The sequence below is a fragment of the Lagopus leucura genome, unplaced genomic scaffold (assembly GCF_019238085.1).
Source record: "Lagopus leucura isolate 7727_CA_CO unplaced genomic scaffold, USGS_WTPT01 Super-Scaffold_760, whole genome shotgun sequence".
In the NCBI taxonomy this organism is placed as follows: domain Eukaryota; kingdom Metazoa; phylum Chordata; class Aves; order Galliformes; family Phasianidae; genus Lagopus; species Lagopus leucura.
The window spans coordinates 11508128-11580216 of NW_024962257.1; the positions used below are offsets into that span (position 1 = coordinate 11508128).

The following is a 72089-nucleotide window of genomic DNA, read 5'->3' on the forward strand; positions in this document are numbered from 1 at the left end:
AGTCATTCTCACTCACAAGTGACAGCACTCTGAACCTTTAGCTTATTAGCCTACAAGTATGGCAATTTCTACATACTGCTTTAACAAGTGATGATGTAAAGCAGGCAGAAGCAGATTAATTAGAAAGTTAGGGCAGAATTAAGCATCACTTTTCAAGAAGTGAATACTCCCTGTCCTGTTTTTGCAGGAATATCAACAGGCTTCTGTTGCTTTGCCTACTATTCTGCAGTGCAATGTTCACTTGTTACAATTGCAGACTTTCCAGACAGTTCACCTGGACCAATACACGAAGTTTTGTTCCATGAAGTACCCATTTCCACCAGAGAAGCCAGTATAGTTTTTCATTGATTCCATGGATACTGAATACAAATACAGCGACTACCTCAGTATTCTCGGGTGATCTTCTTTCAAATTCTTTTCTTTTTGCGGATACAAATTGTACCCACAACCTCAGAAAATTTTCTAAACGTTTTCTGACTCAAAAAACAAAATTCCCATCAAAAAGGAAAAGTCTCAGCCAGTTCTACTAGAAGTAACAAATGCACAGTCACGTTGACTGATTTCATCAAGGAGAGACAATAGTAACCTTCAGACACTTAATATTAACTGTGAGATAGATTCCCAGGAGTATATTCTCTTAATGACATCAAATGTAATGGAACTCAAGGACATAAGACAAGATTTCCACCCACCACTGAGGAATGCGATGGAAATTTTTCATGGGATAAAGAACAACAGCATAATTTAGGAATAAAATTGGGTGCATTCTTATACAGAGACATGGTGGCAGCAGGAGAAGAATAAGCACCATTCTGGAAATCTTCCCTGGTAACCAAGTATAGGCTCTTCTACAGGAAGAAATACTCTGCTATGGGAGGTCCTCAGGCACTCCTAGGGGATTGAGAAGGGCACTGAGGATGTATGAGCTGCTTGATAGCTTTGATCAGAGCTGAACAAAATACCTCAGAGAAAATAAAACAGTAGGACGACACGAGATGTGTACATGTTTCTGCACACCTACACATTTTAGACCTACCAGATACCCAATATAAAAATCACAGCTGAATGGTACAAATTAAGATACCAGAATCTATCTTACTGTGAAACTTTTTTAATCTTTCAGAAATACAACAATAAATTTGTGCTACGAAGTTTGTTATTAATCCTTTTATCATACAGATCCCACTGCCAGAATTTAGGCCCCTATAATTTCAGTAAGATTTGTACACATGCTTGACATTAACCACATTCTCAAGTGCAAAGGAAAAGTCACTCTCAATGGCTTATTGGGTCTCGTGTACTCTGTAGTATTACGTGTGATTCAGAAGGCACCTCTTCCCTTACAAAACGCTAACACTACAACACTTACACGTGCCTTCGAGATACCAGCATGCCGAGCTGCCTACTGGTAGCTGCATAAAAAGTGAGTTGGGATAAAGTGCTGCAACAAAAAGTTAAGCAGGGATGTAAAGTTTTCAGCAGCAAAGTGCTGGTGTTGTGTTTGAGAAGACCCTTATTTTACTAGATATGTTCTGTCCGTAGCTGGAAGCCTTCCACTAATCCCGAGCCTTAGAAAATAGTTGCTAAATACAGGCACCCCAGTAAATGGGTAAACATTTTAGTATTTCATATTCCCACTTTTTTTTTTTTTTCCAAATGTGAAGGAAGAAGTACTGAGACAAAACGCTCATGAAAACGACCTTTAAACTCACACGGAAAAAATAGAATTTGGCAACCAAATGACCTTTGTCACAACATCTGCTTTGAAAGTTAAGGTGTAAATCAATTTTATGCCATTGAGTTTTTCAACAAATCCCAGAAAATAGGAAATAATTAATTCTACCGAGATTACTTTCATATGTGCATTGTCCTTGTCATTGCCTCATTAGCATACATCAGTGAAAAACTTTTTCAAACTGAAGTTTTGCTCAGGAAACTGGAAATGTCTGCTGTCATTCTTGACAAACTCCAACGAGGATTCCCGATAAAGATGACTTCTTTAAAAAATATATTTTTCAGTGGATTTTCTACACTTTTGGAACAAAGCGCTTGTTCCATAACTTGTTCTATTTCAGCATTCAAAGTCTACAGCGTGATTTTGAAGATTGGGTCCAATCCCTTTTTAATTAATTACTTTTAAAGTTCAGCGAGACCGAACAGCAAGATCAAAAGGCTGAAAGTCTTAAAATGAACTGACAATTATTCCTGGGTCATCCCTTCTCAGATTTCATTTATTCAAAGACCCAGCAAAGCCCCACATTGTAAGGTGCTTCATTTCTTAAATTATTTCTTTAACTTTTTAATCTCATTTTTTAAATTATAAGAGTCATTAAGAGACTAATCTTGAGATTCCCTCCAGAGTTTTCTTAATAAGGCACATTTCATTCTGGCTGCGGAAGCCGTGCACTAAGACTCGTTTAGCAAAGTAGTTAAATACCTGTTAAGTACATCAGGGCTGCTGTATAGCTTCACAAATAAACGTGTGCAGAACCAGAGTGCACTGGTAAGTTGGGTCTACACCATTATGACGTTTAGAATGTATCAATACTATCATTAAATTAATAATAAAATTCCAGGTGAATACATTATAAAATTATACTCCAATTTGATATCAATTTGTTTTTATGTAATAATCATACATGCTTTCTACAGTAGTGGAACAAATAAGACAAATTTTTAATTATTTACTGATCAAATATAGTTTTCATTTGTTTTAAAACATAAGGACAAAGCATAACTTGCCATTCTCTTCACAAAAATGCACTGTATTCTGTCTCCTTCCTTAACAGAGGAGGATAAATCAGGAAACACTGCCTACCTGAATAAGGCAGAATTCACAAGTTTATGTTTTTAAGTCCTCTGAAAAACTGTGGTTTCCAGCACAACTTTGATTTTCACTGATTTTCAATGAGGGAGAAATTGGAGTTAGGAATTTTGACCAAGCTATAAATGACTGAGCCTGCAATTCAGAAAGTCTCTGACAAAATTTCTAACCTCAAATAAGGAACAAGCAGGAACCATCGTAACCTTCCTCACTGTTTCATGAAAACTAGTTTGGTAGCTTTCTTTTACTGTTTAAGTTTCATACCAAACCTGTCCATTATAGTTCTTTAAAATGCTAAATCCCAGTTTACAAATTTACAAAGAATTATTGAACAGTATGCAAAACCTCTTCCTTTAAGTAATAGAAATATTTATTCTCCAACACTTCTGTCCTCCGTATCAGGTAGGATTCTACTACATCAGTAACACTAAATGCACCAAGATGTAGAGCAGTCTCTCAAACAGAACAGAGCTCACAGCAGAGAAATACCCAATGCAGAAAGATGAGAAGGAGGCCCTGGCCACACACAGACTGAAGTGTCATGGTCAGAGCTGAAGCATAAAGCCATACCTGCAAATGTGATTAAACTGCACTACTGCCTGCAAATGTGATTAAACTGCACTACTGCTAACGTGGCTCAAAAGCACACTCGAAAATTCAGCATGGATACAACATGATATACAAAATAGGCTCACTGATATAACTTCTGCTGAGATATAAGTAATAATCATGACTATTAAGCATTAAGACTCCAAAAGTACTATACGTTAAACTGAAATAGAAGCACACGCAGTTGTTACAGCTGGGATAAGTAAAACAACGCAACAAATGCCACCACTTTGGAGCTTGAACATTTATGAAAAATTTCCACTAAAAAAAGATTACAGTCCTTATAACCACAGCTTCAAAGCAATTCTGAACTGTGAGTCGTCCAAGACTCACGTTATACACACGGACAAGACACTACCTCATTTGTCTGTCTGCAGTCTACCTTACTGGGATGTAAGAAGCAAGGTAAATGAGTCCACCTTTTTAGGTAGGAAGCATTTCATACTGCTCAGCTCTCTGCTTTTTTCTCTGAGACTAATGCAATCCTGGCCACTTTCTTTTGAAGCTTTTCCATTTTGGGGTCGGTTGGTTCATTTGGTTTGTTTTCCATTTTAACCTGCTTAGCAGTCTCTAGAATAGAAGACACATTACACTAAAAGATTTTTGTTCTTTAGACACTCGCCACTGCCTTAATATCTTATGCTTAACCAATTTTAAGGGTGTAACAGGCACATTTGGAGGTACAAGGTGAGTGTGCATGAGGGGCTCCATTCAGAGGTGACAAGGTGCCCCTCCCCCACCTCCCACTGGTATCTGTGAATGCTTTGCATTAACAGGCACAGCTACGTCTTGCCATTGTGTTTCCCCACAGATGTGAGAACACCGAATTTTCTGCATCGGCAGCATGGGATCGTAATAGGCTGCAAGGTAAATTGAAAGCTGTTCCCTTTAAACTGCTGTGCTGGGTCCTGATGTGCTTCGCAAACAATTAAATTTAAAACATCTCTGGGAGATTTTGCTCTCTTCCAGAAATGAGTTAATAAGAATTTTCAATTACTCGTTATAAGTCCTCAGCAGAGCTGGAAGCTGGCAGAGCACAATCACTCTCTGCTGTGCTTAACTCAATGCAGCGTGTCCTTCCAGCCCACTGCAATCTCTGGAACTGTATCCCCAGGTCCACTGCCCACTCTTTTGGTGGGCCTTCAATTCAGGTACATTTGAGGGTCAATATGAGATCATTAGCATGACTTTAATTCCTATTTTAGCAACAGAAAGCAGAGTTGGTGACCATTAATACACTTAATGCCTGCACCTTCTGTGTCCTTTTGTTAACACCCATCCAGTACAGCCGTGCAAAAAAAACAATTCATGTCACAGTACACAGATACATGGATGTTTCACACACCATCCCTCAACCACGTGGATATCAGATGTAGTGAAGGAGGGGCAATTACAACTCAGAAGAGAAGGAGTGGAGAAATGTTTCCCTGCTGCCTACTACAACTTCAACACTAGTAAGCAATGATCCGTATCACGCGAGTACAGCAGTGTTAATTATGGAGGAAAAAATATTTTAAGAACCATTTGAACTTCCAAGTGAATTATTTTCAGTCATTTTACACAATCCTAGATGAGCAATTTTGTAACAAACATTGAAGCTGTTATGAATTACTTTGAAAAAGTTTGTGCAGAGGAATTTTCTAAGTTTCATGCATGATGAAGATTCTCTTGGAAACAAGTTTTAAACCTACGCCAAACATATTTGTGCAGGTGCTTATGTGCCAGCCAGCTGTGGACTGGTAAGTCCACAAAACATGACACATAAATCAATCATGGCAACAACTAAGCTCAAATTCCCTTCATATACAATAAAGTTTAAGAACAACATTTTAAAAAAGCATTTGAATGATTAATACATAGTTAAGAGAATCTCAAGCTTTTCTGCAAGCTGGAAAAAATACATGCTTATAGCAAATGATTCTTTTCCCTAACCAAAGAGGATTTACCCTTACCAGGTAATCATCCTCTATGGTGGTTCTGTTACAATGCAGCTGAAGTCATACTGCATTTAGAGTTCCAGACTGGTTTCCACCAGTAGTACCACAGCATTAAAAGAGAGAGAAAGAAATGGGGCAGAAGTTCAGACCATGCTGTTCCTCTACATCTGAGCTGACTGCCATCAGCTGAGCTCAGAAGACAAATTGCATCCTTCATTCTCTTACTGAAAAGGTGTTTGAGTGAGGCACTGGCTGCAAAGCATTCAAGGTATAGCACGGTTTCGCTTTGCAGGTATAGAAAAAAACTTATTTTTTGCTTTAGAGCACTTTCATATATGAATTAAATACACTCTTGTGGACCTCATATTCCTTATTCTGCTTTTTTTTTTTTTTTTTTTAATATTTACTTATAATCTGCTGGGCAGTGGAGAAATCTTACACTACAATAACAGTCGCTCCCTACTGACACAGATTATAGTTCCCTGTTTTTAAGGCAAGTCAGACAAGATTATAACATTTGTTTACTGATGCTGCAGCAGTCAGCTACTGCATAGAAACATATGGACTAAAAAGAAAAATAACCTGTTTGTACTGTTAAGGGAAATAGAACAAACTGAATGCACTGACGCTCTTCAGTTGTGCCCCTCTTTCCCACAGCATATCCCTGCCCCCCGTCCCTCTCCTTTAAATGAACTGCTTCTTTATCACTGGATGGACATGCAACTCTTCTCTAGAAATCTAGGGAACAAAGAAATACTTAAATTTCTACTGAATGCAGAAAAATAACCAAACAATGATATAAAAGCAGCCATAAAATTCATACATCAAAGTCAAGGGAAATCTCTGTATTCTGCGGGTAATGCTTACAAGGTAAAGTGGCATGCAGATTTCTTATTTAATAAATTCCCACAGAAAATTAGTTTTTCACAGTGGGAAGAAATTCAAGGCTCGCCGCAATGAACAGGCAGGATCTAATCACTGTTCTGGCTTTGTAGATACACCAGGGCTTGCAGATATTTGAATGATCCAATTATTCTGTTGAGGCACAATCACCTTACCTGCATACTAATCAAGCAATATGCAACAAGAAACAAGGCTGGCTTTTCTGGAAGCTCTAGACTTATAAGGCTCCCTGGTTGACCTTCTGTCAATTGCATTAACTTCAATTCTATTAGCTCATCTTTTGCCCAAAGGTGACATATGCACAAATCTATAGGGAAAATTGCCTAAGTCAACTTTCCACTGCACATGATGCAGAATAGTTGCTCAGCGATGCAAACAGAAGGCATTAGTTCTCAAGCTGGATACAGTTACACATTAAATAGCTACAAATTTTTCAGACAAGAAATCTCTTCAGAAACTAGAAGCCTACTTCCCATAAAAAGGACAAGATTCCATTTGCTAAAAGGAACACCATTAATTACTCACTTTTCTACTTTGTGAATGGCAAAAGGGGAAAAGAAAAAAAAAAAGAACGGACATGGGCAAGATCATTTGTGGTATATCAGCATTTAGCATAATGGCTGTGGGGTTTCCTATTTCGTGAGGACTCTTTTAGGAAATATAGCTTTATTACAGTTCTTTTTTCTTTTTTTTTTTTTTTTCTTTTTTTTAAACCTGACTCCAGACTCAGATTTTGTTGTATAGAACACTTTACTGATAGAATCTTGGATCACAGCCACCTGGAAAACATAATGTTAAAAGTTTTCTTCTGTTTCATTACAAAAAGCTTACTGCCTAAGTTTATAACAGCTTTCTTGTAAAAATAACAACCTATGGAAGACTTTTAAATATCTGACAGGATTTCATATAGCCACCTGGTCATGATTCAGCTGAGATAGAGTTAATTTTCTTCATAGAGTCTCATATGGTGCTGTGTTTCGGATTTAGGAGGGAAATAGTGTTGATAACACTGACATTTGGCTGCTGCTGAACAGTGCTTGCACAGAATCAAGGACTTCTCTGTTGCACTGCCCACAAGGAGCTGGGATCACACAGTCTGGACAGCTGACCACAACTACCAAAGTACATCCCATACCACATGGTGCTGTGCTCAGCAATTTGCAGGCAAAGAAGGAGAAGTGGAGATATTTGTAGTGGTGATTACTGTCTTCCTAGGAAACCAATATGTATGATGACCGCAGCTTTCCTGGAACACCTGCCTGTTGATGGGAAACAGGGAAGGAATTCCTGGTTTCACTTTGCTTACATGGGAAACTTTTGCCTTGCTTAGTAAGCCCTTTGTATCAACTCATGAGTTCTCACACTTTCTCTAACCCAGTTCTCTTCCCCATCCCACCCAGGGGCTGAGCAGGGGTTAAACCACAATATCACCTCAACTCATAAAAGCCACCAATTTCTCTGCTTATTTCTGATCCTCAAATACATAGCAACTCTAGCAAAACCTACAGTACATAGTTCTAGGCCTAACTGGCAGTCACTTTTTTTAATTTTCAGCCTAGAAAAATGGTGATAAATCACACTTTTTTTTTTATTCCAACCATAAAGGCATTTACATAAAGTGCCTGCTCTTCTAAAAAACGCACGACCTTAAGCAATGCTGCACATAGGCAAGGAGAGGAGAATAACAAAGGACTTTGAAAGTATCAAAAGGCATCGCTATGTCAAGCCATTAATCTTGGAGCTCATCATTAACCAAAGTGACAGCATTACTGGCTCGAGATGATGTGGTACACACGTAACCAAGTAACAGCTATGAGTATGAAATATTACTCATGATTAATAGGACTTATTACAGAGCGCTTCTGGCTTCACAGAAAACCCTCTAGTTTCTCTTCAATATCTCTCTTAAATTGTCATCACTGTTGTAACCTCTCCTACAAGTCAAGGGCAGCCAGGCAGGCCAACAGCACTGCTTAGCACTACATCTGTGTGCCATGTCACCAGGGACTCTCATACACTCCTTCATCAGAAACTGCTCTCATGCCTCTAGAATCCCTAACTTCCACCAATAGGACATTGGCAAAACTCATCTTCATTACTCCTGCAAAGGTTCATCCAGAGTGCCACACAAAGCAGTGACATTTTCTTGAGACTGTAATTACTGTATCACTAATGCTTTTAAATACTCCAAGGCACTCTTAGGGAGAATTTTGCTTCATTAAATGAGAGATAAAAGGCAGATGTTATTATGTTTTCCAAATCTTTCATTTTTAATACAAGCAGTTTGTTCAAGGTAGTAAGAAAATAACTCTTCAAGAACAATATTCAGGTGAATTTCTATTGCTTTGTGTCCTGTAAGCTTCTTATAAGGGGGAAAAAGCATCAAATAGATTCTCTGGAAGAATAGTTTGTAGAATAATAATACAGAAGGAGGACAGAAGCATAAGCTGCATGCACTCTCTTAGCAACAAAGGAATGCTTTATTTATTTTTCAAGGCCGTTAATAATATGCAATTGTCCTCATGACGAGTTTCTCCAAAGAGAATGGAAAATATTTACAACTGGGAGAAAAGTGCTGAAGTACTGAAGATTCCATGAACATAAGTTTCTTCTCTTAAGGAGCCCAGTAATAGCCGTACAGTTTTTTCTGCAGCTGCAAACTACCACTGCAATTCCAACTGTGACGGCCACTGCGCCAAGCACCAGCTGATCAAGCCCTTTAAGTATCATCTGTCCTTAGGAATGATCTCTATAAATCCAGAAGTCCATGCCTTAAAAAAGAGTCAGTCCTATGTATTTTGTCTGTTTGTCTGGAAAAAAAAGTATAAATAAAAAATCTGCACAGTATCTACTTAATATTATATCCTACTGAGAAGTAGATCACACTGAAATGTTAAACATGAGGCCTGGAAGAACAGAAAATAGATTTTGTGGGGAACACCCACTCATCTGCTGTACTGTCACCTTACAAAGGAAACATCCTTTCAGAGATGAAACACGTTACAAAGCCTGGCCCACTAAACACTTAAAAATGAAGAATTTTCCTCTCACATGAACTAAGCAAAAGTTTGGACAAATACCATTAACAGAAACACGGTCAGACTGCAATGATCCGTGCAGTAGTTTTCCTTAGCCCTGCGACTTCACAGTGACCTACAGAAAGAGCAATGCAAATGAGTAAATATGGAAAACAAAACTTGACACCACCCAACCAAACCCAACACATTGCACCTGAAATGGGTGCAGCTGCTTTTGTTCGGGAAGATGGAATAGTTAGTTATTTTATAAAGCAAATTTGATTTTTATTGTGGAAGCAAAAGTAATCATTTGCTATACATATATTTTTCTAACTTTCCATTTAAGAATTGTGAAAACTAATTCTTTTGTCTATGCAAGTTTGGTGTTCTACAAGCAATTAAAGATGGCTTGGGTTTCCTGCAGATGTTTTCCTATATCTATTAGATTATTGCTGGAAAAGGGTGCTTCACCTATTTCCAGAGTGGGCTTGGCAATAGCTGTGTAAAATAATTGCTAACAGAGTACACTTCTGCACACTTTGATGACTGAACTGAGAAATTAAGATTGAGGCACAGAGGGCTGACCTGAGCGTATGACAAACACCACACATCAAAGACAGATCTGAAATTAGGTCTGATGAGAAGGCATTCCATCTTTCTTCTAAAAAACAATCTTTTAAAATAATTCAGCCATTAGAAGCTACAAAGGGAGGTGTCTATAACTCACAGTGCTTCTAAGTCAGATCTGAAAGATGTGACAGTCCTGTGATAGAACTGAGTGCAGTATGCCCCACGGATCTGGGCTGATGTACCTATGTACTCATAGCCCAAAGCAAATGCTGCACGATGCCATGAATTCAGAAGTTAATAATTTCATGAAGGAGAGCAATCCTGGCTTTATTTTAATCACAAGATGTTTCACTGAGTACGTCATAATTAGATAATATTGAAGCAAATGATCTACTGTGAATTTTAGATTGAATTTAGAGCAGCTATAGGTAGTTGGAGTATTTCCTACATAAAAAACAACATGATTTATTTTGCTGTTCACTCACCTTTCTCTACAGTAGTAGACAATATCATTAAAAATAGAAAGGAAATACAAATCCTTTGGTTGCACACATATTAGCCTCTTCCTTCCATGCTTGCCTTGCTTGGCTCTGGACAATTTTTTGCCACATAGTTTTTAGAATTTTCATTATGTAGTACAAAACATACCAGACACAAATGAGTAAACATTGTCTGCTACCCGACTGAACTCAGTGACACGGGGAAAAGAGACCAGTTCATTCACCATATAGAAATTACAAAGCAGAATAAAGCTGATCGTTGATTTTCAACCAGATTATACAACAGATGTACTTGCTAATAGTCAGATTCTCTTATTTGTGGAGTTCTATCAAAGAATTTACAAGAAAAAAAGGACAACCCCCTCTCCCCCAACCTCCTAAAGTTTGTTGTTTGTTTGCTTGCTTTTAAAAAGAAAGTCTGCATTTGCTTTCTAATCTGAGTGTAGTAAATAGATACTGTTTATAATGTTCATTATAAACAGAGATTGCTCTGTTGCTCTATTTTTAAGTCCCTGATGGGTAATTTAGGTCCAGTGTACGACCCACTGTGACTCTGCCATCACACAGCACAGGTCTTTAGGAGGGGTAACCACACAGCCTGCCTAGGGCAGAATGTTCTGGGAAATGCAGACAGCTGAATACGTGCTGTAATCCTATCTCCTCTGGTCCCAAATTGTTTCCACTGGGAAAGGAATTGCATTAACTGGTAACATGCTCCATCTCTAGAGTCTTTTCAGTTTCTATAAGCAATTTATAGGGACAATCACTGCACAATAACAGGAATACCCATAATGAAAATATTGCTCCTTTCCAGACTTAGTGGCTCAAGTATCAACGTCTGATGTATCTACACTGTGCAGTCTAAACCTCAGCAGGGAGAATTTAACTTTTAAGAGCCTCTCCTATAAAATACTCTACAATTTCCTTCTCAAACACCACAGGTGTATATACATATTTTAATTAGCTTGCTGGAAGAAACATTTGGGACCATATTTTCTTCATTTCTTCCCTCGTTTATCATAATTCCACTCCCTCATTCAGCCAAAAACTTTATCACCTTCAGTTTTAACTATTGAGAATGCTATTGCTATTTCTCCCAGCTGCCTGGTCAGGGCTATATTCATGACATACAGTTTGTCACCTGCACCCACTGATACAGTCACTGGATCAGCATTCTGACATGGTGACTGGAACATTTATCTAAGGAGAAGAACAGGTGAGCAGTGAACAACACAGTTCTAAGAAGGATTCTGAAGTGAATGTTTCTTGATGAAAAGATGCCATTTTACAAATACCTTCCCAACAATAATCCAAAACTTACTAAACCACCACAGGGAAAATATGTCACATGTCTATGAAATATCCACAAAGCACCAGTTTTCAACCACATAAATGCAGCTGTGCTCTGACTGATCGGCTCACCAACTCTTACCCCAGAAGTTTTAAGGGTGGATGAAAAGCTAGCAGCGGTTTGGCCAGCTGAAGTTTCCTAAGCAGTAGGCCAACCCCCTCTAATACTACTCAAGCAGCATTTCCACCAAGGGATTAGATGATTTTTGGTCTATTTTCTCATCTTTTATGAAATAATTCCTCAGTCTAATTAATGTGGAGAGCCCAGCTGTCTTGCACTCCTCTTCACAGAGCTATGAGAAGAGGACTCCAGGAAAGTCACTCTTCAGGGACTCTGCAGGGATGACCAGGATTTAAGATCTGGAAATTGAATTCCCAGATCTCTAGATTTCTTCGAGCTAAAAAAGCAGCTATTTTTGCACATTATGTTAAGACCTGGTTCAAGTCCAGCATTGCGGCCTGATGAGACTAATAGCACAGTAATATATTCACAGACAGACAAGCATGTCATTTAGAGGAAAGCAATTAACAATCCCATTCCCTAAGATTGGAGCCTGACTGCACTTCACCTTCATTCCTGTAAGGCTCACTCACAAATCAGCTAAGGAAACTCAGTCTCATAAACCTGTAGGTGCCTGCGTGTTGAGAATGATGTGCTGCCCATGCCAAATGTGCACAACAAAGGCTGCAGAATTCACACAACCAAGGATGCATGGATGTTTACCAGTATCAGCCATCAAGCCCTACATCACATCACACCTTACCTGTGCTCTCAGAAGGAAAAGGATTAAGGACAGGAAGCAAAACAAGGGCTGGGTGTGCCATGCCCCATCTCAGCACCCCCAAATAGCTCATGGTTATCAACTGAGTTGCTTTGCCATCACCACAGGGTGAGCGAAACCAAGGCAGGGAGCCACAGCTGCTGCTGAGAGATGCAGTGAAGTTCTGTATAGCCTAAAACCGGGATTTTGCTGCTTTTGGTGGTTTGCAGTCCTTGGAAACTAATTGTTTCACTTGCACATAAATCTGGTCCTCATTTTAAAGTCTCCCTAAAGGTGTTGTAGCTCATTAAATAAATTAAATAAGCAGCTGGCTTTAGGTCTAGGAGAAGTAGCACTACTGCATGAGTAAAAAAAAAAAAAAAAAAGTAAAATAAAATAATGGAAACTGTATATTCCAAGTTTCCTTCTAATAGGCAGGGGTTAAACACAAATGTCAATAACAGGATCCCAAGCTGTCCTCAGTTTCATCAACGAAAAAGTGCAAGATACTAACTTGAAAGACAAATGTTTAAAAGAAAAACAGGAACATCAGTCCAAAGAAATGTGTACTTTGCAAATCCAATTAAATAACATGTCTTGGACAGACTCTATGGTAATGATATCCCACAAGTGTTTCTGTGTACTTCTGTACTAAATCAGATCGATATAGGAATTTACTTATAACTGATTTTTAAGAGATCTGGGCAGTACATATTAGGTTAAGTACAAATAAAATTATGTCCTTCCCTATGAACAAAGAGAAAAAGCCATGCCTTCAGCATGCTACACTGATTCCTGCACTGTTACATCTATGCAGGTTCCATTAGGGATAATCAGACCCTTCTTCACTGGCAGCATAAAAACAACCTACCAAACCTAGTAGCATCCTGAAAGGCTTCACTGGGTTTTATTTATATTTGTGTGTGCATATATATATTATTTTTTTTTAAACCAGCCCTCCATGCAGAGACACATCTTGACTTTCCTGACAGCTGTTGGGAGCCTTTCAGAAACACACTTGTTTTCTTCTCCTATCCCACTGTTCCCACCAGGTGCCTGAGAGGTTGTAAACTAGGTTAATAACAAGAGCAGAAAGAAATGAAAAGCGATATTCAATAGTAAAAGAATTTCTGGATTTCTTATTTTTTTCCCCCCTTCTTTTCTCTTTTTTTGAGGGCTGGCTGGGGGGCATGCTCTTTAGGGAAAGCAAAACCAATAGTTGCAACAAGGACTGTTCAACAGGAATAAGTCATTTAATCATCTCCCCCCTCAATCTGTTTCTATTCTCAAATGAAGTATAAAGTGTTGAAGAAAAACCACAAATGAGAATAAGCAGGCTAATTTTTAACACAATTATTACCACATCATTCATCTGAAGTGCCATTATTAATCTGAGCATGTTGACATTTGCTCTTGTGAAATGCACAACTTCTAATCTGACAGTGTCTGTCCAGATGCTGCTAAAACCCTTCGCCTTCAGAAACAACCACCAAAGTGCTGCTTCACCCCAAGCACTCTCTGACCATATATTTAACTGTTCTACTGTTTGCTAGCTGACAACCTTACAAGCATAAGAATATTTACCCGTGAAGGAGAACAGCATCAAATTGAATTACTGTGCTAACAAGAGCAGATAAAAATTTATTTAGAAAAAGAAAACCTAGTGGGCTTATCTAATTAAAATTACTCAGACTTGCTTTGTAATGTAAACAATTTTAAAGGATGCCAAGGTAGTACAGTACCCAGTCTACGTGAATTCATTAGCTCTGAGCTTTAACCCTAGAACTGTCAGCTGTGATTGGAAAAATTATGTTCAAGGTTTTGCAGCAAGAAGTGATTAAATGCATTTACAAAGTGAGGACATCAGTTCCCAAGCTACCTAACATCAATTAAAAAAGGCCAAATTAAATCGATGTTCTAATTCCACAAAATTAATGGTAACTTTTTTTTAATAGATGTAACAACATTTCCCTGAGGTCCTGTAATAAATTCTTATCACAGCAACTCATGTTGAAAGTAAATGGTTACCTACCCATGAAAATCCAATGTTTAAAATCAGTTATGGGAATGATTACAAAAAGGTTGCTGGTGACTTTATGTCTATATTCCTGTTCTGAGTGTTTTACATTCGATTTGTTGATTCACAGTTCTTCACTATTAAACACCAGGAAAACACATGGGGGAAAAAAAAAGGTCTTTTTCACTACAGTGATATTCATTTTTCATCTTAGTTCATTTTAAATAGAGCATTCCTCTAGACTCATGGGATCAGGAGCTAATTAAGGTCACTTGTAATTACATTTAATCAGAATGCAATCATGTCTTCACTTTAAAACATTTCACAAAGAGGGAATCTTTTTTTATTATTATTATTTTTATTTTTTAGAGAGCTCGGTGGCATAAATTTAAACATTTCAGACCTCCACATCAGCAGTCCCTGCTTGGGAGGATGCAGCTCTGGTGTACACCTGTCAGTCACAGGGCAGAACCAGCACATGGGAAAGGGACAGGTGAATATCTGCCAAGCACTTCACATTTTGCCATTAAGCAGACATGGGCATTCTTACACAGCTGAATTTGGGGTGCTTAAAAAAACAAACCCAAAGCAAAATAAAAACAGGTCGTGCTTTGCAAGAAGAGAAATGAATTTTAAGGGTGTTACTCATCAGAGTAAAGCTCAATAAAACTAAACAACACTCAGCTACAGCTGACCATTAGAAGCTGTGTCTCCATGGTAAAGGCCACAGTTCATCCAACGTAACGCCTTCCATTCTTACAGCTCCCAGACAAAACTAACTGAAAATGGAAGCTATCCCGCATTAAAGAGAATTCTGGACTGGTTCCTTTTCTAGATAATTCCACAATTTCTGTTTTTTTAAATCTCAAGTTTGCTATAAAAAAAAAAAAAAAAGGTTTTATTTTGAAATTCTAGTGAAGGATTCCATGGTTTATAAAAAAGCAACCAATCACTTCATGACAAAAGCAGCTGTACTGTGTGGAGTTATTTGTATTATGCCCCTGGAAATTACTACAAGATTTATTAAAAATGTATTTAAAAATAATTTGCAAGGCAGCAAGCCATATCCCATGAATGTGAATAATCAATACTTTGTAGAAATGTGTGTAATTGTCTTTCCTAAAGGCCCAGTTGCCATTTAGCTAAAATTATGAATATAAAGACAGTGCTAAATCACATTAAAAAATCTGCATCCGCAACACTGAGAATTCTGAGACTTTACCTGGCTTTCATCATGTCACACAGCACTCTCTGAAAACTCCTGCAACCAAGTCCTTGTCCTGCTAACTAAGGATTGCTGAGGTCATTTTATCTCTGGTAACTCAGTGTGCAAACAAATAAGGTTTAAAAAAAAAAAAAAGCACATTTCAAAATGTTTGAACTCTGGGCTGAAATAGGAACACAATCACAGAACTTCTTGTCCTGGAAGGGACCATTAAAGATCATTCAGTCCAACTCCCTGCAATGCACAGGGACACCCACAGATCCATCAGTACTCAGAGCCCACCCAGCCTGACCCCAAGGGTCTGCAGGGATGAGGCACCACCAGCTCTGGGCAGCCTCTGCCACTGCCTCACTGCCCTTCCAGGAAAAAAAAAAACCAAAACTTCTTTATTATCCAGTCTAAAACTCCACTCTTCAATTTTGAAACCATTTCCCCTTGTTCTTTAACCACAGACTCTGGAAAAGAGTCAGTCCCCTTCTTTCTTACAACAGCCCCTTTTGATATTAAGCATCAGTGGATCCACCTCTATAATCCATTTGCCTTCCCAACTGTACTAGAATGACACAGAAGCAAGCAAAAGAGGATCGCAACAGCAGAAACAAGCACAGACTTGATGGTTAAGTATTGATTTCCTACAGCATGTTATGGATACTCCTCCATTCTACAACAATAAACTTCATTAGGTGCTAAACTTTGAGTCTCCAAACCAGCTAGCTGTTTACTTCAAAGGCCACGGTTGGAACCTCTACAGCAGCAAGTCAGAGTTACTCAGTGCCAGTTTGACATAACATCATGGAGACACAGCAGCCTTAGTGCAGCTACAGGAAAGAGATGCAATGACTCAACAGTGAGAGCTGGAGAAGGAATACGATTACAATACAGCAAATCAACAGGGAGAATGTGTTAGGTGTTTACTCTGACACTAATTAACAGACTTGCAAACTAATTGCAAGTCTATTTTACTGCAAACAGTGAAATGACAGTGCTGGAACATTTAAATATTGCAATAGTTTCTGCTCATCATTATCTCTACAGTTGTATATATTATCATGACTTCTCTATTGTTATTCATATTTTAAAAAAAAACAGCGTAATAGAAATTCTTAAGGGGGAAAAAAAACAAAACAGCCTTTAGAGGGAGAGAAGCCTGACTAGCAATGATCATTTCTGATTGTTATTTAAGGTCACCAGCCAAATATGACCTTTAAGACTTGTCATTCCAAGCTGATGACTCCACGGCTTTATACATTCTTCTTATTGCTTTATATCATTTGTTTGTAAAATGACTTCTCTCTGTATTTCCCTGTTTCATTTTAGCCAATGAAAATGAATTCTGCAGAAGTCACGGACCACAAATAAACATTAATAAAATAATTACTTCAGTATTTCCTGTATCTTGACTCTGCCACTATAGCTACAAATAATAGTTCTTAGTCAGTACATATGGGCTAATGGAACACTTCAGAGACAAAGAAAAACAGGAGAGTTGAGACAAAGCAGAGATTAGAGAGAAAGGAGGAGGAAGCAGCAGTATAGAGACCAAGAGATCAAAGAATTTTCACAAGAAATTTTGCCAATCTAGAACTGATGTGAAGCCACATATTTACAGCAGAGCAGCCAAGCGAGACGAGCACTGGTGATAAAGAATTAAATGCCAAATCACCTGTGGGAAAAGCAGCTCAATTAGAGTCTCATATGGTTCTTAATCTTTCGCATTCTCTCTACCATAAAGTACTTCTAATAATTAGAAGTGACACATTTGACTATGCTGTATCTCTAATTTAGTATTTACATTATTCACCAAAGAGCTGCAAACCTAACTTTCTGCCAGATACAGCCACAATCAGAAGTGCTCGTTACTTCCATTCTTCTCACTCTCCTTGGGCTTTTGTAACTTCTCTCCTAAAACACTGTTGAGCAGCAGGGAATCACAACTAAATACAGCTTCCATATAACAAATGAAGTAAATACATATTGAAGAGTCTAACAGAGGAATAAATCAATTTGTCTGGTTGGTTTGGCTTTCAGTTAATATTAGGATACGCATTTGTCTGCTATTGTGATTCTCCTTCTGAAAAGTAGACTTCAAAACTAATTTGCCAGCAATCTCATTCAGATTGACCTTTTGAGTTAAGTCAATGCAAGATGGTAAACCAAACCGCAAAGGGAAAGTGAACTATTTTAATATATCAGTCAAAAAAGGAGGGGGGGGTGGAAACAACCCCAAAACATCTCACAACTCCGTCTATTCACTTTCACAGTGAGCACTGCTAACAAGAAAAGCCTTTTTTTTTTTTTTAACATGCAACATAATGATCAGCAGCACCTTTCTAGAGCCTCCTAGTGAGGGAGATACATCCCAAAACAAGACGCTGTGTGGCTCAATCTCTTCCTCTGTGAAATAACTAATGCACAAGACACAAATTCATTGTTTCTCCCAAATATAAAACCCTAATTCTCTATCACTTCTGCAACCAACGTTTTGATCAAGGTACTGATGGAAAACTACATTCCTATTGCACTTCAGTGATTGTTTTCTCCAAACCATTGACATTTTGCTCACAAACCTTAGTGAATGAATACTTGTTTTGCCCATTTCATGCACGATAAGTAACAGTAATGTGGCTTCATTAAAAATAAACATGCTTCTTTCTAAAATTTTAAGTTCTCACATCACACAGGTTCTAATAGCATGTGATATAGTCACTTCAGTACAGTACTCATCTTTGATAGACATGGCTCGTCCTTTCAGTGATGGGACAGGTTTATTTCTTTGCATATCATCGAGCACTGCGTACTTCAAACTTCAGCAGATCTGCATCTCTTCTCTATACAAAGAAGCATAAACTGAAGTATTTGTGTTTTCATGCATTTGTGTACCTTGGAGTCACTGCTGTAACTGTTACCTCAGCTCCCAGACAGTAAATGAGGAAATTGATCACATCTGATACTTCAATATCAACAGGTGGCAGCCCAAAATGTAACTGCAGTTCACTGATAGTTGTGCTTCAGACTGACAGCTCTTTTCAGGAGCTTTTAACATAGAGATGAAGAAATGGACCAATTACATTAATTAAAGCATTGAGTTACAAAACTAAATAGCTGCTGAAATAATATACTTTTTACCAGATATTTCAGACCCCAAGCCAACAGGACTGTTTCCTGCTTAACAAGATGTGTTGGTATGATAATTAACAGTTTAGACTCTTCAAGCTTCTGCCACCTTCCACCTATGATGAAATTCACTGCTCTTAAAAGCTGGCACAGTTCCATTACATTTTATGAGGCTCTGCCAATTTACATGGTAGAGAATTTGCCCTGTGGTTTGTTTAAAGGTTATAAGCTTTGCCTGGGAAGATTACAATTCCATGGAGAATTCTGCTAGTCTTTGATTTGTATGGCTGCCTGTATCAGCCAAAAGGTCTTTAGACCATCAATGAAACACAGCAATAAAAATTTTAAATGCATTCCTATACCCTTATATGCAACTAGAAAAAGAATTTTTATCACATTATTCTACACTGTACCTATGAAATTTTCCACAGTTATGAATTATTTTTGCTCAATATTGACAAAAAAAAAAAAAAAATGGCTTCGTTTTTTTCTTTTCAATTACAGAAAACAAACAAAAGAAAAATCTTTATCTATGCTTCCAACAATTTCCTGTGTATACTTTCAGTGTGCAAACTGACTAACCAGCTGTAACCTTGATAATCTGATTTGGAGCTGTTAGTCAGAAGAAAGGGCCAGATTTTGTGGATTCCTCTGCTATTTCTATGAAACCTTTAACACAGACACTGGATCAGATGTTATTGATACTTCCCTTATTACAGGCTGTAAGAGATTTCAGCTGGTGAAGAGATAGCATGCCTGCCTTCTGCTTTACTGCCTGCATGGACCACAAAAAGCCAGCCCAGAATTTAAGCTCAGTGATATCCAAGGCAATATGAAGTTTGCCAAGAAAACAGTTCCCAAAAAACTTCAGTAGGTCTGAAAGGGAACCATTAAAAGCACCAAAGCCTTGCAATAGGTGACTTATTTTAAATAATCAACAATAAATACTAATGTATTTTCAATTGCAACTGCCTTTTGAGTTTTTTTTCCTGTGAGTTACACTGTCTTTGTACGTTTTGTACTTTAGAAATATGTCAATTGTTGCCAATGATTTTTCACAGCATATGGCCAAGAGAAGTATACAATTTTAATAGGTAGAGCGTGCTTTCTTAATGTTAATCCCTGCAGAAAGAAGAGGTTTATCTTCAAACAAAGATCTGCTTAAAGATGTTTCTGACAGCTGAGGAATTTATCTCCAATTCCTATTGCCTATGGTGTGCCACATTACTATTTTTTTGCATAGCAACGTGCAAGAAGCAAACTAAGATGTCATATACATAATATGAAGATAAAAAATGACCCTATTTCCACGTCCATGTGATAAATGGAATGAAAGTTCAGTGAACACATATTTGCACATTAATTGAACTGCATGAGTCTGTCCTGTTCAATCAAGTCACTAGCATATGTACCACAGGAAACATTTCCCCAAGAATCATTAAACCAACTTTATCGCTCAAACACATGCACATTTTCACCTATTTATCTTCTTGCCTTGCCAAGATATATAAAAAAAAAAATGTTACCTCTGCGTATTCATATGATTGAAAACACATACAGATGAATTTAGATATTACTACTTCACATTAATGTGACAAGAACATGAACTGTCACCCTTCGGTTTAATAATCGCAGAACAAAGGCGTTTAATGAACTTTCGTAGCTTATAAATATTTAGGAGACATTTGAGCTTTGAGAATATGAAGTTTTTCCTTCAAAATCAAGTTTGCTTTGGTTGATATAATCATCGAGATCAGTATGACACATCTACAGTTCTGACAGGATGATGCTCCTAAAAGGCTCAGCAAAAGGACAGAGAAGGTGTGATTAATACAGCATCTTCAGAATCTTCATCAAAACATGCTGCAGTTCTTTCATAACCAGGAAAAACTTACAACATCTAGCAAGGAGACACCAAAGCAGCCCAACCAACAGGAACAATAAGAAAGCACATGTTTAAGTCAGTACTGATTCTTTAGCAGGCCCAGTCTATATTCACTTCTGTTGCCATCAAGTTGCTGACATACAGTGCTGAAGCATCTTGGAAACCATTTTCTCCGGTAAAGACTGGTTCTAAATATGTGGGCTTTATATATGTATATTTATAAAAGACATACATGTATGTCAACACATAGATTACTGTTGCCTTTTTTAACATTAAATCTAATTATCTTAAGAAGCCTCTGTCCTATCACATAATCATAGAAACATAGAATCCTTAGAGCTGGAAAGGATCTCTGAAGGCCATCTAGTCCAACTCCCCTGCTATGAACAGGGACACCACAGCTAGGTCAGGATGCCCAGGTTGTAAGTACATACAATTTACATAAGCAACTATTTAGCAAACCAGCTGACAGATAACGCCTAGTACTTAAAGAAATAGAAACGGAGGCTGAAGTCCTCATTATCTCTTATAAATGACCTTTTTCATAATTCATAATCAACAAATTATTAGTCAACTGGATATATCCAAAGCGATGCACTGCAAAATTTAATTTACAAAATTTTGTCATTTCTATTCATTTATTTATGTTGAACTATTTGCTTTCCAATGGAAGAAGCTTCCACTTACATCAGTAAAGTCCCCAAACCATAAATTATATTCTACAGTTTTGACATCATTTATTTTCACAGCACTATACATGCCAACCTTCTGACTACTCAAGATCAAAAGACTTGCTCTCCAGGCTCGTATTTCATTACAACTCTCATACTTTATGCAGCAAATTAGACTTTACAGTAGCAGCTACAGCAAGACAGTCTCTCACTGCACAGCTTAAAATTACTGTAGAGGATTTCATATTGAAGGAGAATGATCTTATAAATTCATATTCAATTTAAAAAATGGATGAGAACTTTCTACAATTCCTTCCCATCCATTTTGTTAAGTTTTTTTTATATACATATATATGTAACCAACATCATTAAACCTTTCAAGTATCAGAAGACATTCAGGATTCTGCCTTTGATAATAAAAGTCGGAGGGAAGCTAGCAACTACAAATGATGGCAGATATTTCAACTGTTCAGAGGCAGTTGCACTCAGATCACATTCAAAGGTCACCTACCAGGCATGCGCTGCTATGAATTTCTTTTCTGCCACGTTTGGAATGCCAATATTAACTTGTCAAGATAATTGCTACAGTTGGGAGCTCCCATGACTGGCAACTGAGAGTTTATTAGGTATCTGAAGGCATAGGAATGTGCTCAGCAGGATTTATATGTGACATTGAATTAGCTGCAGACACCTTTCAGTGGGAGTTCAGACCCTTACTCAGCTTACATGCTTGTAAAATACTTTTCAGTGGAAATTGCTTACAAGTAAACATTAAAATCGCAGCTCCCGCAGTTCCATTTCTAACTGTTCAGATTCATAAATCTGACAAGTAAAATAGAGCTTCACACATAATTCTTAAATTTACACTTAAAATGATGAATAAGTAACAGTATGACAATACAATCAACTAATAATTTATTGCAATTATCTGTACGTACATATTTTGTTAGTGATACATTCCAGTTCAGATACGGTTTGTGACAGCTTATGACAGTCACATCAAGCAACAAAGACCACCTTATTGTAATCATTACTTTCTTCATAAATTCTCAAGTCCTCTTGGCAAACAATGAAGTTGATTAAATCCTTAAAATAATCACTGCTGTGAATGTACAGAAAGTGTTAGGCTACAGTTTTATACAAATTGCTTCTGCTCTTTAAGATACAAGCATCCTCTTGCTCTAAATAACTTAGAGGTATAAACATTAAATCAAACTTAATACCAAAGCAAATTATTGATTACTTATCAAGATTCAATGCCTTCATCTTCAGCTGATGAAAAGAATGATGCATCAGAAATGGAAGAGGATATAACCCATTAATTCATTCCACAAAAACAACAGAAATGGAAACATCTCGTGTCCTGAGTACATACTTGGTACATACCTACCTGGAGTGATAGCAGACTAGGACTTCGCATGTAATTTAGAGAAGAAAGTAGAGCATAGGAAAGCTATGTTTTATCTACCATGAATTTTTAATGCAACACCTGCCATTTATCCTAAGAGCATCCAATCAAGCATTCATGTTTCCCCAGAGGAACTTTCCATTGATGTTTTCCCATAGAAATGAATCAAAGCCAAGAGGATTTGAAAATTACTCATATAGTAGCAAAATGATTTGTGGGACTACTAGGTACATAGCTCACTGTAAACTACTGAAATAACAGTAGTAGTAGAAAAATGTTGACACATTTTCTTAGAAAGCTGTTACCTATTTCCATATAATCTTCCACTGACTCCTTAAAAAAAAAAAAATTGGGCAGCAAAAACATAGTATGCGCCTGCTATCAATGAAATCCCATGATTCTGGTACTGACCTTCTATGTGGTCCATTTCTAGCTGTTTTGTGCCTTAACTATGTAAGACCTTCTCACATACTGGCTATGCAACATGTGCCTCTACACACCTGAATGGCTAGGATTCCAACTAAGGTCTTTAGACAGTAGTGTCATGCAAACAAACAATTATATCAGCAACCGCGAATGCTCTGAACTGCTTTCAGACCATATCTGCTTAAGACACCTTGCATATGCATCTCTTACATCATTCACACAAGCATATTTCCACAGCACTGTGAGCATCCGTGATTTTTCATAAACATTTTATGAAGAAAAATATAAATGAAACATTTGTCAGTGCTGTCAGAGGATTTTTCTCTCCACCACACATACAGAGAAGCAAAAGGGCAACTGAAGTGTAATACATTTATTGGCCTTTTCAGAAACATGTTACTCACTAGGCCTGACCTATTCATTCAATGCACGGAAAGTAGGGGGCTTAGCAATGACATTTCCTGATAACCAAGTACCTTACAGATTGCAGCATAAATCAGCCATAGGTTTTTGTTGTCGTTAGAGCCATATTATTCTGCTTGCTATTTGGAGGTTTTCTTTACACTCTGATTTAATAATCTCATTGGCTTGAACTGATTTTGATTTCCAGTTACATTGAGACATTGGCGGCACCTTCTTTATGACAGTTTAAAAAGGCTGCTTTGACATATCTTGCACAAAAGTGACTGAGAACTTATTAATAATTATACTAAATGTATATTTCAACTCAGACATTGCCACTAAATTCTCACAAGATGGCGGCTTTGAACTTCATCAAATCATTTATTCACATGGCAGGGAGGAAAACAGGAAACATAAGCAGTTTTCTGTTCCCTGTTTTGGTAACTCCTTTTTCAGGACGAGGGAAAGGAAGGATGCTTTCCCTAACGTACAGATGGGATTTCTTTGCCACATCACTTCACCTTTGTGCTAGTAACTTCAGAAACTTTAAGAAAGATGTAAAACTACTCCAAGTTCAACAGGGATGAAGGCTTCAAGTATAGCAAGGCACACATTTAAGCATTTGATCTACAAGAATTTTACAATAAAGCACAAAGAAACACAGGAATCTTCAAATACGGTACAAAACTTTTTGATTTAGAGTGGTGCTGAATTTCAGTACGTTCTTTGAATAGAAGAGCAAAAAGTCACCTGAAAGGCTTGACACAAAAACTTGCAAGAACACCTTAAAAAGTATTGCCTTAATTTTTGGAAAAAATAAATGGAGATAGTTCTATGCTAGAAGTATTTAGAGGTTGTTGATATAGTGGTTGACCAGGACAAATCAGCAATGGATTGGGTTTAAAAGCTGAGACACAGCAACAAGTGAGCAGTGCTAGAAATTCTGAAGGCAACACCAGTTTGCAAGTAAGACAATGCCTAACGAAAACACTGCTTGCTGTGCCTGCCAAGCCTGCTGCTCCATAGGTTGAAGCACAAAGGCCAGATGATAAGCTGTTTTAAAAACAGCCACTAAACGTGTTAAACTCCTTAAGGTTTTAAAATGATGAAAGCAGTAGCTAACAAACCAACACAACTGAGAAGAAATAGATTCTGTGGAAATACTTTAAAAATGTGAGAAAACAGCCTTCAGAGGGAAAAAAAAAAGAGTGGTAATACTTGTACATTCACAAACCTGAGCTAAAAAATCTCAATACAAAACAGGAAACTAAAGGTGATAATTTGTCAGTGGACCCAATTGATATGAAGACAACAGGATTTTAAACCAATGCCACAGTGAAAAATCATGTACAAACTTCCTTGCAAGACCCCCCCAAAACATGACGTATTGTGACACTGATTCAAACCAACAGGATTAAACACTAACATTACACCTTAATCTAAATACAGATGAATTTTTTTCTTTTACAGTATCTAAGTAAACTTGTGTCCTTGCACTTTAAGGTAACCAACAGATTATCTAGTTTTATTACTAAGACAATTTACTTAACCGAAGGGTAATATTAAAAATGCATTTGATTACAGCTGTTGAGGTCACCTAGACATTTTGTTATGGAGAACTATTAGCTTTAGAGTTCTTCACAAGTTCCCTACTGTAAGTTAAAAACCAGTTTCATACAGAAAAATTCTGAGCTTCCAGCTGACATTAAATGAATCAGTATCTGTGCACTGAATAAAAATCCCAGTCACTTATTAAAATTGCAGTGACTTATTCAACAACAAGGTTCAAGAAAGACAAACGCAGTATAATAAACATCAGTGATCGGAAAGCACTGCCAATTTTGCTTCAGCAATCAAATAACCAAAATAAAATCTAACAAATGTAGTATTTTCACTTCTGAGAATGGTGTTAGTGACATTAACATCATCTAAACAACACACTTAACATCATCACAGAGCAAGCAAATGAAAATAAATATGTAATGTGACTGGTAAATAGATTTCACTAACTATATACTTAAATATTCTCACAACTTGCATTACAGCTTGCTTTCAGTACAAACAGTGGGTCTGTGGTGGAATAATTGCTACGGAATTCTTTGGACTGTAACTAATGGATATCAGTCTAAAGAAGAAAAAAGTGCCATTTGAAATGCTAAAAAAGAAATTTATGTGGACTTCTACGTTCTTCAGCTAAAACAGCTTTCAACAGGACATTTCAACATTTATTGCAAATGTGCCTTCGCATTCAGGAACGAAGGCAGAACTTGATCATGACAACCATCACACAGTGATGTAGGTATAGGCAAGAAAACATTTTAAATGAACACATGAACCACAGAAAATGAATTGATTTGGTGGAAATTAGTAGTAAAATGGATTCTACATCTTACAGCACAGCGTCAGTGAATGTTCCAGCCAGCATTCGAGAATCAACAAACTCTTTCAAAAATGTAAGCAGCTAGTATAACAAATGGCAGATTTCAGTACAGATTTCAATTTAAGTTTAGCATATGGAGAACCTATGTGTCCTGTACAATGCAATTCTTCTCCAAGTAGTGTAGTAGTAGTTAATTGGTTATATGAATATCAAGCTAACAAAATAAACACGAATACAACTAAGATCAATCTAAACTACAGCAATGGAAAGCACCCAACATAGGCAACACCAAATGCAATCAGTGTCATTATAGAATTCAGTAAAAATTCAGCTAATATAGTTGTGTAATACAAACAGACATCTCCATCATTTCGCAATGTGTTCAAACAGCTTATTTGATACGCCACTCGATAAGGAAGGCAAGGTAGTTTTGGACTTGGAAGGAATCCATGACAACCATCAGAATCAATTTTAAAACAGATACAATGCATTTTTGTGAAGCAAATTAGAAATTAAATTGAAGAAGGGTACAGGGAAGAGATATCCACCTTCTGTTGTTGGAAATTATAACACAAGCTTACCAAGGTCTTAAGTAGGTGGTTTCAATGCTGTGGACTTTCCTGAGATCCACATTAAATTAATCATTTTTATAACAAAACAAAAATCCCCAGGAATGGCTTGTTAAACACTAGAAGTAGCACAAGTGCCAAAATGAAGTCTCATAACAAATTCTTCACCCAAAAACCATGAGAAAGTTAACCACACCATAAAACCACAGATAACTATTTAGCATTTAACTTCCCTTCAGTATAAGACAAGATTTCCTACCTCAGCTTTGCCAGCAGCCAGTACCGTCAAAACCTGAAAATTACAGGAAAAAAATGCATTAGTACCTATTCAACAAAACAATGAGATTATTTGCTTTTTAGGTTTTTGTTGTAATGAATTGAAAAAACTAAACTGAAGAGAACATTTTTTCCACTTTTATACTGTGATTTAACTATTTACATGTCATGTTCGTAAGGACAGAAAAATAATGATAGAGAAAAGAAGTTTAAGAAATGGAGCAAAGCAGAATTAGAAAAATATTTTATATTTGTTTGTTTTTTTTCTGAACAAAGTAAGAATAACACAGCTGCAAGCTCTTTGAACACATCAAGACACTCTGAAGGATGTGTTTTAAAAATGACCTACAAAAAAATCAGTCTAATTGCAGCCTCGAGGCTAACCCAAAGTTAAAGCATATTAATAACAAACATTGTCCAAATTTCTCTTGAGCACTGACCACTGTGAGGCATCAACCATCTCTCTGCTGTCTACTGAGCAGCATCAGCTTAAGGAATTCTCCCCTTATGCCTACTCTCAAGTTCCCATGGCACAGCTTTGTACTGTTACCACATTATCAGGTGCTACAAGCACAAGCTGAGGTTGCTTTGCCCATGGCAGCAACTAGAAAGTGATGTTCCTGTCCTTATCTCAGCCTTAAAGCCTTATTTTCTTTGTCTCTCTTATTCAGAAGATGGACTGAGGTCCAAGTTCAGTGCACGACACACACCAGTTTCATGCAGGAACATACGACCTTCAACTACTTTACTGAAATTATCACACAATCACTAGTTCTGACTTACTGCAACCAAGGCTGTGCTTAGCACAAACATACGTATCACCTGAACAGCCAAGGAATTGTGGCAACAATTTGTCTCTGCCAATCAGGGAACTAAATTGAAGACAATTACAGTTCAGCATCTAAAGCTAGAAAAATACAGGTTTAGTTACTATTACAAACTTGCGTAACAGATCTGTTCTAGCAATAGACATAGTTTTCACTGATATTAGAGTAACATGAGCTCTTAAACCACTTAAAATGGACAGAGATAATAAAAAAAAATATAGATTCAATAGTATGCACGATGTCGTTAGCTGTGAAGCTTGTTAAAGTGCATTTGTAAAAAACGTTAGATGTTCATGTTACAACATTGTCACCATTTTACTACGTAGACAAACCCTTAATAGTCTCCTCAGAACTTCAAGACTGATACCAGCTAGCTGTAAGTCTACCTAAGTGAGAATCTCTCTCTATATTAGCATTAATAATCACTTCTCAAGAATATCACAGTAAAAGCTGAGTAGAATCAGCTTTAAGGAGTAGAAAAGGAACTGACCAAACATCATCCAGTTGGCAGAGAGGAAGAAGAGCTGGGTGTTTTCTGAATGGGACTTGGTGTACGTAGCCAAAAAGACAGTCTCATACATCATCCTTGTCTCTAAATCACGGAGAGACAGATTTGAAAGGTAGACTGATGGATGAGGCACTATCTGGATGGCCACATTCAAACAGTTGTAGTCAATGGCTTAACATCCAGGTGGCTATCAGTGAAAAGCAATGTCTCACTTTGGGAACAGTATCATTTTGTATCTTTATTAATGACAAAGTGAGATTGAGCGCAGCCTCAGTGAGTCTGCAGATGACACAAAGCTGAACGGTGCAGCTGATGATCTAGGAAAAAGGGACGAGATACTTAAAAAGTAGGCTTAAATGAATCTCAGCAATTTCAGCAAGGCCAAGTACGAGGCCTGAAAGTCATCACATCCATCCATTGCTATCATTCCAGTAGGCTTAACCATTGCACTGTTAGTGGCTCCTCACAAGAAACTCTTTATACTGATAATTCAGTAGATCCTCACTCCATTCACTAGAATTTAATCTTTCTTGGAGGAAATGACTAGACACACACACTGTAGACGATGTACCCAAAATCTAACCTAAAATGCTAGAATTTGAAGTGAGTTTCTTGATACTCACATGAATTTTACTCTAAACCATCTTTTAGAGCGGCTTATCTCTCTATCAAATACTTAAGAAACGTGACTACAAGTGAACAATATGACTACTCCAACCAAGGACTCTGTTGCCTTCCAAAGTAATTAAATTCTCTTCCATTTTGATAATTCACCTTCTATGTCCAAAGACTGTATTTCTTTTTTATACAATCATATTTTCCCATTGCTTTATAGCCCCGCAGTGGTCAACTCGATCACTGGATATATTATTATGTCCAGATCTTTCTTCACCAAGTTATTATCTCATAAATCCCCGCTCAGCAGTTGAATTCTTGTTAATTCCTTGAAGTATGACCTTTTACTTGGTATTACTAACATTAATTCACTTCTCTTTTACCAATCTTCTAGACCATCCATCTCTTGCTGGATAATACACCAGGCTTTTCTATATTAGCAGTTCCTCGCAGCTTCTCTTTTTATCAAATTTCATTAGCACGTTGTTATGCCAAGCATACTGTTGAAAAATTATCAGATGAAATGAAAAATGACTCAATACAGCAGTACCAGTATAGTGACTCTGGTAAGAAAAGCATTATTTGGAACAACGCAGCACTATACTGACACTTGTATAGCAGAGAAGGTTATGGTGCGTTCATACCAGATACATGAGTGAAACACTCACCAGGACAACCTACAGAGAGAGAGAAGCTGGGCATAGTGGTACAGAGTTACTCCTGGAAATTCTGCAGCGATTCTCAGACTAGATGGATACTCATCTTCGTATAAACAGAGGCAAAAAATGGAGCATTTCTGTTCAAAATAACGACATTCCTCAAGCTACAGTTTGTGAAACATTGATTTAATACTCTATCTCAAATTCCATACACAGAAGTACTGAACTGTCAGCCTGTGAAAACCTGAAAATTACCTAAAAGTTTCAAAAGATTTTCATTTTTGCTTACATATCTTAACACAGATATTTACTGCTCTATTTCTATAACTGATTTCTTCTTCCCACCAGCCCTGCTCCCCTCCCAGAGTTCCTCAAACTTCTGATTTCTAGACCAGCAGCTGTACCTTCTGTCACACATGAGAAACAAGTAAATGAAGACATGAGAGTACAGACGTGTGTGGTTGGGAAAGAATAGCAGTCTGGAACTGACTTTTTGCTGTAGGCTTTTACAAAAACTGCCTGTATGTCAGTGTGATTGCTCAATTAAATCCTCCAGGAAAGTGCTGCCAGATATCCTGCTCCTTAAGCAGAACACACACTGAGATCCATAGCCTGAAACACAGAACTGCTTTATTTATTCCCCCCTGGGCAATAAGCACTTACCATCCTACCTGGCATACCAATGGCTACCTGACTCTTAGCCTCAACAGGAGATGCAGTGACAAAATCTGCTAATAATTTAGGATATTACAAGCATTCACATCTAAATTAACAACATGAAATTTCTTCCTCTTGTCTTACCTCCCCCTGCTTTCCCTCTTTTTGGTTTCTGACATGTGAAACTCATTCTTACAGACAGGTGGGGATAAGGACAAGCCATGGAGAGGAGAACTGGAGTGTAAGCAACGTGCCTGTCACAACTGCTGGATCTTGCTTTCTAAGGCAGGTGGCTTCATTCTACCTGCCACAGCTTATTGTTCTTAGCAGTGATTTGTATTAAGCATAATGTTCTTTTACTTTCTCTTGCTGTGTCTCTGACATTTTTTATACTACTAAATAACAAGGCAATTTCAGCAAGAGAAACTGTAGCTTGGGTGAGGGACTCCTCCCTTTCCTCCAGTAAACCCTCTGTGACATAGAAAACATGGTCATATGCCACTTCCACAGGGAAACTATAGTTTTGTGTGTGTATGTGCAGTAGAAGATATGTGGAACAAATCATCACTAAAATGTTTTGTTTTTTTTTTAAATGTTTACTATTCATAAGATTGTACACAGTTACTTCCTATTCTGCATAAGGAATCCTGTGACTACTGCTGCAAATGGATAACATTGCAAATAAAATAAGAAATCTTTTAAATTGCTAGGGTTTTTTTGTTTGCTTGTTTGAGCATTTTGAAAGGTTCTCTCTTAGGGTGCCTGAAGAAGCATGCATCCATAGCTTTGATTCCCCCGAACTGCGCAGTAGACAGACACACTTGTATGACAGCTATGATTTGCACAAGGGCAGGAAAGCTATGATTTGCACAAGGGCTTTACGAATGGCTTGGCATTTATACAAAAACGTGAAATAGTACTTTTAATTCGTCTTACAAAGTTCAGGAAATTTTTACATTTACGATTTGATAATAGCTGTGCTGCAGCTATTCTTAATACACGAATTCACGTGCGCATTGGGACAGACAAGCAAGATTGATTGCCTGCTGTTTTTTCCCTTTTTTATTTGCTTGGAGCAGCCCTTAGTCTGCTTCCTGAGCATTCAGCACATACTTCTAATTGTGATTCACACTCCATGCTGCTGAACAGAATTTGAGTTGTTGGAGCTATCTTGTAACGGGTGTATGAGAAACTGGCCTTATACTGACTATCCCTCTCTACTTCTGCACTTCATTATGTGAACAGTTAAACCGCTGATAAACATTCAGCAGTGAAGCAAGCTGAAAAAAAAAAGCCAACAAAAAAAACCTATGTCTCTCTAATAACATCAAAGTGTAAGGTCTGACAATTTAATATTGATCACATTTAAGAAAATAAGCAAATCCATGTTGTATTACTTCCTAAAGCACCATGTCTGTCAAATATGAGACTGCAGCTAGTCAAATTTAGTGAAGTAATCGTGATAAATAGAGCTATATATCTCAACTGTTCATTTAACGCATTTAAATATCTCCTTCACCATAAGCATATGTAAATAGGCATGCAAGAGTTATTATCTCCCCGCTAAGCCAGTTAGGATTCATTAGGTTCTAATCACTGACTTCATGCTTTCCAATATCGCTTTTAAAAAGCAATCTGAAATTAAGTTTTACCTCTACATTCTTTGGACTACCAGGAAACCCTAAACCTCCAGTTATAAATCTAATTCTTACCAGGAAGGTGAGACTTGATCTAACAATTACCCACATAAGGGTTTCCTTTGTTGTTTTGTGTTCTTAATACTGTGCTCATTAATGCTAAGATAAAACTCTGAACTAAATAATATGTGGTAATTACAGACTTGGACTTATGTTAAACTGGCTGGGAAGACTTCAAGAGGCATTTACATAGCAGTTCTTCCCTTTGCAGCAGTAAGCAAGCAAGCCGAACTGATAGCCTGTAGAAAAGAAGAAAATTGGCATGGTGTCATCTAAGCACTGAAAATAAATAGTGATATGTTTAAAAGCTGAAGTTTAACTTCAAAATGTCGTGTGCAAATTAAGCCAGCTAACAAAACTCATGGGTGGGTGCACCCACATATAGAGAAGCGGGTAGACAAACCAGAACTGTTAAATTTTAACTACTTGAATAAGCCACTGTATGGATATACACGATGCCACGTGGGGAACTTGCCTGACTCAAAACTAACAAATCATCATTACAGAAAACAGGGTGGATAAAATGCTCTTTGTAGGCAATTGCTCCTGAAAGCCCATCTGAAAAGCTCTCTGGATATAACTTACGGCTTTCTCACCGGATCTTGCACAACACCAGACAGAATATTCTGTCTATATCAGTTGCACATGACTGCCCATTAAAAGGATTCAATATATTAAAGACATACATGAGTGGAATAGAGAACAGGTAGAATCAAGAGTCATATTTCCTAGATATGTATCTTTAATTAAATTTTGCTCAGTTTACTTACTGCAATGGACAACAGCATTAGATCACTCCAAGCATATGGAAGCTCAGTCAGTATACAGACAATGAGTAAGCAGCTGATGAAAAATACATCCGCCCTTAGCTACATTATGGGAGTAGTTATGATGCTCAGTTAATACTGGCTAACAGTATAAGATACTTCAACTAATTTTGCCATATGAACAGAAGGCAAAGCGTGGAGTCATTATGTGTAATTCACTACTATGAAGACTTTTGTCCATTGTTAGGCAAGACTCAGGCTGGGGGATGTGCCCCCATCGCATGCCTCCTGCCCTACTGACACTTAAGGTCAGATCTCAAGCTTGTACCCCTTACCAGCTGGTCCACCTTGAAGCTCACAACTGAATACACACACATCCTATGCACAACCACTCGGGACAGAATGTCTGTAGGATCTTTGCTAGAACCAAAGAGCTTTGGCTCTCCCAGTAATGGCCCCAGCAGCTTAGCACAGTGCTTGAGTCCACAGCCCTGACCAGGTTGCAGGAGCTGCCATCAATTCCACTCATGCATCTCTGCTCTGACTGCGACTGAGAGCCACCCATTTGCTCCAAGAGTTTTTTTTATTTCTGTGAGGTAATCTGAGTAAACTAATGGAAAACAGATCCTCAAACATTTCTTTTTACCCATCACAAAGGATGCTGTATGTTCAGGTGTCTGTTACAAAGCAGACATAAAATGATATTTTTCTCTCAAAATTTAACTGCACTTTTACAGAAAAGGCTGCACTGGATAGAACTTGCAACTTTTTTCCCTTTAATATTGGGAATAAATCACACTATAATAAGGGAAAGCAGCAGCACGTAATTAATTGACCATAAGAAGTACAAAGCTTTTGTTAACAATAAAAACCTTTGAAAATTGTTAGCTGCCCTTCTAGAAGTAAATCCAAGCCTGATTGATCCATACTGCTAGCAAAATATCCACACATACTCCTGCATTACAACCTGTGGCAATCTTTTCAATTTCCATAATTTAACCAAAAGCAGGATTACCTCCTTCTTAGATAGAAGTTCACGAACAATTCAGAGCGATATGCAATAAGCCATATCTGGAATCCAGGATAAGCAAAACATCTTTAAGTAAACTGTTAAGCCACTGAGAGCTTTCACATGGATTCTCATAAAAATTACCTTGGTGCTCCCTGCTTAGCTTCTTAACTTAGCAAGAAGAAAATTAATTAGAATGAAAACAGACAGAAAGACCTAGCAAATTTTACTTTTCACAACAATAATTTTGTGCCATTATACAGAACACAGGTGAGAGAGTAGCATGGAAATGTAACTACTCTTTTCCCATCTCTGCTTCACAATAGCTCAGAAGCAAAACCAGCACCATCCATTTCACCTCCAAGCAGTAAGCTCAATTCTTTTTTTAAATATTCATATTATGCCAGAATAACATAAAAACAAATGATGAAGCAAAAAAAGAAGATAGACTTAACTCCAATGTCCTGCAGTAGCTGCAATAATTGCATAGCCAGCTCATTATATAAAGTTAGTCCCTTGAGCCTACAACGTCCCAGTTAAGCGACAGTAATAGAAAGCAGCTGTATGAGGACATTAGGTCAGCACAATCATTAGCCCCTACAATTGCACCACTATCACTCCTCTTTGACAGCAAGGCTTTCACACATCATCAGGCTCCTAAACAGGAGGTCAAACATTATGATGAACTTAACCCAGTAACCCATTAACAATGAACTGCGTGGCTCAGAACTCCAAGGAAGTCCACATCTCTGGAAACTTTCAGGAGCTTAATGAATTTCAATAGCTCCCTATGCCCTCACCTTTTCTGTCTCTGTGGTTGCTCTGGAATTCAGTTGCAGATGATCAGTAAGGTAAGGTTTGTTAAGGAAAGGACTGTAAAGACAATTAGCAAAGTGCCAGTAACCAATAGTTTTGATGATAATAACCTTTTGTTTCCCTGAAGTTTAATCTTAGCATCTCTCAGAAATCATGCAACAAACAAGAATAGATTATTTAGAAAACAAAAGTTGTACAAAAGATACCTTAGCAAGGAAAAATTCCAAACATCGCAGGGCAAAACAGGGGTTATAAATAACAGCTGTGACAGTTACACCAGCACATGACATGAATTCTTTCCTTCAAACAATCTGAAAGATTCTCCCAAGTTATCTCAGCAATAACCCTACAGCTCTCTGACTCAGCCTCCCTGTCATTACTGCCAGGGCCCACTCTCAGGTCTCCCAGCTCAACCTGGGCATCAACAAAGCTCATGGTACAAGGAGGCTGCACAAGGGTCCTCTGGAGTATGCTGGAAATACGGACATGGGACAAGGTGAGTGCTAAGGAAGCTAGATTGCACTGCTAAGCCTTACTTCAGTCCCCAGGAAATAAAGGAGAAAGTCTTTTTAGAAGCTAGTTCTGGGCACACAAAAGACGAGAAATGATCAGAAGGAGCCAGAACAGATTTATAAACAGGCAAATCCTGTTCAAAAAAAACAGATTGCCTTCTGTGATGAAATCAGTAGCATCCAGGACACTGGGAGAGTAGAACACATTACCTTACCTTCATTTTCAATGTTTTTGGTATGACCTCCTGTAGCCAAACCAGTAGGAAAAGGACAGGAAAAGATTGCCCACAGTGGAGCTGCCAGAACCATCCTTGGAGACTCTCATCACTCATCCAGACGAGGCTCCAAGCAGCATTCCCTACCTCTGCACTGCTGTGCTGTAACCAGCTGAACTTTGTTGATTTCTATTAGCTGAAGAACTGGGCGATATGTGCATAGATGCCCATATTCTGAGGGAACATTCTGCCTCTTTCATAACTGATATGCTCATGGTTAGAGTCTGTAACAGACAAAAACCAAGACAAAGTTCTTTGTGTGTGTGTGTGTGCGTGTATTCTGATTAAAAAGGAAGCCTGTGAAGTCGCCAAGGTTTTCTAAAGTCTTTACACTCATTTACACCTTTTGCAGGTGTGAGTTAATGTGTCCCCAGTGTGCCAAGCACTTTTGCAATACTTAGGTAAAGCAAAGGCCCTTCTTTTGTTGTCTTGATGAATTTCAGTCAGAAAAAAAACAACCCTTCTATCAATGTCAAAGCCTAAATAAGTTTGACTAGATGCTGATGTTCTTCAAATTGTTTCTACTAGCAATAGTTCTGGATGGTTTGTTTTCAAGAAATTAATGGTGATACACCAAGGTCATAGTACCTCTGCTGCAGTGAACAGATGTTACCACATTAGTGCCACATTCCAGTACTGTGCTAAACTAGAGCTACTTCTGGTTGTCATTGTATGAGGTGAGGAAAAACCAGACAAACAGAAAAGCCCTGTCAAATATATTCAGCCTAAAACACAAACATTTGAAGAAAAGAGCTACTGCAATTTTAAATTCCGTTATTCACAGCCTCATCAAAACACACAAGTCAGATATTTTCATCAAATCAAACCCAGCAGAACAATAAAAAGAAATCTTTGTTCTTTTATAGTCATAGAAGCTGCTATAGTCATTTACAAGCTGCTATTTATTCCTGATATTGACAGCTTTAGTATATACGTAGTTCATGTTGCTCTGCTACACTGAGGTAGAAACAGACTTATATTTTTCCATCTTTTTTTTTTTTTTTTCCTTGAGATTATTCCAAGCTAGTCATGGTTATTCTTAGCTTTGTTAAACCCACATGAGATTATTGTGGTGAACCCTTCACAGGAGCAAAACAGTTATGCTTCCAAAGGCAGGATGTGCAGGATGCAGTAGCTTGTTGTGATGGAGGAGGGTTGAAATAGGTGGAAACTGAAATAAACAGTTCCTTAATAATCTTGTAACAACCACACTTTTGACAGTGCATTAAAAATAGGGCTGAGTATACCTCAGTGATGAAGGCAATGAAGTAATGCACCACGATGAAGGAACATACAGCAGCTTTACTTCAGAAGGATGTTTAAGATTTTTGGTCACTGTTGATTAAGAGTTATTTAAAGTATTTTCTTTTAAGTAGCTTTACTATTTCTGAAGGACACTGTTAGAACACACTATTTAAAACACAGTAATACCTTCAGAGCTACCGTGAACACAGGTTCAGTGCATCAGAAAATTCAAGATTTTGAGCCGTACTTTCAAACATCGAACATCAGACAAAAAGCAGTTACTTTCACTGGGAAATTGATAGCATCGGGCTGAAATGCCTAGCTTTCTAAATCAATCTTGCAGTTATTAAAGGAGACATGAAATGACCTGAATCAGCCAACAGACTGCTTGTACTAATCGTTGTCATTTGTACTACTCTGAATGCTTGCTTCTGTGAGGTTCTGTGCTTCACACTTCAGCTCCATCTCACAAACTCTTTGCTACGTAAATAATTTTTTCTTCAGGAAATACTAACTGTAACCTCCTAAAGGTGGAAACTTAACTGTATATAAGAATTGTTGCCTGTCATTTTGTGATGTGAACCAAGATGCAGTTCACATCAGGACGACAGCATTTCAATATAAGCTTAAGAAGTACGGTACGTAAGACAAACAGAAAAGCTCGGCTCTTAGGAAACCTTTAGACATGCAAACTTCAAAGCATATTCACCAACTTACAGAAAGAATACATAAGAGAACATGCATAAGAACTTTTTGCTCCCTTCCTACTTTACTTCTCTGCAAGAGACAGTCAGTTTATACATGCAGGCTTGAAGTCACGGTCCGTGGGTAGAAATGATCAGGAGAAAGTTTGATACAGAAAGTAGAAAATGAGTAGTTCAGATTTCAATGAGGTTAGAAAAACATACTTTCAAATTATGAATTTTGTGTTCAGTAATATCGCTATTTTAAGTTTTAGCACTTCTTATGCTTCCTGACAAGAAAACGGGAGCAAAATGATGGTAACTGTTTTGAACAGTAGAAGGGTTAAACAGAAGGAAACCTGTTGTAGGTGTCCAAACTTAAAAGACCATTTGTATCAAGTTTTTTTTTTACTGTTTTTCTCTAATACAGCACAAAAAGGCATGAATGTGCCTTTGCTAAATGCAACAGGAAAACTGAAAAATCCAGCACTTAAATATGTGGGAATTTTAAATAGTTCCCCCTCCACAAAAGAATTTTTCAACACATGGTGTATTCAGAATAATCAGATTTCTATACAAGTTCTCTGCCCCACAATCCAGAGTTAATGCATGAATGATTAAAAAAAATAAGTTCATGTGAAAGCATTTAAATTACAGTATTCCTCTTAAAACTCCCTTGAACATCAGCAGTAGATAAATGTAAAAGATCAGAAGTCAGGCCTCATTAAAAAGTTCTAACAGATCAGAAAAGCAGTAAGCGCATCCAGTTCTGTTTTATCCAGAGAAAACTACGAGTCACAGAATAGCATCTTCAGACAATCATGTTTTATTTTAACCAAAATACACTTGTTATAAAAAAAAGTTCCTGAAGTAATACTAATACCAAAGGTGACCTTTGTGCATTTCAGCTTGTCTGTTTTTTCTTTCAAAGCACATTCTTATATAAACAAAATTCTAGCAGACAAATGAACACTTATTTGATTAAGCCGTATCTGTTTGACCTGTGTGCTGATCTCAATCCAGAGAAGATTCTTCCAAAACAGGTGAAAGTTCTCCTGCTTGTAGATGAGTCTTGAATTAGACCATTACATCTTTTTAGACTAAGGGAATGATATAGGGCTCCATCAGTTCAAAATGATAACCCAGGAAAAACAACCACCACCACCACCAGATTCTGTATTCACATCAATATAAAACAAATGTAAATTCTCTTTCACTAAAAGGGCACACACACATTGCAGTGTTAGGTTACCTCTTCTTTTTTTTTTTTTCATTGCATCTCAGAAGCAACAAAACACATCAACTCGCAGCGAACCTGAACCCAGCACCACACAGATGTACAATAATATGCACTGATGTAGAAAATATGTGTCTTGGTCCTGGGAAAGATACTTGCTAAGCATTCGTTAATTTTCTATTAATTTTTCAGCATTAAAAAAAAAAACCACATTTCTTCCTGGAAGTGAATTAAGTTTCCTCTATTTCCTTATGAATTTATATTCTGAGCTCATCTGTACATGTTATTTATGGATAATGAGCAAGGCAACTTCACTTAGCTGTCACTGTAGAAGTGAAATGTTTACAGTCTGCATTTTGGAGATCCTGGCAGCTTACATTCTAAGAATCCTTTTTTCATTCCTGACAATAAGCATTGCTTTAAATTTCTCTTAAGCATGAACAGAAAATGCTATTTGAAAAATCCTTGAACTTTGTTTACCCCCAGTAATGCTGTTACAAGAAATGCTAGTTCAGATACATCATGCTGATGATGTTTCATGAGATGTGACGAAGACCATTAGCTACCTTAATGCCTTGCAGAACTTCTTGGGAAATTGCAAACATCTCATAATTAATTAGCAGGGAGATAAATATCTTTGTCCATGAAGCTTATGAACAAAATACCCATTATATGACTTTGAATGTATTTCTCCCAACACATTTATTCAGCAGTACTTTGAGGACATGCTACTGAGATAAAGAAAGCTCAATTTCAAGCCAATTTTGAGCAGCTGACCTACTAAATTCACTAAACATATTTCTCTTTATTTGCCTCTCTGAACTCATCCCTTAACAAAGTACAGATGAATATGTCTATTGTAAAGACTATTTTCAGTTTTCATTTCCATGCATGCATCCAGTCACAGTCTTAAAATGACATGCTTAAGCCTACGGGACCTGAAAACACCATCTTTTATCCTTCATTCTTGGTAAACCTCATATAGTTTGAATTTATCTTCGAAACGTGACCAAAAGAATTTCACACTAGATTATCCTTCATTGAAGTCAAACGTAAGATTCATTGTTGATACAGTTCAAAGGTTATTGCTGTCTAGTTTTGAATTTGCGCTAAAAAAGGCATAGAAGTGACAAACTCCTCTTAGCAGAAAGGATAAAAGTGCCAGCATACAGACTTCAGCAAATCTTTTCTTTGCAAGCTTTGCCCTTCCATTAATCTGAGAATATTTGAACCTATTGGGATTGCTCTCTATAAACAATCAAATTTTACACGTAATTAACAATATTGCCTTCTATATATTAGATCATTTGGGCCCATACTGTAGGAAAAGCATTTTACTGAGTGTTGACAATTCAGTTACCTTCAGAATTGTTTTTGAGTTCTGATTTAGAGAAACCTGGCTCGATTCTCCAAATTGTTGGATTTCTTTTGCTCTTGTAACAATATCATTGGATGTTCACATCAGTATTAGCAACAGAAATCATTCAAAAGCTCTTCATGTTTTGTGTTTTTTTTTTCATTAATATCTGATTCACAGGTGAAATTATTAGACTTCTATTTTCTTATTTGCAGATCTGCATATCACTCTATATATAATGGGTCGAAATTTTTCATCACTATAATTACTATTTTTAAAAGAATTCTTAAATGATATCTAAATCTGAGTTTCCAGCGTATTACTCTAAAATGACTACTGAAGTAAAACTCTTTGCAGAACACAGTAACTTTTGCCACCTTATACAAACATTGTGATATAAGTTTTGATCATATGAATTAGTCCAATGACACACCAACTTGCCTTGAAAAACATGCTTAAATTCAACCCCTCACTTTGTTTCTTCAAGCATCAAGTAAAGCAAAACTATTGAATGTTACAAATCCAACCTTGCCCTAAAAGGACTCAATTAGCACTGCTCTACGTGTGTTATTTCTTTTCCACTCTTAAATTCAGCTTAATTCAGAGAACAGTCAGTTAGAAGATGGTCCTAGTGTGACTGAAGGGTGAGAGGGGAGGTGCGTGTGTGGGCGAGTCTGAGATAGCAATGAATTAAAACAAAAGGCCCAATCATTAGACTCAGTCTTGAAACCAAACTCACATCATAGCACCAATAGCTAATTCTGCACTGGTACAAACATGTTTATATGTTGAGGAAAATCAGCTGTAGTGATTCGACAGTGTAACTAAGCTAAGATATAAAGTTACTCACTTCTATGAATAAATTCTGGAATTGAAGAAGTAAAAAAAAATTAGCTTTTTTTTCCCCACAAGCCTTGTATTAGCTTTCCTCCTAGCTCTGTTGAATTGCTGTTTTTTCATCTGTATAGTTTGCACCACCTTCAACAGATGCACATCAATCAGCTGCCATGCAGTTATTATAATTACTTGGCAGAGGATGCTGTGCTGTCTGTGACATGCTTTCTGTTTCCCTCCACAAACACGTCCTGACTTCTCAAAGAGATTCTGCCCAGAACTCAGTATGAAGGGTCAAGTGCAGCAACAAAAAACTTGAGTGCAGAAAGGGGGATTCTGCAAACCCATTTTACAATGAGCTTTTAGAAAATAAAATCTATCCATCTGCATCTCTTACGCATATTCTACAGTTTACTACTCTTCGCAAGACCTCTGAAGCACGTCTGCAGTCTTTCCCTCTGAGCCAGTCTCCTTGCGCAGCTTCCTGCCCTTGTACTTTCCTGAGTCAGCAGTCCGGTGTATTTAAGTTATTCAGTGCACACCATCTAGAACTAGTTCAGCAAAGTCTTTATCTTAAACAGTGGTACTTTCTAGTGGTTAGAGACAGCTGAAGTTGGTAACGCTTCAGCAGAACAACTTCAGTGCACTTTCATATTTGTCCGAGTTGTCATTTTAGTAAATCTATTTTGTTTTTACAATTGCTTTCCATGAACTGCCTAGAAGATAAGGTTATAGGCATGAGTCTTCAAGGATATGACATGCTTTAAGAGCTGCAGGCTCTCTGTCACTCATCTTTTCTGGACAGGGTGACTTTGCTAGTATTTTTTCTATTTTTTAATTATTTTTGTTTAACTTAATGGTGACCCTAGAGTTCAGAAACATTTATGTGCCAGTATGAGCTCTGCCTCACCCTCATCATAGTTCTGAGTCACTGAAGACTAATAGTACATAGTCATCAGCAATACTCAGTACAGCACGTTAAGTCAATTCAAAAAGACTAAGAAATTGCAAAGCATCAAAATATGTATTCTGTTCTTAAACGCTGTGAGAGAAACATATAAAAAACACTCACACACTGATTGCAGCATGCATGGTAGCAGCATCAACACTTAGAAGCTTGGGGAAAAAAAAACCTAAAAGGCACTGAAATTGCCAGATCGCAACAAAATAACAAGAAGAGATGGTAATAAAGGAAAAAACAGCAGTGATGAACACACCCAGGGTTGTTCAGAAGTCACGAGACTGGAAGGCAGAACAATAAGCAAACACTGTTCCTGCGCTTGGGTTTCTGAAGTTCCACAGATGAAGGAGACAAAAGCCTGACTGATGTAACTAAAGCAAGGCGAATGACACTTGTAAGCCAAGTGACACTGAGGTCTACGTATTTCCCTCATTTTCTCTCTGATATAGTTTGTTAACGTTGAGATAATACTAAACAGCTAAAACTCCAGTAATAGCAGTGATGCTAATTCCACTCCCTTGCTGGGTTTACATGCTGATCTCCTGTCCCGTGGGATAGCCTGCAACCAGTGCATAACCACTCTCCCAGCATCCAAAGAGAAGGGGTCCACCACACGAAGAAGCTGCAAGCAGGAAATTCTCTCAACAGACCAGAAATTGCAGAGAAATGAGATGGGGGGGCCTTCAGAGCATTCTTACATTGGAAATACTTCTTTTGACTTCAGTTTGTTTTCTCTCCCACTGACGAGAGAACTCTAGTAGAGCAGCTGCTATCATTAAAACCCACAGAGGAGAAAAAGAAACAGAAGGATTCGTACAACTCCTAATGCACCCATCACCCTGTTTTGTTTTCATTTTGTTTAGCAGCAAGACAAGATGCTCCTCTACCCACAGCTTGCCCTCAGAAACACAATGTACAAACCATGAAACATCCACAGAATTTTTGCAATCCGGTTTATTTTCTCTTAGCCAGTAATTAAAACTTAAGGGACTTCAAGAGCAGAGTACTAAAATTCAGCTAAACTTTTCTTATTAAAAGAAGGAAAATCTCCAATAATTAGCTCTTCCCCTAAATGCTTTTTGGCTCTCATTAAAAGCAAAGTGCTATGCTAATATACCTTGTCTTGCAAATGTCTCACAATTCCTGCTAATAGAATTAAACCCAATTCTCAGCAAATAAACTCTCAACGCAGTTAATGGAAAACAAGGATCAGAGCTACTTTGTGTGAGAATAGGTCATTACCACAAGCTCCTAATTACAAGTGTCTTAATGCATAATGTAAAACACAATCTTATGTAAGCTCTTAAAAATTAAAGGTGTAGCAAGATGAAAGATCCAATGTACATTCTGGATGCCTTGAAAAAAATACATTGAAGACAAAGAATAAATCTGCAAAATACATCAGTTCATTCTCTTACCCTTCAAAAATACATGAATAAATTATGCAGTTTGCAAGAATGCAGAAAAGGATTTTGTCTTAGGACATATTCTGACACCAATTTTATTTTGCCTCCTTCTCAGCCCTCTTGAAAGAGAATGTTTCACATCTACTGACCAACAAAGGCTTAATGCTCTCCCCTAGAGTACGCCCACCCAGCCTGGCCTTGAGCATTTCCAGGAATGCAGCACCTGTAATAAATCACAGCAACCAAATCACAAAATACAGGACTTGCAAGTCGATGTTCTGCTGCTTTGAATGATTTCATAGCAGTTGTGCTTGTCTGATATTTCATGAATAATCTGGAAGAGTACTGCACTTAATGCAGTCCATAATGCAGAGCTCTTCTGCAAACCAAAGTGGACTGCACCTTAACCAAAGCTGATCATTTAAAATGCTGTTACAAGTGAAATCAAACTTTTTTATACAGAGATTTGATATTTTTTTTCTAAAAATATTTCACATACATTTATTTTCATGAGAATTTTTATCCAGAACAGTTCTCAGTATGACGAATACTTAATGCTCTGGCTAACTCTGGATGCAAGGAATTTACGTATGACACAATTGTAAAGGTTCAAGATTTTTCATCGGCAAAATCACTAAATGTTGTTGCTAGATTCACATTGCCTCTTCTCATCATCGTTATTATCATTAATGCAACAAGTGGCTTCCCCTACCCCACTGATGACAGATCCTTTAAAAGCTAAGCTCCTCTTGCTTCTTCAGCTTTGTAGTTGTTTTCTCCCTGAAGGGCATATAAGCACAGACTGGAAATTAGGGCTATATGAAAGAAAATTATTTCCCATTTGGATGCCTATTGCATTGTGCCGAAACCAGAGCCTGGAGAATCCCATCACTCAAACCAACTTCCTGAGCTTCATGGAGAAAAATGATTACTTAAGAGCAGCAACAGACTAGCAATGCCTGGTCACATAACTTCTTGCTCAGCTTTACAAACAAAAGGTAGCAGTAAACCTAACTGGTAATGGGGGGGGTTTCTACTAGGCAGTACAGAATACATCTAGGCTGAGAAGTTTTGACTTGAAGTTAATACTTGAAAAGAACAAACAGGAATTGAGGCAGAAACTCCAAACTTGTACAGATAAAGAAGGATGGGAGTGACTCGAGAGAAAAGGTTCTCAGGAGCATCGATTAACAGAACAAATACAAGGAATAACCAACCTTAGTAGAAAACAATGATTTCACATTTCTTATTTTCCAAATATTTTTCAATAAAACCCAGCATAAACAAGTAGTAAACCAGTAAAAAGCAGTAAAAAACCAGCTTGCTCATGGGGACTTTTTAAAAATCTGAATAAGTTGTTATGATGAAAATAGGAAGTAACGCGACATAAGAAAAAAAAAAATCTTGTCAGAATTTAACTTAATCAGAAGAAAGGAAGAGAGATTATCTATGTGCTGCAGCTTCTGTCACATATATATATATATATATATATATTATATATATTATATATATATAAAACATCTTCAAGCTCTCATGGCCAATGGCCATCCTCCCCAAAACTGAAGAGCTCTGGACTCCACCAGAAACACACAGCATGAAAGAAATGAAATATTTCTGCAAGTGCTTGGGATTGTATGTTGTTGAACGTCAGTACCTTTCCACCTCTGCATTCCCTTGTAACAGTGCATAATTAAGAGTTAGAAAATAGTTGCAACTATAAATTTGTTACAATAAATAGTTTTCCATATAATTACTCAACAAATACTGCACCCATCATTTTAGTACAAATTATAGTGAGAGTGGTGTAAGAGAAATAAATCGGTTCTATTTAGTAACTGTTGGGAGCAACACGAACAAAATAGACATGGATGAACAGTCATCTACTGTGAAGTATGGCAACAGCTAATGTTGAAATCCAAAACTTTGCAAGGGGTTACATACACAATGTGCCAAATAAGCCTTAGGGAATTTTCTTGCATCTGAATTTTGTAACATCTGCATTTGTCAGCCAAAAACATAGATTTGCATGAATTGCTATTTATTCCCCAAACTCACACAAACTAGCATTCTAGGTCAGAGCTGAAATATTCTCTTAGCCCTTGAAACCAGAACACATTCTTTCCAAAAAGATTTGGTGCATACATAATATGTCAGATGACCTTGTGTCAATCTCAGTTCATACAATATTTCTTTACCAAAACCTAAAACTACGCTAACATAGAACCAAACAAATTACTCAAAGAAGGTTGAAAAATGCTGACCTGTTATCTGAAGTGAATTCTTTTCTGCATTCAGCACTACTTTAATCGAACTGGAAGACACCATGGCAAATACTCCCTCCCTCCATTCACACACAGTATATCCTATACATTACTTTCTTTCACAGAATCACAGGTTATGGAATGGTTGAAGGCACCTTGGGTCTTTCCATCCCAGCAGAGCCACCCAGAGCAGGGCCCAGGCCCATGAGCAGCTCCAAGGAAGAGACCCCACAGCCTCTGGGCAGCCTGTGCCAGGCTCTGGCACTGCACAGCACAGCATTGCTGCCTGATGGGCAGAGGGAACTGCTGTGCTCTGGGTTGTGCCCGAGCCAGACCAGAGGAGCTGCTAAAAGGGGCCTGGCTCCCTCCTCTTAGCACCCTCCCTTCAGGTATTGATGGACATTGATGAGATCCCCTGAGCCTTCTTTTTTTCCAGGCCACTGATTCATATTTGAGCACACAGCTGTGAGATAAATAGAAAATAAAGCAGCATCCAGGATTTTAATTTTAAACTCCTGAGCTGTGAACAATAAGTTCCTGAATCACAAGACAGGATAAAAATATAATGAAAAAAATAAAAGAACTGCTTAAAAAAAAAAAAAAAAAGAAAAGAAAAACAGTAAGTTGCAAGACAAGTAGCACAGATGTCTGCAATTAGGCACTGAGTTGCAGACTCTTTGCCACTGCATCACTCCCACATCCCTGAGGTCACCCCACAGGAGAGTGAGAATGGCCATGGTGCAATCGCAACTCACTGCCCATGAATTCTGGATAAGTATCTATTTAGCTGGTTCTGGTACAGCTGCACACTCTGAGACCCGTGTGGCAGCACCACAGATTCTTGGCTACTTGTATTGCTGCCCATCTGCCCAGATGGCACCGGGCCATGGCTTTGGCCATAGCAGGGGAGCCACGGAGCTGAACTACCGAGAGGCTTGCAATGAAAGCACAGTGTAAATAGCACTCCAACCATCCATCTCACAGAAGCATTTCTTTTGGTGACAGAACAGACAGAAGCCTTCGCACATTTAAGGATACATTTCTACTTAAAATTATCTGACAAGCAGAGTGTACAAGAGCTGTAACAAATAAATGGTTGTAGGTGCATGCCAACTTTCACAAGAAGCTGAGCAACGTTTAAGTGCTTTTATACAATTGCACAGCTTTATCTGAATCATTCAGAATAGCAAAATTCATTTTAAAAGTCATTTCCAAAGAAGATGACTACAGAAGTTGTAAATGGGCTTAAAAGTCCAATAAAACTCAAATTTATTTGGCACTTAATCGTAGAGGTGCCTCCTTGCCCACGGCAGGGCAGTGGAACCAGATGGCCCTTAATAAGGTCCCTTCCAACCAAAGCCATTCTGTGATTCTATGATTTCAGTGATGATGGATCACACACTTCCAGAATTTTTATGGTGGTTTTGTTAAAATTGTCAGTCAGAAAAACTTGAGCTATGGGATAAAGCTTAACTGCTGTAAATGAGATCAAGGTTTTCTCTGAGTAAGAAACCGATGTCAGCTAAGTGATGGATCTAGACTGGCTCGTCTAACTGTCTGATCCACTTAAACCCCTCTGAGGCAGTTTCAGGCAGAAAGGGGCACTGTGTCACTCAGGATAATTTCAGTACCCAACAAACAATGATTTAGTAGGACAGCAGCTACTACTCTCCTGGAAAATTATTTTTATGCTTTCCTAAATTAAAATTTCCACTATCTTAAAAAGGAGGAAAAAACTCTTCTCAATTTCTCTTCATTTCCAGAACATCTAGAATAAACAGTTTGATGAATTAACTGGTGCTGAAATGACTTCTCATTTGCTTTGTTAGTTTTTTTTTCCCCTCTATCATGAAGCACTCATTTTAAGCATTTCCACTCCATTGAGTATTATTCACAAAACTAACAGTGACCCTTGAATAAGAATTTGACAATTCAGTGAGATTTGGTACCATGCTGCTGAGCATACCACAGGGTCATGGTTTCACTACAGCCCTTCCAGTCACCAAATGAAAACCAGCTGGCTGCATCAAGTGCATTGGTGGACTGCAATGTCATCCCTACAAAACAACTTTCTGCACAATTCCTGCAAAAAAGACATCCAAATCTATTTTCTCAAGCAGACACCTTTCTATAGCCAATTTAATACTTAGAAGGGTGCTGTTAAAATCTGAAAAATTAACACAGTGGAAGGGCAATACAGGAGTGTGTAACAGCAAAGGAACCAGCATGGATAGGATTGCATTGCAAAGGAAAAGTAAAGGTGCACACCCATCAGATGTAGGCTCACAGGAAAAGACTCCACAAGGCAAGGATCTCCAACCAGAGATCCTTCCTCAGTGGCAGTCAGCCCTTAAATGAGATCTAAAAAAGGTGCAGCCAGGCTCCACCCCTTCAGTCTCAGCTGAATTGCCTCCACCTGTGCTCCCAGGGCTGACCAGGTTCTTTCCCACGTGCTCAATCAGTGGATCAGGCCAGGACTCAACAGTTACCACACAAGTGTTAATGATTATTTGATGTTATGGGATTATTTGGCCCTCCCTGTGCACTAGCACCACTTGCTCCCTGGTTGCTGCAGTGACTGTTTTACCTCCGGGGACGAACAACACGAGTCACATGTACAGCAACCACAAGTTCTGACAGAGTCTGGAGCTCTCAATTCATTTGCCCTGCTACTACCTGTTCCTTATATCTAGTGGAAACTTAATGTATTTATGGGTTTTATAGAAGATAACAATCTTGCAAGTTTTGTTTTGATCCTCTGTCCTTAACAACATAACCCTAACATTTCTCCAATGCTGAGGCTGAAAATCTGGCTAATTTTTCGTGGTACATAAAAAGGTAGGACTGTTGCATTTTTAGACCATGCCAACACTTTGCAAGAGAAAATTAAAAACAAAAATGAACCAGCAAGAGATAAAAGAGAAAATTATCTCCAAATTTCAAGTGCTTACACAAAAAAATACTAATAAAAGCATTCAAAAATTCAGAATATTGCACACAGCATTAATAAAGGTTTCTACTTTCTTACTGCTCACCTTTAACACAATCACAAAAAGAAGGGGCAAACTCAAGGTCCGGAGCCAGCTCATTATCAAATCTGGTTAATCTCATGTTCCTTTAAGTGGAGTTTTAATATTATTTAAAGGAAGAGAAAGTAGGGACATCTATTACTGGAAGTCTATCATCTGGGCTAAAATTAAAAATAACAGCAAATCTTATTAACTTTTTTTTTTCCCTTTCTCTCTGAATTTGTGAATGTTTCTAATAACTGCCCTAGACAGGTGTAACTCCCTAATGCAATAGAAAGCACAACAACGATAACAGAATAGCACAGTCCAAGGCTACAACAAGTGAGGATACACCCAAATGTAGAAACAAAGGAAAGAATCTCCTTACCTTTAAGACCTCACATAGGCAAAGATCTCCAACTAGAAACCCTCACCTCCACTGCCAACCCTTAAATGAGGTCTGGGAAGGGATGGATCCTGGCTCCAGCCCTTGTGGTCACTCAACAGATTACTTGCACCTGAGCTCCCCTGGTTTGGCCCTGCCTTCCCCCCAGGTGCTCAATCACTGCTTCAGGCCATGACTTAGCATTTCCACTATAAAATGTAAGGCACCAAAGTATTCCAAAGATCAATATATGAAACAAGGGAATTTTTTATCTCCAAGAAACAATAGGGAAGGTTTGTTTTACTTTCACAATCAGTATATTAGTTATTTTTTCTCTTTTTGTATTTTTCTTTTGTAATCCCTAGATGAGTTTACTATAAAATTAATTATGGTGAATAGCGTTGAAGATAATGAATTTCATTTCAATCATATTCAAATGAGATGTATGAGGAGATGTTGTAATAAGAGACTCCTTTAAAAGTTCACAAACATGTACTGTTTCTGATTACTATAGTCCTATATCTGGAGATAAATTCTCCTCAGACATAGAACTTTAAACTTCTGAAGGCAGTTAAAGGGAGTGCATATTCTAAAGTTTCGGAAGAGTTTTAAATCTTATCCATATTTTAAGTTACTCGGGCCCAAAACAACAAATTTCTATCTTTCCATCATTACAAGTTTTACCTTTCTCCTTCATTTCACTAAGCTACATTTTGTGTGAATCCTGTGCTTCAGCTTCTGTGGGAAGTCCATGTTTTTAGTACGGAGATTGAAAACATGGTCTTACATCAGAACCAGGTAGGGTTTCAATAAGGAGCAGAGGTTTTTTTATTTGTACTGACCATCTCATCAGACAGCATTTACTGCTTCTGATTCTTCAATACTATTATATTAATGATAAAAATACTAAGCGCAGGATTTTCCTGAATTATTTTTCAAAGCATTATACAAATACTTTGCAAATTGCTTGTAAAATGCCCTACGTTCATCATCAAAACAGGCATCATTTTCCCCTTCTTTAATTACCTAAAATTTATAGTAGCACATATGCTCTTCTCTGTGTGTGTTTTAATCTAGAATTCACGTGCATTAAGGAAAAAAAAAAAAAAAAAAAGCTTCAAACTCTACAAATCAAACCACCTCCAACTTACAAATTCAACCACTTCCTAAACTTATAAACATGATATTTGCTCTTATATATTGTTACTGATTGCTTCTTCACATCAAAATTTCATTTTTACGCTGCTGATACATTTCATATTTCATGGCTCAAAGTAATTCACCAAACTGAAATGCAGAATTAACTGCCCACTGCTTTGGCTTCTCTATCACAAGTGGATAAAGGACAAGTTTTCTAACAAGATTACACTGACTTCAGTGGTCACAACGCTTAATTTCCTATTTCTGCTTTTTCAGTCCCACTTCCCACAAGAAATACCAGAGTATTACTATTATTCCCACCAGCATTACTAAGCAAGATACATAAAATTTTAGTTACTTGCCTTGAAGGAAGAGATTGAAACCATAGTAAGAAAGATAACTTAAATGTATTATTTATATACAAGAAAAAGAATTTGCAGCATATCATCTTTTCCTGTTTTCAGACCTCTAGATGAATGGCTCTCCAGCACCTGCAATGCATTCATCCCTCAGGAGATGATTCTTGGCCTAAAAACAGTTCGACTTAAGGACTGTAGTATTAGCTGGAGACTAAGTGATTTCCATAAATGTTCTGCAGTTCATTCCAAACATGATATAATTGAGCTCAGACTTTTTAAACCACTGGAGAAAGCTCATCTTATTCTTCAGACATCTGAGAAAGAAGAGAGGTGAGAATTACAGATTGATTTCTGCAAGTTACATCAGAGTGAGCACTAAACATTATTGGAACATACCATGCTTGTAATTCACAGAGACATAATTTCTAGACACATATCAGTAAGTCACTGCTAATTACATACAATAAATCAGAGATGCAGCCTCATCAGTGTATCAATAGAAGGAGATACATTGCAAATACCGGGCTGATGTGCTACTGACTGGAGATGTATTACTTCTGCGTAATACATCACGTATAATAACAGCAGCTTACATTTTAAAGCAGCTCTTGCTTTTGATGACAGTAGATAATTATAAACAGTGAAATCTGTTTGCATACAATTCAAAAAAAAAGGTTGAATTATTTAACAGCAGCAAAGCAGCAGCACAAATATGCACACACAGGCTGTATTCGCAGAAATTGCCACAATTATTTTCCCCTTTTAATCACAACAAATTATTTGAATAGTATTAGTAAAATACAAATAGGCTTTAAATCTAAATAAACAGATGGAAAGCCAGCGAGGAAAATTTTTCCGTTTCTTTATATCTTAGCACCCGAAGCAAACCTTGAGTTGTCTGTGAAGCAGTTCAATGTGGACTTTCATCGCTGCTGTCACTGTTTTAGCATTAATGTCCTGATATCAAGTAGTAGAGACTTCAGAGACTCAGGCCAATATAAAAGCTTTGCAGTATGAAGCAATTTTATGTCACTACTCTCTTACTTTCAGAATTGGCTGCAAATAAGAGTCTAAGGATGATTTAATGTGTCCTCAACACAACGGCCATGGTTTAACAAAATAAACACATCAGTCTTTAGCAGTTATTTATGACTGGAAGAAAAGCAAGAAAGAGCTATAAGCCTAGTTCTGGAAAATATTCTGAAGGGAAATAACTAAACGTATGGAAAATGTTTTTCATTACATGTTGCTGCATTCCACTTGCCAGTAAAGTAAAATCCCAATTAATATTCACAGGAGAAATTATTAGAACTAAAATCTTCCAAATAAGGTCCCAGGATATCACTGCTAAAGTGCAGGAATTCAGATCTGACTACATACCAGCAACTGGTACTTGTACTGCATTTTAGAAATAAAATGTCTTCAGCGCTCACAGAAAAGCCTCACTAATTTAAGATAGAAAAACATAAATGCTGATAACTCACTTGTGATAACTTGGGCCCTGCAGTGGTTACTGCTGTAGAATTTGGCTCTATAGCACTGATGCCATTCCCTGTTAAATCTGCTCAAAGGAGTGTCAAATATTTTGCTAAATATCTTGTCTAAATCAACTCCTTCAGCAGACAATGGATCTTCACTCCCAAACTGGGGACTTTCACTACAGTCTGGATTGAGTGTTTGCTATCAATGAGATATGCAACTCTGGCATGCAGACATTCAGGAATATTGGCTTTGTTCTTGCATCAATAAGCTGTTTGTTTGCAATGAGGCCAAACTTAAAACACCTGCTTATATAACTGCAAGGATAAATTGATTCAAAAGTCATCCTGACACAGGACTGGGTGGCAGTCTGATAAACTGGATTGATGTCAATGTCTTTCAAATGCTTCTAGCTGATCTGTCTTTGCAGTGAGAAGAGACTGGCATAAATGAAAATGGTGCATGTGTACCTTCAACCACCATGATAGGAACTGGATGAAAAATGAGATATCTCACAACAGACTCTATTGGAGATACAACACCAATTATGTCTTCTTAGTGTAGATGCTTTTTCTCTTGCTTATCACTGTTATCTGTAGCCTAAAGATTGGGACAACTTTATTCCTCTTCATGTAGCTTTTTAATACATTTTATACTGGCTACTGGAGGGAGTCAGGAAAAAGCCTACTTTGTGGAAAGAAGAAACAAAGCTCTCTTCTGAGTGATACTATTGCACATTTTAGAGTTGCCAAGTCTTATCATGAGCTGAAAAATCCGATTAATCCCGGGGGTGGAAATTAAGAGACTGAGAAAAAAATTTCACAAATCCTATCTGTAGTTTTGTTGTAACCTTCTGGCTGTGTGAGATGTTTAGAAACAAGTCCTGCTTCTCCCCTGTTACTTTTAAGACAGCTAAACTCAACACAGAATGTCAACATGGAGTTCTTATTTTTGTTTTAATTACGCAAATTGTGATTAGTGGAAACCATGCCTACAGCAACACAGCATTTGTTTAAAGTTTAATTTACAGCTCTCTACTATCTGCACTGGACAACCTGAAATCATAAATATATACTTAAGAAATTTACACAATAAAAATATTCCTTCCATAAAACTATCTTCACTGTTACCTCTCCGGTTTCCCTACTTTACAATAGAATACTTTTGGTGGGAAAAAATGTCAGTTATTTTCATCAGCAATTGATAAGAGACATCAGCACAGAACTGAGCTTTTACTATACCTATCATACCCTCCCACTTCTTGAAAAAGCAACCAGAGATTTCTTTCAGTGAAGTTACTGACTGGTATTAAAACATAAACGTGCTTTAGGCACAGAGGTGTAACTAACATTGAAAAAAATATCGCCATCATCACCATATGGTATCACCATCTCCTTAGTATCTTGGGTTTATGTATATAACGTGTGGCTTTGTTAAAAAAAAAAATAGAATATATATAAGTGGTTATCTTATTCCAGTCCCCTTTAACAAAGTTTGAAAATGAGTTAAGATATTCTTATTGTAAAATTATTCAAATTTCAAGAATTCTCAGAACTGGAATCTACATGTTATTGTCTTCATACTGATTTTTTTCTGCAGTGTTGCATTGAACTTCTGAAGTCGCTTGTGATTTAATTGCAATTGCATTTCATTGGAACTCCCAATGCGAGTTATGTACCGACCTGTATAACTTTACTTCTCTCTTTTATCTCCCTTTTTTAGTTAATATTTTTATTTGACTTTTTTTTTTCTCAGGGTCTAATTGTATCTGATTTTCCTTTCTCATAGTTCAGTTCATAAAAATGACTCCTATTCTCAATGAGACACTGTGAAACCAGATCATACACAGTGCAACTGATCTCTGGCAAGAAGGGGGATATTTCCATCTAGATTAGAAGAGACAGAGCTTTTTGATTCCCATTAGGGTTAGCAGGAGCTGGGTAGCTCAGTTCCGATGTACCACAACAAATGCTTGCTTTCTTTTTTAATCCATCCCTATCTTTTACTTTTCATAGGGGAAAAAGTACTCTCAGGGGAGAAGAAAAACGATCATGATATAGAAGCAAAATTCGGAATTGGTCCATATTTCTTCTCTAACTTTCACAAGTGTTAAAGCAGCACATTTCAACACTTTCCACTTCATCTGCAAAAGTACTCAAGTTATTCAGAGTTCTATGAGAGCCATTAAAAAACTGTCAGAGAAGTGCTGGTAATGGCAGAAACATTTTTCAGAAGCTGTCAATTTCCCCAAATATCCATCAGTGCTACCAGGCACAACAAGGGATTCCTCATTTAAAGCGTGTCAATTCTTATTATTAATGTCACGATGAAAACACCTGCTAAGAGTATGTTTCTGGCAAAGCGAGGCTCAGTCACAGAAATGAGGGTGAATGCCACTCGGATTAGTGAGCAAAGGAGCTGAAGCTTTTTTTTCCCCTTACTTAAGGACAAAAGCTCTGTCTCAAGCTAGATCTGATAACAGTAAGCTGCAGATAATGCGGATAATTCATAAAAGATAATATGAATCTAATTTATTAGATAACAATAATCATAATTGCTTATAAAATTATGTGTTTGAAGAGAATGGGCTCTTGGTCATTGGTTTGCTTTGCAAATTCCAGTCATAATGAGAAGTACCATACAGTTCATGTTATGCTGTGGATGCTGGTCAAAATATGACTGCAGTCCTAAGGGCATACGAAAGCTTGATTTAAGCTAGTTAGTCAGGCTACAGATACCAGGAGCACTACAGCAACATGGAGTTCAGGTCCACTAAATTGCCCCCAAAACCATCTCAGACACACACGCATTTCTAGAAAGGTCTTTCAACCTTCACTGAATGTCAGGACACACTGCCTTGGCTATTGCCCGACTCATTGAGCACTGCATGATGTGCTCTGTTTTAATAACACAAAAAGAACAAATTTATCCCATGCCTCAGTGCAGTGAATGTTCTTGTAAATGTGTATCTACTAACAAAGTGAAGATAGTGTCTGCTGTCATTTATCGATATATTTTTATGTATAAATATTATGTCTATGGGATTATGTGAGCTAACAAGGTGATTTATTTTTTTTTTTAAGATCTTACTGAGATTCAGTGAGACAGGGTTTGAAAGAGAATTTCGGAGGTCTGCTTTGAATTAAGACAAATCCAATTAAGTAAGACATGCTACTGATAAAGAAACTGTTGGTTGAATTCTCTCCTTATTTCTACATCCATAACACACGTTAAGAATTATTTTGAGACAGAGGAAGATACTGTGAACAACAGTTAATCCAGCTGGCTATATGCTGACCAACAGGAAGGATGCTCACTATAAATGAGGACTCATTTTTAAAACATTGCTATAACAACATTTTAGCTGTCACCGGGCAGCTCTACATTCTGATGTTGATACCACAAAGCACTTAAATACCAGTTTAACATTAGGCCCATGGTTTTAAGCGCACAGCATCAACTTTAATGAGCATTCTTGTATTCATAATCACATACCTGGAGTCATTGACAGAGAAGGCATGATAAAATAATGGTCCATATCTTCAGTGTGTGTAAATTGTGTAACCTAATTGAAATGAATAGAGTTGTGCCAATTTATACAAGCTGATAACCAGGTCCCAGGAGTCCAAATTCTCGCAAAGTGTAAGTTAACTTCCAGTGCAGCTATCACTGCAGCTTTCTGTCTCAAACTATCAGAATCCTCTCTGCCCTTCCACCAAGCAGGACTTAATAATCAAGTATGTATTTTAGAGAAACTGAAGGATAATTCCAGTATCTTAACCAGGGCTGGTTCTCTCAGTGAAAGATTCCCTTTTCACGGCCATGTGTGAGTTATTACCAAGAACATTTTGGCTGTTATATGTCTCTGCAGAGCTACTACAGAGCTTACAAAGAATATAACTCACTGTTTTGTTTGGTGCTTTTTAAGCATGTGTACGTGACACTTCCAAGAGAAAACAAAAAAAAAATCTCCTTTTAAATAGACTTAATTTTGATTATTTAAATCTAGCCTTGCTTTTTTCCTTGTCAGCAAATTCAACAGCATCTCCAGTAAGATCACTGTCTCCTTTTTTTGGGTGAATGAAAAAGGCAAACTATTTTTGGACTGCCATAAAATAAAAAAAAATTTAGAAAAAAGTCTCAATTCGTGTAGTTCAACTCTGCCATTGAAAGCTCTTTACTTGACTTCAAAATATCCATTACATCCTGAACTAATGAGATATTTTTGTTGCTATAGCAAGGGGAGATGCTTAGAGTTTTAGTGACAGAAATTACTCCTGGAAACCATCCATGGTCCTCATGGAAACAGAGATAAGTAGATCGCATCCCATTAAAAGGTAAAAGAATAACTGAGAGACCATTGTTTTATGTTATCACAAACCTACCAAAAAAAAATAAGAGAAAACTTTCTATGTGGTCAGCAACAAAATGTACTTCTTACAATTTCAAATGTTGTTCCTTTTAATTCTCAGATTCTTGTAAATGTGAGAATAACCAAAGGACCATCATAGTGCTTCCTTTAGTGCCACCTTTTAGATTTTTAAGAAATAATAAAGTGCAAAGCATTATGCTCAGTTTTCTACTTTCATATCCTGTGTATTAGACTCAAACGGAGCAGACACATGCAGACAAAATAAACAAAACAAATGCAGAAAAAACAGCAAGCTCTTAGTGCAGGATATTGGACACGAAAGGAACACGAAATTCGTTCAGTTATTCTAAGGCTGTAATACATTCAGAATTTATTTTTATTTCCCCTCAGTTACTTGTTATTGCTTCTTTAGGCAAAGGATATGAAAGGACAAAAAGCTGAAGCACTTTGGTTTCATTTTTCAGTGAATAAAAATAGTGAATTTGCATTAAAATTCACATTTACTAGAACTTAATCCTTTTTTATAGAAAACGTTTTAAAGATAAACAACATGAACTAAAATCTCACTCTACCTCGACATTTTTTCCTACTTTAAGACTCTTTCTGTCTATCTCACTTCATGGCTTAGCACTAGGCTCCATTTCTGCAACCATCTAACATTAGATCAAATCCCTTCAGGTAAGGATTGTGTTTTTTATATTCTCTGCACATTGTCCGCAACCATTTTAGATGTTCAGCAAGCAATCAAAGGTAATAATGGAAATTAAAAAAAAAATAAAATTTTGTATCTAAAAGTCTCTTCACAATATTATCAAAACAACAGAGATGAAAAAGAGAACACAGGCAACCTATTTTAATGACTCACTGCTTGGTGCCTCTGCACTAGCAATGACCCACTGTTGTTGTGGCCGCTGCTGAAACGCACCACTACTGCTTCATTGTGCTCACAGCCACTGTCTGGTCTCCATAAACTTTCAGCAAGCATTGATGAAGGTCACTGGGTGCCATTTTTAGCTCATGAAGGAATTCAGTGATACACATTCGCTTCATCTGCGCTCCCGTGTCAGACGCCATTCTGTCAGAGTGCCCTTCTGCTGCCATCTGTCTGATTGCACCAGAATAACATGATAACATCTGCCTCTGATGTCACGGGCCAACATCATCATACAGGAGGCATTACTTTCAAAGCAGCCCCCATAAAATACAGTTGATGCATATAAGCACCAACAGCATAAATCTAGTGGGACACGTGACCTCGTTTTTGTGAAACAAGTGCATCAGTCTGGTTCAGTGGCAGTGACTGCAATCTGCAGTGAGCTCTCAAGGTGTTCATCAGAGATTTTTGATGAAATTTAACTCTTTCTGTGCTTGAAAACTGTTCACAAATGTGCGCACTGCCAAAAGCAATGACATGAGTAAGGTGTGACTGCGAGGTGAGGGATATTTCTCTCTTAAAAGAGGGCTTACAAAACTCTGGTAAAGAGATATGATCACATTTTTAATTGCAATAAACCAAAAAAAAAAAAAAAAAAAAAAAAACCCTGATGATTTTCTCAGCACTCTTACAACCTATTCTCAAATTCCTTTCTCCAAACAGAAAGCATGGCTGCATATTTTTCGCTGTTCACAGGACTGTCTTTAGCCAAGGCATTAAAATGCACCAGCTTATTTGTCATAACTAGAGTTAGCACTGCACTGCACCCTCCCCGTGCCCTGGTTTCAGCCTGGATGGGGTTAATAATGCATTGATTTTCGGTTGGAGCCAAGTGATGGCTGTGTGCCCAGGGCTGGGCCACTCAGCAGGAAGATGATGTTATGAGGCAGGGGTTGGTCACTGTGCAAGCTGGGCCAGCCTCATGCAGCCCACGTGCTGGACATGCCTGCCATAAGAAAAAATTAAGAAATGCACACCTACTGCATTAAGCACCACTACATGCAATGCACATAAGAGTTCTACTGTATGAGTCATCCTGATGGTAGCTAAGGATATTACTGCCTAGAAAATTAACTCATACACTGTGAATAAAAGAAATCCCCATTTCTACAGGGATGTTTTCCAGCTGTTATAATACAGATGATCTTTTCCTGATACTCAAATTTGAAAGAGAAAGGAAGAAGAAGACAGACAGAAAGAATGAATGAAACAAAAAAAAAGAAAGAATGAAGGAATGAAAGAAGGAGGAAAAAAAAGAGAAACTTTTAAAATCTGCATAATCTGAAAGTGTTTAATGTAAATTGGATAGATCAGCCTAATTTTATTTCAGTACTTTTTAATTGCATTTATAATTAGTAAAATACATTAATGTGCTACACAGAAGGTCAGGAGTTCTGGTGAAAGGATCTAATTAAAAAACTCTACAGCATTTGTGTCACACATGCAGTTAGTAACCTTGAGCACTTCCTGTAGCAGCAAAGGAGATTTTTATACTTAATTGATACGTTTTTCTTAAAAATATATATATAAATATATATATATATATGTTTGTATGAGAGCAGCACATATAATGTAAGATTTCTAATATCTCACCCTACTTGTACAACATTCTAATTAGGACGGTTTGGTCCTTTCCACATTGCATATTTTTCAAGAGAGACAAATAAGCAAAAACGGGTTCACTTTCTTTATAATAAGAATTCCTAGATGTCCACATGCTGCCCAGTCTTTTCCTCTTAGCTGTCTTGAGTCAAACTATTCGACAAAAAGTTGATGGGCAGAGATAGATCTGAATTTGGTACCGGCCAGAAATTTGAGTATGTGTGCCATGAGGCATTTCTTCTGACATTTGAATCTGCAAGATGCATGCATCTGGGGAAAAAAAAAAAGTAAAAAAAAAACCTAAAAATAAATGTAAAGAAAAGCTTTCAGCACAAATCAGCAAGCTCTAATTAGTGGTGCTAATTTCTCTACTTAGAACTCATATTGTGATTTTATTACGTTTAAATTACACATGCTCAGGTGTTGCAATGCTTTCCTTTCATCACCCTCTTAGGTGGTAAAACATCATTAACATTCTTCTGGCAATGGAATAATTGCTCAGTAGGATTAGAGATCACTGCACACATACTTCTGGTACGGAAGTGAGTGCAGACTTATGGAAACAAAACAAAAGGACCACACACTTTGTTGTCACTGATATATACTGCCCTGCCAGGCTGTATTGGTAACGTAACTTTGAAGTTTCAGAATAGCCTTTGGAATTATGAATTCCTGAAATATCAGCTCTGTTTGCAACAGAAGAAAAGTTACCTCAGCATTAACAGGAAAAAATGCGTGAGGAATGCTTGCTCCTCCTCAGAATGATATTCTGAAGCTGAAAAAGATTCACGCTTCTCACCTGCCAGAAAGTTTGGGCAGCGTCTGTGATCATTGTTTACTGACCTGAAAATGGGAAAGAAAATAAGTCCTTCTGTACATAGAATAAGCAGCCTAAAACTTATGTAAAAATGAATGACAATTTCTTTCATCACCTCAACATTTCTCAGTGCTGTAAAAGTTATTTGCAAGTGCTTGATTGTTTGCTTTCTAAAATGGCAAGGGACATTCTTCTTTCAAACATGCGTGTTCATTTTACAACGCATAACAATAAACGTGGACTGTACTGAGAACACTGCTAATCCTTATTCTTGTACCCAGACCACAAAACAGCAAATAACCAATGCCGTTTCTAAAACTGCTTATAAATTTAGCCTTGCATACATTTGTGAATAATGCTAATAAGCAGGTTTTCAAATATAGGTTATCTTCTTTTCCTCTATGCAGAATTATTGTATCTTGCAAGTCCTATATGGAACTAAGAGCCAATCACGCTTGCATTTCAAAAACATAAGAAATAGTTCAAAAATAACCAATCTTCAGTTATAAAATCTTTTAAATTCTAAATAGTACTTCTGAGTGAACTTATCCCAATTGCAGACTTATTTATCCTAGTAAGGATTCCTAAGATAGTTTCTCTAGCAGAAAGCTAACCTCAAGCAACCATCAAATCCAACCATAAGCTCTACAAAGGCAAATTTTCATTAGAATTAAAAAGCTAAACACAAGGTAGACATAGATTATTCTCTCATGAAGCCTTAATGGTGCTAAACGCCACCGATGGAAATCTAACTCCGAAAGTCTGATACATTTAAGGAAAAACACAGTCAGCTTCTCCCATCTGAACGAGGCAGATCACTTTCCAAAGATGCCACGTAAAGAAAAATATAAATAAAAGTTCTTCTAATAGCAGAAGTACAGGGGCTTAAGGAACAGAGATGGAAGAAAAATCCTGAACTGGGCAAACATAAAACTCCAAACCTTGACTTCACAGTCTATAATACTCATAAAGGGATTCATATGAAAAAAAAATATGACAGATGCCTTTTTTCCCTAATGATTTTGACTGGAGCTATTAGTACTATTGTCTCAGTTTGAATCTAGATGTCAATTTCTCATTACGCATACAGGCTCTGGGTCAATGTTACAGATAATGAATATCTGCTGGTGTAAATGCTTATTGTATCTCAGCCCAATTCTAGTAAAATTTAAATGGTCTATTAATTTTCTTAATAAATTTAGATATGGTTTCTGACTGCAATCTGTCTTAGATTAGCTAACAAAAGTGTACAAAGATCTTTCCAAGCTGACAATTCAGAATATTTCAGGCAAATCATCACCAGCATAATAAATAATTTAAAAGCTCTATTAATTTCTCCTTTGGACAATCTTTAAAAGCGGTGCAGCCCCCATGTTTAACTCAGGCCTTCTCATGTGTTTCATCCGGAATTGTCAAAAATAAATAATGCAACTGCAGTTAGAAACTCTCAATGGACAGTCCCATACTTTCTCCCCTTCGTGCAAACAGTTCAGAATGTTTGAACCAGACTTCAGCACCTTCCCAATCATTTATGCCTACGACATCATACCGCATCAATCGCCTCTTGTATCCATCAGCTGTTCTCATTACATACGAGCGTTTCTATCTAGAAGTCACAAAGGCTCTTCTGCATGGTAAGAGCTGCATACAGCACTGGGAGGCATCTGGTTGCAGTGTCCATAGGAAGCCCCATATGGAACAATATTGTAGATTCCTGAGTGCCATCTACTGGCACTTTAACCGTTAACTAAACTTCAGTTTGCTAAGTTCTCTACCAATACTCATATATATATATACATATATATTTTATTTTTTTTTCCCACTTGGAGATGACTTTATGCCTCATTGATCCTTATTGCATAACATGATGTTCAGAGGAAATATAATGGATCCTTTTTCTTTTTATTATTTTGGTGTTTGCACTTGAAATGTTGTGACGCTGTCTGTCCAGACATACTTCTCAGTGTCAAAATGAACTGAAATGTTTCACTTAGACTTAGTTTGAGGTTGAAACATGTCTGGCTGAACTGATGTGGTGCCATCAGGTGGTGACTTATATGCCCATCCTCCTATATAAGCAACAGTTCTCCATATGGCCCATGTATTCTGTGATGTGTCATAACTACACATTCAGGAGATAGTCTGTTGGTTGTTTTTTTTTAAAGCACGATCCAGATAAGGAGGCTGAGGAACTGAACAACAGAAATTACAACCCAGATGAACAAATACCAGGATAAATAACATGTGCCTTATTCAGGGAATTGACTGTGTTTTATAAAGCGTTTCTGAAGGGCAAAGGAGCTCAAAGCAACAGGCAGGTGTTTAAGGACAAAAGCCTTCAAACACAGGAACAATTCATTCTGATGCTCAGGAAAAGGAATAATTTTCTGGCCAGTAATAACTGGAGAATGCAATGGAGAATCTCTTGCCAGGCATTTCTCAGGATTGCACAAAGTTATTCCTTTGCCCACCAGAATGCTGAAAAGTCTTCCTTGTGTAACGTGATCCAAAGCCAACGTGCTTTTACACAATTTCTTCCATTAAAATGGCAGATTAACAGACTGATTAAGGAAAAAAGCAAAATTCAGCAAGAAAGAAATTGCAGTTGAGCTTAAAGATACTCAGTGGTTCCTTCTCACTTCAAGCATATCATTGAACAGCGCCCTTCTGCACAAAACTGTTTGCAACAGCATCTGCTGAAATACTTGTAAGAGGTCTTGTACAAGTTCAATTTTGTTCAAAATACATGAAAATATACAATAATATTTCATATCTTTTAAAGTATATTATAACTACAAGATTTTAGGTCAGAAAGCTTAAGAAAAAACGTCATACAGTGCTGCTAGGAAAAAAATCAAACTAGTAGCAAGAGTGGTACCAGTCACTAGGGCTGCTTATGAGTTCTTCCTTAGAAATAACTTTCCTGGACCTACGGCAACAATTTGGAATATTTAGTCTTCGGTAATTGATGTCCAAGCATTAAATGCTCAAAAACTGGAATGTTTCAATATAGCAATATTCATCACTGCCTGAACACTCCAGAAAAAAAAGGAAAAAAAAAAAAACAAAACAAAAACCTTCTTGGCTACATTGCATTTCTTCGTAATTAACAAAAACAATCAAAATCTTTCAAAATCAGCAAATCTCAGCAAATGTACACCACGTGGGGATCTGCAAACCCTTGTCTCTAACATTCCATTTCTTGAATACTGAAGGACACTACAACAGTGATCTTGGTTATCTGACTTTGCAAGAGTAAAGATCGTGACTTTTTTTTTGTGTACTAGCATTGAGGAATTAATATTTAACGCATCACTTTGAAAACTGCTTTTCTAAAATGTCATTTTGAAAATAAGTAGTTGCTTTAACCAATCAGTCTGGTAGTACGAGCATTTTCTAAACCAAAGCTTCACCAGAGTAAATCCTGGAAATTTGGAAATAAATTGCATTGTAGTTATTCATTATGAGCAGCACTACCTGCCTTCTCAGAAGCCTTTTAGGGTTGCTTTTGATTATTTTTCCCCTTTAGTTGAGTATCAGGATAGTTATAAGCATAATTAATTCATGCTTTGGACTCTCAGGATTATGAAGTATTACAGGATGGCAGCGCTAAGACAAAATGCTCTAATTCACCAGCTGTCATGTATTTAATTAGAGATTTTGAAGAATCTTTCCTACTTAGATGAGCCTTCATACTCTGTGTTCTAATAAAAAAAATAAAAAAGGAAGAGGGAAAGGGAAAAAAAAAAAAGACTCCTTTGTACAAGGACTCTAGGACTCTGATAAACTTCTTCTTAGCATGACAGTCTTGTCTACCACATTAATGTTAGACCCACAGCTGAATACCTTGTCAGCTGCCAACACTGACATTTTCAAAGAAGCTGGACTGAGGTGCAGGCTCAAAAAAATGAGGATTCTATTATGGAGACAGAAAGAGCACAGAGAGAGCTCCTTTAAAAAGCAGACAAGCTTCATGAATTTCCTTTTGCTTCAGAAATAGAAGGAAAAATGTGTTTTCTGTCATCCATGTGTTCATAGAGGTTAAATCAACAAATTTTTCCCCTCCAAAAAATCTAAACTGACTTTCAAGAAATTAAGATTAATTTTTATCTTATGTATTTTATATGAAGGAAGAACATTCTGCAAGAATTAAAGCTAGAAATATCTTTAAATTGATCTGATTGTCACAGACAATCTTTATATACATCATATTAGTTGCTAAATATAAAGCAAAATGTGTAAAAGAACAGATCATAAAAGCACGATTCCTATTTATGTTGTTGCTTTATCACTTTAAATGTGGTGGATGGTGCATTTCAGCAGTGGCAACAGCAGCTGTGGGTCACCTCCTCTGGTACAGAAAATAGGTTCACCAAGATTAGATTCTAGTTGCCTACACTGACTTGGAATCAGTGCTATATTTAGGAATATGAAGAAAAAAATCAAAAATCTGCATTTGCATTACAAAAGGAAATTAATGATCAAAAAAACTATTTGCTGTCTTCGAATTAACATGGAAATCTAAAAGCCATACAAGTGGAGTATTGGCTGGCTTGAGAATTTCTGAGACAGATATATCCTCTTCTTCTAGGAAAACTTTCCGCTTCTTAATCTATTTCTGGCACTGTATCTGAAAATAATATTTCTAAAGAAAATGCAGATTTGCTCTGTCTATTGAATGAGCATCATTTTTTTGCATCACGTTCAAAACAATGAAAGAGCTGGAAGCTGAAAATGGTTCTTCAACCCACAATATAAGCCTAAAAAGGAACACTTAAGTGTATAGCATTCTCATTTGCAATTCAAAATGCATTTTGCCAAGCGAAAATAACAAAGAACTAAATAGACATTAAATCCAGATTGTACCTTAGAGACACAGGAAAATATAACTATGTCACTGAATATTACAGATTGCCCCATCTCAGAAGTTAACAGATGAATTCATTTGCTTTATGAAAACTTAAATTGCCCTTTTGTTCCAGTGGACACAACAGATGAGTCAATCGATGGCAAAGTGTAACCCAACCACCCCTAGCTCTTGAATTTCCAGTTTCAGTGACAGAACTAAATGCAGAAGTAGGCATCAGAGGCAATATCACAGACAGAAAAACATTGCTAACTAAAACTCCACAGTTATTCCAACTGCAGTCTTGTAGTGTTTAATGGAATCTGATTATTGCTGTGAGTGGTTTTTTGCAATAATACCACACGCAGCGTTTTCCACAAATGACAGTATCACATTTTATCGTATATTAATATAAACTAAAACTACTGAACTACTTAAAATACAATTCACTTCCCTTTCCTTTCACCACCTGCCCCTCCTCTTGCCCATATATGCAAACTAGCAGTGCTGGAATAAGATAGTTTATAATACTTTAAAATGAACAAATGCGTAATTTGTTTTCATGATGCAGTTGGTAATTTGCATCACAAAAGTAGTAAATATCTCAAAAATTCTTCACCACATCTAGCACTGAAAATTTTCTTTGTCATTACCCTTGAAGACTAATCTCACTGACAACACCTTTACAAGAAGGGCTCCAGATAGCTCTTACACAGTAGACAGGTATATTAAAAACAATGAATAAGTTAAATTTTAATGATCATTTTCCCCGGCATATTTGAAATGCATGATTTCAATAGTTGTGTCTATTAAATCAAAAATAGTGCAACATTTCACTGATGTGAGCTATGGGCACCTCTCAGAATAGAAAGTTCTGCAGTAGAATTCACAACAGCTGCATAGGACGTACAAAACACAGTCAAGCATTTCCTTGAATCAAGACCATGATCGTGTAAGAAGCTGAGGGACAGAACTGCTTCCAATATATTTTTCCAGTGGTATATTCCAGCAAAAAGGGTATCACGGTGTATACACCTTCCATTTCTTTACAAGTAGATATTCAAGAAGATTTAAGATCACAACATGATCCTTACTTGATCTAGAAAGCACATAACTGTGTTTGAACAAGGATGCTTCTGGGGAATATCATGGTTTGCTTGAAAGGCACAAATAACAAAAGTCAAAATTGCCTCTGTAATTCTTCCAAATTTTACTGAAGGAGACTTTTAATTAACATTTTTCACGGAAGGATGACAAACCAACCTAGATAGAGAAAACCTTTTGGCTTTGCTATTCCCAAAATAATAATATTGCATGAGAATACCTATCTGCACCTGATGTGTTTACAGAATGAACAGATGATTGGATGCTCCACAAAAAAGAAAAAAAAAAAAAATAGCTCTTTGAAGAAACAGATGAGATAGACCACGTGTGATGACAAAAAGGGTTTTAAAATGCAAATAATTATTTTTGCCATTTGTAGAACCCTTCCTCTGTGCATAATAAGTTGATATATAAATTATATTCAGAAATACTTATGATGAAACTCCCATTCAAAATAAAACAGACAAATGTCTTCAACTTAATGAAATTGCACAGTAAATTATTTCCAAGAACATTCCAATGTCAAAGTAACTCACTTAATTATCCATTATCGTAGAAATGTAGGCATAATGTTAATTAAAATGAAGGGGCAAAACCATTTCCATATTTTATTAAGATCCATTGGCCTCTTGAACAGCTATTAGCCTTGCTGCCAGGGTTAGGTGTAGGACAAAAGTTGCCCTGGTGGGTAGACCACTGCACGCTGATTTCAACAGCTTAGGAAGGGCAATGTCATAATGAGAGGCAATTGAAAGACTATCTGCAAGCCATTTGTATTGACAGCACACAGGAAGCTTTTCTGTCACGACCATTATTTCTGCAGTGCATTCTGCAGCTGCAGTGCAGTCACCTCTAACAATGAGAAGAATTATCCATGCCTGTAGCTGGGAATACAAATACACCTGCGTAGTGTTGGCCGTTGGAAGTGACATTCTGCAAACAAAATCTTCCAGCAATACACTCATCTTAGTTAGACCTTTGTCAGATTAATTACAGTGTTTGCACACTCCGTTATTTGTTTTAGGACTGGATTATCATGCAGTGTAGGAAGTTTTACCTTCAGGGGTGAGCAGTGTAGCTGAAGGAGAACGATAGGCCTGTGTGCCTTAGAATGTGCTTTCTATATTCTGGTTGAAGTCAGCCACTGGAGGAAAGTAGTTGTAGAAATCAAATGGGAATTTGGGAAAACTTCTTCATTCCCTTGTATCTGCATGTTTAATTACAGTTCCAAAGTAGATGTTTACTTCATGTGACTGATACCACTATTAGACATCAGCTACATCACTATTATTAAATCAGGCTTATTGTGAATTAGCTGCAGACTTGTGGAACACAAAACACACTATGACAGACCTGCACCTATTTAATCTATTTATGGCACTGTATCTGAAAATAATATTTGTTTCACCAAAGCAACAAAGCAGTGCTACCACTTGCTGCCATTTATTTTTTTTACATACATTTTTCTCTAAACAGGCTGATGAGAAAGCCACCTACTTGGGATACAAATGCATGAACGATTCTGTTACTTTCTTTCTTAGAGCCATTTAACTATTTTTGTACAACTGCAAACAATATGATTTATGTTTGATTTTTTTTTAATAAAAAAATATTTACTTCAACGTTTTTAAAGTTTTGGGGAACCACAACAAGCCTCTTTGCAAAACTGATCTATTACAAATGGAATTCAGTAATTATGACTTCTTCCACATTTAGCTTTTTTATCCCTGAGTCATGTTAATTAGTCCAGAATTAAATTCAAATTGCCTTGGTTATTTTCTTATTTCTACTTTTTAAAGGTGTCTATCATATACAGAAACAAAACATGGAGGTCATTTGGTTAACAGGAGCTTCTTGGTGAATAGTTCTTGGTGAAACTATTGACAGTGCTCATTCCCATGTACAGAAGTAGATTATTTGAATTCAAAAGTTCAAAGGTACGCATGTTCCATTCTGATTTTTACTGTAAAAATCATTTGAAATAGGTGAATGAATAATATAGGTGTTATATACAATGTCATTTTAATGTAAGCACTGCATTATATCCTGAAGTGTACAGATACAAAATTTTATTCACAAAGCAAATTTTCAATTTATGAAATTTTAGTATCAGAACATATACAAATCTTACACACACTAAAATCACTCTTAGCGTCACTGCTGATTGTCAAGAGTACAGCATTCAATGAAATTTCAAATACATATTATTTCCTTCAGTCCTTTGGATGATGAATTATAATTGCTTTAATAATTCAGAATGACACAGGTTGGAATCTAAGGCAATAACTGATTTGCGTTTTACTTACTGCAGTGCTTTAAAAGTAATCAGGGACCAGGTCTCTGCTGATGGAAAAAGCACACCATCGCTGACTACAAAAAGTTTCAGTGAAGTGTACGAATGTTTCTAAATTGTTTTCATAATCCTCTCTCACATGGCCAACTAACCTGCCACACTTCAAGAAATTCAGTACGTCTGTTGGCCCTTTCTGAATGCCTCAGCCGTTTCATTTTGTCATCAGAGTTACTCTTGAACATTACGTGAGTAACGGAATGATTTGGAAGAAAGAGAAAAAAAAAACCAACCAACCACTATCCTGATTACTCTATAGTAAGATTTTGCTATTTTTCCAGTTTTGCAATTAGCAAATTGCACGAATATAATTCTGCGAGTGAGGTATTTGTATCGCAGCATTCACTGCGCTGCTTTGCGTTGTTGGGGTTCTTCCGTTTTTAAGAAAAAGGGCAAAAATGTAGATTCTTCTCAGCTCCACTAACATCTGCTCACGACCTCGTTAAGCTAAGAGCAGGACGGAGGGTTGGAGGAGGGGGAATGTCATCTTCGCAACAATCCCGTAAGGACTGAAGAGGTGAAGGAACAGTCACCTCCCAAAGTTTTTGGGTTGTTTCCAGCAAATGGAACGAATCCCACAGCCCTTCAGGGACATCCCCACAAACCACACCGCAGCCAGAGTGTGCACATTGCTATCCATCCATAAAACTTCGGGTTTGGGAAACCACACTTTTCCCTACCTTGTATGAGACATTCATGTGGCATTTTATCTCTAATAATCTACTTAATCACATCTCAAGTTATCTTAAAATACTGCGTTTAGGTGCCTGTATGGCAGAGTTTCTGTTTCTATGGTTACCCGCACAGTCCACGTTTCAGAACTGCCATGGTAAGACAATGATAAAAATGAGCCAACTTAGCATAATACAAGTCCCTGCACATCTAACATTTTTTCCTCCTTTCATCCCTCCTCCCGCATTTTGTAAAGCTCTCTCAGATCTCTCGCCATACACAGCCTTTCAAGGAAGGCAAACACCTCTTTTACTGAAAATGCCCAATTATTGGACGAATTTCTTGCCTCCCCTCAAGTAACTTTAAAACTCCTGCACACATGTAATGATAAGGTGTAATGGTTACTATAGCAACATTGCTCTAGTAATAAATAACACAATTGTGCTTCTGATTCCTTTCAACGAATAAAAAAAAAATTGAGCACACCCTGGATTAATGGCATAATTTACTTAGAAGTCTTCATACATCATTATTTATATTCAAAACCCTCAGCTAGTTTTGGTTCAGCATATTTTCCACATAATCAGGACTACATGGAATAAACAAGATACTCTTACTGCAATGGTGTTATCGCCTCATTTGTCAGAATGCCACAAATGACAGTCCTGAATTCAGGTGAAAACATGCTGCATGCCTTGAGGATCAATAGGCTTCTGTGGCTTTGAGCTCCCTGTCCTGGGACAGGAGCCAACACCTAGCTCACGCCTTGTCCCTGCAAACAGGATAATAAAACTGGAAAACTAGTTGTTAAGAGTTCTGTATAGGGCAGTGCGTGCATGGAGAGCCAGATTTCTCCAACAGGCTCACCAGCATGTAACCACATCACAAGAGCAGTCTCTGTTGCAGGTGTGCTACCAACAGCATTTCCTAGGGGAAGGGAAGGACTCCACAAAGCACTGTTCTGAGCAATTCTTGTCAGCTGCTAGATCCACGGCCCTTTGCGATCACTCCAGTAAATGCATGATGCATTTCTGATCTTACATGAATTGGAAAATATCCAACTAACCTAACTGTCCACAAAAGACTACTCCTGCACTGGCACAAGGAGGTTCTGCTGATTGCCTACCAGCCCTTTCTAGAGGCACAGCCAGGTCCCTTCTGCAGCAAGAGAGGCCTGGGAGGTCTCCTGGGGACAGTCTGGGACTAGGATTCTTCACCCAGCAAATTCACGGGCACACTGACACACATGAATTGGTGTATGCACAGCTGGAAAAGCCTTGTGGGAATTTGAGGCTGTTTTACAACTCCCAGTATGACAGCTCCAGTAGCAGTTAGTCATTTGATTCGCTGTGCAGGCCCCAGGCACTTCAGTCAATCATTCCCACTCCCCAAACGCTCCATTTCTCTCCCGCAAGCAGCAGCTGAGGGATTCCTAACCACACAAAGAACTGGGGACTGGAGAGCTCTTGGTGTGCACAAAGCAAAAACCCCAACGCCCAGCTGCCCCTAACTGCCCCTATAGGACCCACTTAAGTTTGTCCCTGTATAGCACTCAGTATAAATACCATGGCTCCCAATACACTTTCCCATAAAGCAAAATTTAAATAGAACTGGCATACTGGAGACAACACATTCCTTTTTTGGCAGTGTTTAACTGAAATTTAGTTTGGAAGGATAGTTACTGAAGGATCTCAAAGCAATAATAAATGGAGGAGATATATCAAACATCACAGCTGTACTTTGGATCACCATGGAAGAATCATCAGTTATCATGTAACCAAGGCTATCCTCACCTTATTGGTGATACAAATTATACGAGATGGCCACTGCTCACATTTAAGTCTTGCAGTAATTCAGTAATTATGGGTTTGTTGGTGTTCGGGTTTTTGTTTTTTGGTTTTTTTTTGTTTGTTTGTTTAGGTTTGTCTGCATTTGTCTTGTCAGGTTTAATCACTCTTAATCCTGTGACAAGAGGAGAGTTTCACCCTAAGGCCAACTCAGGGTCCATGAAAAAAAACGTTACTGCCTTTCCACATAAGAGAGTGCATTGACAGGCATCAAATTCACTATGGTCGAAAAACTACTGCACTTTTCAAAAACCAAGCTTTTTCACAAAAATAAGCAAAGAATAATTAGCTAATCTCATACACAACTTTTGAGAAGATCAGGTGTAAAGGTCTGTTTGCATATTTTTCTGCAGCAAATCCTCTCTGCCTATATGTACAGCAATAGACTGAAAAAAAAAATCACATTAAGACCATGAATAAACACTACAGACAGCCACATTAAAACCACTGAGGATTCTGCAATGAGTTCTTAGTGAAAATGATCGTGGACCATTAACTGAATGCAATCACATATTGAACATAACACATTGGGCTTGGATGTTTAGCCACAGATTGCGATGAAGGACTGAAAAAGGGTTCCCTGGTGATTGAATTGGGTCTGCTGCTCATAGTAAGCAATGCAAGGGCATTAGAACAATTCTGGAAGGCATGAAAACACCTTTTCCATATATTGAAATTAAAACCCACTGGAAGGCTGCCTATAATATGAAAGTGGAAATTGCAAGCCACTAGGGGAAGAAAGGAAGTTGTGAACTTGAATGGGAGACAAAGACAGTTGAACCGAAACTCCTGGGTAAGCAGTTCACCCTGAAACATGTTGGTGTTATGGATGCAACCAGAGGACAATGAGAAAATGTGGACGTAAAATGGCTGCCAAACACTGACAGGAGAAAATGTCTGCCAGCCTGGGAGCTCAGCCAGCAGGTATGTTCTTCTCTTGGTGTTTAAGAACTCGGTCCAGGAACTAGGGATGTCCTTCACTGACTCATTTGGCACCCTGAGAAATGGAGACATCCTGAAGGTACCATCAATAAGAGCAAAAGAAGAAATGAAAAACAACATACTGTTAAGAGTAGGAATCAGTTTGGGGAAATAATTTTTTAGTAAATAAGACAAACTAAAAAGCATTATCATTTATTGACTGTCTCAAGAGGAAGATAAAAAATTAACAGCATCCCATAGTTACTTTATGTGGTGGTGTCCTATGCCCTCTTATGTCTCTACAAGACAAAACCAACCTGATTTCTATCTAAAATTGAGCTTTTTGCTCTCCAAGAAGCTTCCTATGCTGCCTGTATTTTCTCTCTATTATTCTACGCTGTTCAAAGTGTCTCTGGGATGTCAGGTTGACTCCCAAGCATTGGACTGTCTCTTAATTCTATGGTGCTCCACACTCTGTGATGCAGACCAACCCCAAAGTGAGATCTGACAGTTCACTTCTGGGTCTGCTTCTGGGAGGGTTGGTCTCTACTGAGGTCAATTTTCCTAATTACCTATTAGGTAACCTATGAGGTTGGCGCGACCTTGACCACCCACTCTGGTAAACTGGTTTGCAATGATGATTTTATAAATATACAGCTGCACAAAGATTTATGTAATCTGTCATAAGTACAGTCTTGGTAACTATAACCCATCGTTTGTATATTTGCTGTTACAGTATTGATGGCTGCAATGCACAATAAGTACATTCACTGTCATACTGTTATTGCTAAGTTCTGTTGAACCTATAATACCATTGCTGCTACAACACTGATCTTACGATCACTAATTGCTGCTACTATTAAATAGTGCTGTGCTCTTAATATCCTGATAATATGCATAATAGCTTGTCATCCAGGTAGATTCAATTCATTCTATTCAAGAAGAGAACTCTTGAAAGGGCAGTATACTGTTTGCTTGCATTGAAAGGAAAGTCTGATCAAAATCACCACAAATATAAATGCCAGGAGTACCATATATACATGAGAGCTGCACAGATTCAGCCCTTGTTAAAGCACTCCAAAA

The 72089-nt window shown here is 37.5% G+C and overlaps 1 long non-coding RNA gene across 1 annotated transcript; it reads right to left on the bottom strand.

Moving 5' to 3' along the window:
• Nucleotides 1–9353: 9353 nt before the first annotated feature.
• Nucleotides 9354–48590, bottom strand: LOC122176003. Its single transcript, XR_006177600.1, has 3 exons — nt 48567–48590; nt 26828–26860; nt 9354–9426 (listed from the first exon to the last, which is right to left on the bottom strand). It is a non-coding gene; the product is annotated as an uncharacterized LOC122176003 (long non-coding RNA).
• Between the last annotated feature and the right edge of the window lie 23499 nt (nt 48591–72089).